We start from the raw sequence: 72,089 nt of genomic DNA, 5'->3' as shown, positions 1-72,089 counted from the left end.
GCCAAATGTCGGATTCAGGGCTCCACAAACCCAAGAAGCTTCGAACTCTGGGGCGTGAACGGAGGATCCTATTTCACAACGGCGCTAGCTCGCCATACCCATGGCCTGATGTAGGATCGAAAGTATGTCTAGAGGGGGGGTGATTAGACTACTTGACCAAATAAAAATCTAGCCTTTTCACAATTTTAAGTTTTGGCATATTTTAGCAACTTAGAACAAATCAAGCAATCAACCTACACATGCAAGTCTAAGAGTATAGCAGCGGAATGTAAAACATTGCATATGAAGGTAAAGGGAGGAGTTTGGAGGGAGCAAACGTAATGTAGACGCGGAGATTTTTTCCGTGGTTCCGATAGGTGGTGTTATCGTACATTCACATTGACGGAGACTTCAACCCACGAAGGGTAACGGTTGCGCGAGTCCACGGAGGGCTCCACCCACGAAGGGTCCACAAAGAAGCAACCTTGTCAATCCCACCATGGCCATCGCCCACGAAGGACTTGCCTCACTAGGGTAGATCTTCACGAAGTAGGCGATCTCCTTGCCCGTACAAACTCCTTGGTTCAACTCCACAATCTTGTCGGAGGCTCCCAAGTGACACCTAACCAATCTAGGAGACACCACTCTCCAAAAGGTAATAGATGGTGTGTTGATGATGAACTCCTTGCTCTTGTGCTTCAAATGATAGTCTTCCCAACACTCAACTCTCTCTCTCTCTCTGATTTGGATTTGGTGGAAAGATGATTTGAGTGGAAAGCAACTTGGGGAAGGCTAGAGATCAAGATTCTTGTGGTTGGAATGGAATATCATGATCTCAACACATGAGTAGGTGGTTCTCTCTCAGAAAATGTATGCTGGAAGTGTAGGCGCGTTCTAATGGCTCTCTCCACGAATGAAGAGTGGGTGGAGGGGTATATATAGCCTCCACACAAAATCTAACTGTTACACACAATTTATTAAACTCGGTGGGACCGAATCAGAAAACTCGGTGAGACCGATTAGTTCAAAATGTGAACGTTAGGCTTTTCGGTGGGACCGACATGTCAACTCGGTGGGACCGATTTCATTAGGGTTAGGGCATAACGTAATCTCGGTGAGACCGATCACATAAACTCGGTAGGACCGATTTCTGTAATAGGCAAATAGAGAGTTGGTCAGGCAAACTTGGTGGGACTGATTCGCTCATTTCGGTGAAACCTAAACGTTACGAAAGGGAAACAAAGAGTTTGCATTGCGAACTCGATGGGACCGATCGCTCATCTCGGTTGGACCGAGACGTTACAAAGGGAAACAGAGAGTTTGCAATCCCATCTCGATGAGACCGAGATCCCTATCGGTGAGACAGAAGTGACTAGGGTTTCTGGCAGTGGCTATGTCAAATGAACTCGGTGGCGCCGGATAGATCAAATCGGTAGGGCCGAGTTTGACTTTTGGTTTGGGACATATGTGGATATGAGAAAGTGGTTGAGGGCTTTTGGAGTATATCACTAAGCATTTTGAACAAGCAAGCCATTAAGCAACACCTCATCCCCTTTTAATAGTATTGGATTTTCCTATGGACTCAATGTGATCTTGGATCACTAAAATGAAAATATAGAGTCTTGAGCTTGAGCCAATAAGAGTCCTTAGCATTTTGAGGGGTCCACATTCCTAATCCATGCCATGCCAATCATTAAACTTTCTGGAATGATCATCTTGAAATATCATTAGTTCAATGAGCTATAAGTTGTTAGTAATTACCAAAACCACCCAGGGATAGTTGAACTTTCACCTGATCTTGCCAAGTGCGCTAGATCAGGAGGAAGGAATGAACTCAGAGATTTACCCAGGTTTGGGTCACCTTGCGGTGTAAAACCCTACTCCTGCTTTTGGTGGATTGGCCTGACGAGGAGGTAGAGGATGAACTAGTACAGTTTCCATAGCCATTCCAAGATATATTGCCATGCAACTTTCCACCGTTCCGTTTATTATGACACGCTCCATCAATGTCATATTGCTTTGCATGATCATGTAGTTGACATCGTATTTGTGGCAAAGCCACCGTTCATCATTTTTTATACATGTTGCTCTTGACTCATTGCACATCCCGGTACACCGCCGAAGACATTCACATAGAGTCATATTTTTGTTCTAGTATCGAGTTGTAAGTAAATAGAAGTGTGATGATCTTCATTATTAGAGCATTGTCCCATGTGAGGAAATAAAAAAAGGGAGAGAAAGGCCAAATAAAAAAAGGAGAAGGCCCAACAAAAAGAGAAAATAAAAAAAATAAAAAAAGAGAAAAAGAGAGAAGGGACAATGTTACTATCCTTTTGCCACACTTGTGCTTCAAAGTAGCACCATGATCTTCATGATAGAGAGTCTCCTATGATATCACTTTCATATACTAGTGGGAATTTTTCATTATAGAACTTGGCTTGTATATTCCAACGATGAGCTTCCTCAAAACGCCCTAGGTCTTCATGAGCAAGCAAGTTGGATGCACACCCACTTAGTTTTCTTTTTTAGCCTTCATAAACTTATAGCTCTAGTGCATCCGTTGCATGGAAATCCCTACTCACTCGCATTGATATCTATTAATGGGCATCTCCATAGCCCGTTGATACGCATAGTTGATGTGAGACTATCTCCTTCTTTTTGTCTTCTCCACAACCACCGTCTATTCCACCTATAGTGTTATGTCCATGGCTCACGCTCATGTATTGCGTGAAAGTTGAAAAAGTTTGAGAACGTCAAAAGTATGAAACAATTGCTTGGCTTGTCATCAGGGTTGTGCATGATTTGAATATTTTGTGTGATGAAAATGGAGCATAGCCAGACTATATGATTTTGTAGGGACAACCTTTCTTTGGCCATGTTATTTTGAGAAGACATAATTATTTTGTTAGTATGCTTGAAGTATTATTGTTTTTATGTCAATATTAAAATTTTGTTTTGAATCTTACGGATCTGAACATTCATGCCACAATAAAGAGAATTACATGAATAAATATGTTAGGTAGCATTCCACATCAAAATTTCTGTTTTATCATTTACCTACTCGAGGACGATCAGGAATTAAGCTTGGGGATGCTTGATACGTCTCCAACGTATTTATCTGTTTTGGATGTTTTATATGCATTAATATGCTATTTTATATGATTTTTGGGACTAACTTATTAACCTAGAGCCCAGTGCCAGTTCATGTTTTTTCCTTGTTTTAGAGTTTCGCAGAAAAGGAATACCAAACGGAATAAAACTTTCGTGATGATTTTTCTTGGACCAGAAGACACCCAGGAATACTTTGGCCATGTTATTTTGAGAAGACATGATTGCTTTGTTAATATGCTTGAAGTATTATTGTTTTCATGTCAATATTAAACTTTTGTTTTGAATCTTATGGATCTGAATATTCTTGCCGCAATAAATAAGATTACATTGATAAATATGTTAGGTAGCATTCCACATCAAAAATTCTGTTTTTGTCATTTACCTACTTGAGGACGAGCAGGAATTAAGCTTGGGGATGCTTGATACGTCTCCAACGTATCTATAATTTTTTTATTGTTCCATGCTATTATATTATCCATCTAGGATGTTTTATATGCTTTTTTATATGATTTTGGGACTAAACTATTAACCTAGAGCCCAGTGCCAGTTTCTGTTTTTTCCTTGTTTTTGAGTTTTACAATAAAGGAATACCAAACGGAGTCCAATTGACGTGCCAGTTTTTGATGATTTTGATGGACCAAACGAAGCCCCCAGAGTGAAAGAGTTGGGCCAGAAGAGTCCCGGGCCGCCCATGAGGGTGGGGGCGCGCCCACCCCCCTGGGCGCGCCGCCCTATCTCGTGGATGACTCAGAGACCCCCCCTGACGTGAGACCTAGGCCAAAAATCCCTATAAATATAGAAACCTCCAGAAAATAACCTAGATCGGGAGTTCCGCCGCCGCAAGCCTCTATAGCCACCAAAAACCAATCGGGACCCTGTTCCGGCACCCTGCCGGAGGGGGGAACCCTCACCGGTGGCCATCTTCATCATCCCGGCGCTCTCCATGACGAGGAGGGAGTAGTTCACCCTCGGGGCTGAGGGTATGTACCAGTAGCTATGTGTTTGATCTCTCTCTCTCTCGTGTTCTTGATTTGGCACGATCTTGATGTATCGCGAGCTTTGCTATTATAGTTGGATCTTATGATGTTTCTACCCCTCTACTCTCTTGTAATGGATTGAGTTTTCCCTTTGAAGTTATCTTATCGGATTGAGTCTTTAAGGATTTGAGAACACTTGATGTATGTCTTGCATGTGGTTATCTGTGGTGACAATGGGATATCACGTGATCTACTTGATGTATGTTTTGGTGATCAACTTGCGGGTTCAGTGACCTTGTGAACTTATGCATAGGGGTTGGCACACGTTTTCGTCTTAACTCTCCGGTAGAAACTTTGGGGCACTCTTTGAAGTTCTTTGTGTTGGTTGAATAGATGAATCTGAGATTGTGTGATGCATATCGTATAATCATACCCACGGATACTTGAGGTGACATTGGAGTATCTAGGTGACATTAGGGTTTTGGTTGATTTGTGTCTTAAGGTGTTATTCTAGTACGAACTCTAGGATAGATCGAACGGAAAGAATAGCTTCGTGTTATTTTACTACGGACTCTTGAATAGATCGATCAGAAAGGATAACTTTGAGGTGGTTTCGTACCCTACAATAATCTCTTCATTTGTTCTCCGCTATTAGTGACTTTGGAGTGACTCTTTGTTGCATGTTGAGGGATAGTTATATGATCCAATTATGTTATTATTGTTGAGAGAACTTGAACTAGTGAAAGTATGAACCCTAGGCCTTGTTTCAACGCATTGCAATACCGTTTGTGCTCACTTTTATCATTAGTTACCTTGCTGTTTTTATAATTTCAGATTACAAAAACCTATATCTACTATCCATATTGCACTTGTATTACCATCTCTTCGCCAAACTAGTGCACCTATACAATTTACCATTGTATTGGGTGTGTTGGGGACACTGCTACCTCTTGAGCATTGCGTTGGTTTTCCCTTGAAGAGGAAAGGGTGATGCAGCAAAGTAGCGTAAGTATTTCCCTCAGTTTTTGAGAACCAAGGTATCAATCCAGTAGGAGACTGCACGCAAGTCGCCTCGTACCTACACAAACAAATAAGAACCTTGCAACCAATGCGATAAAGGGGTTGTCAATCCCTTCACGACCACTTGCAAAAGTGAGATATGATAGAGATAATAAGATAAATATTTTTGGTATTTTTATGATATAGATTGAAAAGTAAAGATTGCAAAATAAAATAGATTGGAAACTTATATGATGGAAAATAGACCCGGGGGCCATAGGTTTCACTAGTGGCTTGTCTCAAGATAGCATAAGTATTACGGTGGGTGAACAAATTACTATCGAGCAATTGATAGAAAAGTGCATAGTTATGAGAATATCTAGGCATGATCATGTATATAGGCATCACGTCCGCGACAAGTAGACCGAAACGATTATGCAACTACTACTATTACTCCACACATCGACCGCTATCCAGCATGCATCTAGAGTATTAAGTTAATAAGAACAGAGTAACGCATTAGGCAAGATGACATGGTAGAGGGACACTACTAGGGAAAACCCTAGTAGTAGCGCGGGTTTAATGCCCACTAGTAGCGCGGGCAGCCGCGCTACTAATAAGGCGCTACAACTATTACTTAGCAGTAGCGCGTGCGACAGGCGCTACTGCTAAGACACATAGCCGCAGCGCTTGTTCTCTTCCGCGCTGCTGCCAATCTAGCTAGTAGCAGCATGTTTACTATCCATCGCTACTAGTATTCTTTTTTTCATTTTTTATTTTAGTGTATTTATACGCCGTTATAAAAAATTTGGTACAATACCAATTATGAGGTTTATATCATTATGTCCATAACACTGTGTCAAATGAAGGTGGATTAGGTTCAAGTGGAGGCAATATGCGGTGCATGTCAAAAGTATACTACTAATCCAAACTTGATCTAGTTTGGACTAGTAGTACTTTCGATGTGCACCACATGTTGCCTCCACTTGAATCTAATCCGCCAGCACAAGCTATTTAATCATCATCATAGTCATTTACACCAACAGTATTTATTTAATCACCATAGTCACAATGTAGCACATCATCATCTTCAAACTCATTCTAGCTAGCTAATCACCACCAACACTAGCTGCGGTAGCTATCTAATCACCACCAACACTAGCTAATAATAATCATCATAGTCATTACCACCAGCACTAGCTATTTAATCATCGTAGTCATAGTGTAGCACATCATCATCTTCAAACTCATTTCTAGCTAGCTAATCACTCCTGCTGCCCTCTCTCAGGTAAAATAACATAAAACATGTGTGGCACTCCTCCTTCATCAAGTTGGAGCATGCAGATGAACCTGTCTCCTAATCGTGGGCTGCGCTTCTGATTGCTGGCCCCTAGTACTTCTCTGCGCTCGTTCACAATTCTACTCCAGTCTTTCACTATTAAGCATTCCTCGCTATTAGAAATCCTGAATGCACTAAAGTGCATTGTGATATCTTGGCCGTAAGCTAACAATATTTATGGTACCTTTAGTCTCGATCCAATCAGGCACAACATTCATCGGGAGTCCCTGTTGAAGAACATCATATAGTAACATACTTAGCAATGAAGTTTAGCTTAAAAAATAATGTATGCAAAAGATGCACTGAGGACAAATAGTAAAAATCTTACCATCCTCCCTAAATAGATGTGACCGTAGTTCGGTACGAATACTATTGGTCGCACGTTTTGAGTACTAACATTTCTAAGTGCAGGAAGAAAATTTGTCTTGACAGTATGAAGATCCTCAAGCCATGAAACATAATGACTTATCTCCTCGCAGTTTAGTTCAGCTCCGGGACAGTAGTAAGTCATGTCTACCAAGCGATGGACATGTTTGCTTGAACGGAAATGTAACATCCAAAAATTCCAAATTTTGGAATGTTATATTAAATAGATAGATCTGATTGATTGTTTGATTGATTGACTGAAAGTGAGTGAAATTCGAAACTTTTTGAAAGTTAAATGAGAGGGAATAACAGGACTTTCCCGAACTTTCATTTTCTTTTATGATCTCCGTGAATTCAAATTATTTTTTTCAAATACACAACCCTTGAGTGAAGATGATATGACTTCTTCCATTTTCTTAAATGAAACGGGGTGTTTGAAAATATTTGAATTTCATTTGGGAAAATATTTCCAAATTCTGAAACTTTATGCAACTCAATGATTTTCGCGAGAGAAGATAAAATGACTACTTCAAATTTGATGAAATATGAGTTGGGAGTTTAAAAGGATCAAATACAAAGTCCTTTTGGAAATTATTTCAACTTGGAGTTATTTGGGTTTTATTCAAATTATTTTCTCCAAAAATAAAATATACGGAAAATAGGGTAACATGATTCCCTACAATAGAAAATTGGAGAGAAATTAATTTGAAATCATTTTGGTATTTTTAAAATGATTTTTAGTGGGTTTTATTGTATCAGTAGCATTGTTTGTTTTATTTGAATTTTTGTAGATTTTATTTAAAGTTATAAAAATGTTCATGTTGTAGAAAATTGTTTTCTGAAATTTTTGATATATTATATGCCTATATAATATTTTTATTTGTTTTGTCTTTATTATTTTTGTTTGTCTGGAAAATCGTTATTTAAAAAAAAGTTTTCCTCCCCACCGAACCGGGCCGGCACAGCCAACCGGGCCAGGCCGCGGCCCAGCCCCGCGTCGTCCCCGAGCTGGCGACGCTCTCCGCCTGCCATACGCCGCCGCGCCGCCATGGGAGCAGTCCCCGATCCGGACTCCTCTCGCCGCCTTACCCCTCCTCCACGCCTCCCGAGGCCGCCCCCTCCTTAAATAGAGCGCCTCGCCGCCGCGCCGCTCTCTCCTCGCCGCGCCTCCCGCATCTTGCCGGAGCCCCACCACCGCCTTTTGTGCCGCCGCCGCCTGCGCAACCGCCGCCGAAGCCGCCCTCCACCGTGCCATAGCCCCGCGTCGCCACCTCTGCTGCTGCCCCGCGCCGCTCTCCGCCGCCGTAGCCGCCGCCTCGCTGCAGCGCCGGAGCCGCCGTCTCGCGGCGCCGCCCCGCCGGAGTTAACCGCCGCCGCCGCCGGACTTTTCCCTCAAACCGGTATAAACCGAATTAACCTGCCCCGGTTTTTCTTCGGTTTTTTATATATATAGATCGGTTTTTATATTTAAGGTTAGTTATTTTGCGAGCGTTCATTAGCTAGGGTTAGGCAGCGAACGGATTCGTTCGTTACCGTTCTGTAACGAACGTTCGATATTTAGTTTTTTTCCTTTTTCCTTTTAATTTCGGCCAGGGAACTATCTGTGATGATTTTATTTACAGATTAGTCCCTGATTTTCAATCGATCATTACTTTTCGCTCGTTTATCCAAATCCAACGAAACCAACGCCCACTTCTTCGTTATGATCCCCTCTATCCCGTAAAACAACTTAAACATGTTTTTGAGAGTTTTAAAATTTGATTTCAAACAAATTTAGATTCAAACTTCGTTTGATCATAACTTGAGTTTTATAAATCCAATTTAGTTGATTGTTTTTGCTTATCGAAGCTCTTGACCTAAACTTTCTGATAAGGCCAAATTCACATAATTTTGGTACTGTTAGAAATTTTTCTATGTTGCAAGAGTTATTTGCTTGGTTTTGAAGCTTTCCGAATTGTTTTGTTCGTACTTTTCGATCTTTTGAGTGATTGCTTATGTGTGGTTACTATTGCTTGCTCACGATCGGGGTGTGACGAGTAGAACTATCAAGAGTGTTGAGTGCGAATCATCTTCATCAACATTGCAGGCAAGTTCACACTTTGATCATATCCCTTTCATACCCAGTTTTTATGCATTAGTTTCACCCTCAAACATTGCATGGTTAGGAATTGATAACATGTGGGTATCGGGAAGTAGTTGATGAGGTAGGAACCTATTGCCCTGCATTCAAACCTTGGGAGTTACTATATGTTATGCTTATATTGCCATGCTATGCTCGTAGACGTGGATTGGGTTTGAGTGTATCCATGACAGATGTGAGATTGTTAATTAATGGTTCAACTTAAGGTGGCAACTTTAATACACATCTGGGTGGATTGAGGCACCTGGGGAACCCAGTGATTGCCTGTATTTTTTTGGAAATCCCAGGGTACCGTGTGATTCTCCTATGGACTGCCACCCAGGCTCAAAGGGATCATAAGATTTTTCATGCTAGAAACTTCCGTGTGCAGCCACAAGCTATTACGGGCTCTAGCATAGTTGATTAAGTCGGTTGAACTCTTACAGTGGTAGACTAGCAGATGTAGGGGATGTAGGTGTACCGGTCTACCCATCGTAAGGTGCTAACGCTTCTGAAAGACTGTGTCTCGGTCAGCTGTTTCTCAAACACCTTGTAGTGCGAGAAATCCAACGGAGGAGATCGAGTCTTGTGGGGAAAAGTGCACAAACCTCTGCAGAGTGTACAAACTAATCATGAGTAGCCGTGTCCCCGGTTATGGACATCTTGAGTATCTGGTTCTTGGATTATCATATTGATCTCATCACATTACTTAAATAATTTGTTGGGTTGTTAATCATTACTTTTAATTGGGATTGAGAGGGGGTTTACCTTCTCAATATTTTCCAACCAACTTTGTAGTTAAACAAATTATATTCCTTTGCAGTAGGGAAAAATTGGCTTTTCGCAAAAACATTATAACCATAGAGCTTTTCCACAAGCCATATATGCATGTAGTGATAGCCATATATCAGCATTGCTCTATGGTGTGAATTTGCTAGTACATTCAATGTACTGACCCTTTGTGGCTGCAACGTCTCATGTTGCAGGACTTCTTTCGACGAGTAAGTGATACGTTAGGGTTACGATTTTCTACACTCAACTTTGCCGTTGGTGTTGATGGGAATCCACAACCTTGTTACTTCCGCTATTTGGATTGAGGTAATAGTATTTACGTTACTTTATACATGTGATTTACCTCTGTTATAAATCCTCGAGTATTGTGTGTGTCAGCATACCGATCCAGGGATGACACTTAAGCACAGAGACCTGACCATCTGAGGTCGGGTCGCTACAAGATGGTATCAGAGCACATGTTGACTGTAGGAGGGTCCCTGGAGTATGAAGAGATGAAGTGTTATTGGATATAAAGGAGATATGATGTTGGTATTATGGAACGATTATAACTCCATGATGAGTCTGAGTAATCACGTCTTAGTTTGGAACCAATAGAAGGAAGAAGGACAATACAATTGGATGGATTTTAAGTATGCTAGGAAGCTGGAAGTTGGATGTTGGAATAACGATCAGTTGCCCAGAGGATGAGTTCAAGGTTTACAAGTGATGAGATGGGCCATAACCCACAGGCCCCAGGACCTGCCAAGAAGCAAGCACACTCTTGCTGAAGGAAAAACCCTGGAAGAAGTTACGATTTTATCGACAGACGGTCTTATAGGAGTAACGCAAAACCTGAGAGTTGTGAGGAAACGATAGATTTTTGTTTGGCTTGCAGAATCAATGGATTTATCCGAACTTGGTTCATCGACAAGAGAAATTCTGCAATGCTTGTGAGGATGACCGAGTGTTAGAATGCGAGATTTGCTAAACCATATACACGGTAATGATTTGGGTGCGGGATGGATTGATCACCATACCGACTTACTCTTATTATTCGCCTTGCTATACAGGATGGTAAATCTGAGTGACTTGCCTATAGTAGAGAGACGACGATCAAAACCTTGTTTAAACCTTAGAATGGGTAGGACGATTTTTCCCTTGTACAAGGCAGCTTTTGCCAACCGTAGGTTATACGGTGAGGATCAACCAGACCCATTTCCTGCAGGAGGAAACCATAAATTGTTGACCACCAGGAGATATCGATAGTTGTTTAGTATTGGCACCAGACCCGTCAGCTAAGAAGACCCAGTCTCGGAATAACCTTACCAAGATGAAAGGACAGAAGAATTGCCGTAAAGGTTATGCCACTACCGGAAAAGCCCAGAGAAGGAATTTTCCCGAGAATTTGAGAAGACCGGCCCCGTCAAGAATAAGGATGGAGGACATGAGTATTGATGGGACCGTAACAATGTATCTAAGGGTGGTACACCCCAGACCCCTGTGATGATCGATGGATCTTGAGAAGACCCCCAAACCTAACCTATTTCTTTCTAGCCTCTCCGAATCTCGAGGACGAGATTCATTTTAAGGGTGGTAGGTTTGTAACATCCCAAAATTCCAAATTTTGAAATGTTATATTAAATAGATAGATCTGATTGATTGTTTGATTGATTGACTGAAAGTGAGTGAAATTCGAAACTTTTTGAAAGTTAAATGAGAGGGAATAAAAGGACTTTCCCAAACTTTCATTTTCTTTTATGATCTCCATGAATTCAAATTGTTTTTTTCAAATACACAACCCTTGAGTGAAGATGATATGACTTCTTCCATTTTTTTAAATGAAACGGGGTGTTTGAAAATATTTGAATTTCATTTGGGAAAATATTTCCAAATTCTGAAACTTTATGCAACTCAATGATTTTCGCGAGAGAAGATAAAATGACTTCTTCAAATTTTATGAAATATGAGTTGGGAGTTTAAAAGGATCAAATTCAAAGTCCTTTTGGAAATTATTTCAACTTGGAGTTATTTGGGTTTTATTCAAATTATTTTTCTCCAAAAATAAAATATACGGAAAATAGGGTAACATGATTCCCTATAATAGAAAATTGGAGAGAAATTAATTTGAAATCATTTTGGCATTTTTAAAATGATTTTTAGTGGGTTTTATTGTATCAGTAGCATTGTTTGTTTTATTCAAATTTTTGTAGATTTTATTTAAAGTTATAAAAATGTTCACGTTGTAGAAAATTGTTTTCTGAAATTTTTGATATATTATATGCCTATATAATATTTTTATTTGTTTTGTCTTTATTATTTTTGTTTGTCTGGAAAATCGTTATTTAAAAAAAAATTCCTCCCCGCCGAACCGGGCCGGCCCAGCCAACCGGGCCAGGTCGCGGCCCAGCCCCGCGTCGTCCCCGAGCTGGTGACGCTCTCCGCCTGCCGTACGCCGCCGTGCCACCATGCGAGCAGTCCCCGATCCGGACTCCTCTCGCCGCCTTACCCCTCCTCCACGCCTCCCGAGGTCGCCCCCTCCTTAAATAGAGCGCCTCGCCGCCGCGCCGCTCTCTCCTCGCCGCGCCTCCCGCATCTTGCCGGAGCCACGCCGCCTTTTGCGTCGCCGCCGCCTGCGCAACCGTCGCCGCCGCTCGCCTCTCCTCGCCGCCAGCCGCCGCCGCCCTCCACCACGCCATAGCCCCCGCGTCGCCGCCACTGCTGCTGCCCCGCGCCGCTCTCCGCCGCCGGAGCCGCCGCCTCGCTGCAGCGCCGGAGCCGCCGTCTCACCGCGCCACCCCGCCAGAGTTAACCGCCGCCGCCGCCGGACTTTTCCCTCGAACCGGTATAAACCGAATTAACCTGTCCCGGTTTTTCTTCGTTTTTTTAATATATATAGATCGGTTTTTCTTTTAGATCGGTTTTTATATTTTAGGTTAGTTATTTTGCGAGCGTTCATTAGCTAGGGTTAGGCAGCGAACGGATTCGTTCGTTACCGTTCTGTAATGAACGTTCGGTATTTAGTTTTTTTCCTTTTTCCTTTTAATTTCGGCCAGGGAACTATCTGTGATGATTTTATTTACAGATTAGTCCCTGATTTTCAATCGATCATTACTTTTCGCTCGTTTATCCAAATCCAACGAAACCAATGGCCACTTCTTCGTTATGATCCCCTCTATCCCGTAAAACAACTTAAACATGTTTTTGAGAGTTTTAAATTTTGATTTCAAACAAATTTAGATTCAAACTTCGTTTGATCATAACTTGAGTTTTATAAATCCGATTTAGTTGATTGTTTTTGCTTATCGAAGCTCTTGACCTAAACTTTCTGATAAGGCCAAATTCACATAATTTTGGTATTGTTAGAAATTGTTCTATGTTGCAAGAGTTATTTGCTTGGTTTTGAAGCTTTCCGAATTGTTTTGTTCGTACTTTTCGATCTTTTGAGTGATTGCTTATGTGTGGTTACTATTGCTTGCTCACGATAGATTGACCGGGGTGTGACGAGTAGAACTATCAAGAGTGTTGAGTGCGAATCATCTTCATCAACATTGCAGGCAAGTTCACACTTTGATCATATCCCTTTCATACCCAGTTTTTATGCATTAGTTTCACCGTCAAACATTGCATGGTTAGGAATTGATAACATGTGGGTATCGGGAAGTAGTTGATGAGGTAGGAACCTATTGCCCTGCATTCAAACCTTGGGAGTTACTATATGTTATGCTTATATTGCCATGCTATGCTCGTAGACGTGGATTGGGTTTGAGTGTATCCATGACAGATGTGAGATTGTTAATTAATGGTTCAACTTAAGGTGGCAACTTTAATACACATCTGGGTGGATTGAGGCACCTGGGGAACCCAGTGATTGCCTGTATTTTTTTGGAAATCCCAGGGTACCGTGTGATTCTCCTATGGACTGCCACCCAGGCTCAAAGGGATCATAAGATTTTTCATGCTAGAAACTTCCGTGTGCAGCCACGAGCTATTACGGGCTCTAGCATAGTTGATTAAGTCGGTTGAACTCTTACAGTAGTAGACTAGCAGATGTAGGGGATGTAGGTGTACCGGTCTACCCATCGTAAGGTGCTAACGCTTCTGAAAGACTGTGTCTCGGTCATCCGTTTCTCAAACACCTTGTAGTGCGAGAAATCCATCGGAGGAGATCGAGTCTTGTGGGGAAAAGTGCACAAACCTCTGCAGAGTGTACAAACTAATCATGATTAGCCGTGTCCCCGGTTATGGACATCTTGAGTATCTGGTTCTTGGATTATCATATTGATCTCATCACGTTACTTAAATAATTTGTTGGGTTGTTAATCATTACTTTTAATTGGGATTGAGAGGGGGTTTACCTTCTCAATATTTTCCAACCAACTTTGTAGTTAAACAAATTATATTCCTTTGCAGTAGGGAAAAATTGGCTTTTCGCAAAAATATTATAACCATAGAGCTTTTCCACCAGCCATATATGCATGTAGTGATAGCCATATTTCAGCATTGCTCTATGGTGTGAATTTTCCAGTACATTCAATGTACTGACCCTTTGTGGCTGCAATGTCTCATGTTGCAGGACTTCTTTCGACGAGTAAGTGATACGTTAGGGTTACGATTTTCTACACTCAACTTTGCTGTTGGTGTTGATGGGAATCCACAACCTTGTTACTTCCGCTATTTGGATTGAGGTAATAATATTTACGTTACTTTATACATGTGATTTACCTCTGTTATAAATCCTCGAGTACTGTGTGTGTCAGCATACCGATCCAGGGATGACACTTAAGCACAGAGACTTGACCGTCTGAGGTCGGGTCGCTACAGGAAATAAGCTAACAACAGAAATTAGTTGTCAACTATTTGTGAATAAACAATATCAAAGACATAAATATGGTTGAGAAACTCACATAATGGTATAACTGGAGGCATCTGCACATCGACCCAGATGTCGATATTACCTTCAATATCATCTTCTGGACGAATATCAAAAGTGATAACCATATGAGGCTCAAATGCATAAGTCTTGCATAGTGTTTGCCAAGTTTTGCATCCAAAATAGGTGTAGTCGTCTGCGTTTTATAATTTTGCGTGGAAAATACAACCATGCTCGGCTTTAAGTAAACTCTCTTTACCTCCATAGTACGACTGAAACCTATCTTATCCAAGACAAAAACTCTTGCATGGCAGGGGATACGCTAGTAGAATAGTAAAAAAATTTAAATTATAAGTTGAAGCAAATGAAGCACATGTCATGCTTAATTACAAAAAGACTTGTCGTTGTGACTTACTGTATCCACTTCGAAGTTCTCGTCCAGCTTGATGCTGAAGCGCCTATCATCATCTAGGAAGATTCCGTCGCACAGGCCGTGCTCATCTTCGCAGTATTTGCAAATACCGAAATCCTTTTCGTCGTCAGACATTTCCTATGTTCATAGTTGAAACATTAATTGAAAATCGATCGAAGACAACTACCAGGATACTCAACACAAAAATCCGGGGCACCTGATATTTCCTACATATTCTGGCACTAGTCATGCCAAAATTCATGGAAAAATCCGGCATGACCTTTGCTAAAATAGGACATATCGAGCGCCTGAAATTTGCTGGAACGGAAATGAATCAACACTCCGGCAAAACATAGGCCACTCGGAGGTGTAACCTGCAAACATGACCGGCCACTTGGGCAAGCACATACCCATTTCAAAATATCTTATAGGACTCATATTGACATGAGCATTCAATAAGCAAAACCAAATCATAAAATAAATAAGTATTCAAATTGGCATGCATTCAATAAGCAAAAGTAAATCATCTCATGCGTCTGTACATCATCGAATAGTATCACTAATACATCCCGAATAGTATCATACATATAACATCACTAATACAACTAAAACCCTAGCGCACGATGGGTATCGGCGCGGGCGGTGGACACCCAAAGAGAAGGAACCATCACAGGATCATAGCTCCAGTGAGATCCCTCGAGAACCTGCCAGGTATTGGAGAACATGTGCTCCAACGCAAACAAGTAGCGACGGACATGCACGTCCTCCTCGCTGACACGGTGATGTACCACCTCCGCGGGGTCCTCAAGCCTCTGCACCATCACTGGCCCACGCGACCGCCACCAAAGAAGGTTCGGGTCAACGATGGGCTGGCTCCTCACCAAGCTGCGCCCCCCGGTAGGTAGCGCCTCCCAGTACCAGCCCGGCGGAGCCCAGTCCCGGACATGGCCCATCTGGTCAAGTAGGTGTCCTCCGCCGAGTCGACGACGAGGATGCGGGATAGGCATCGTCGACGTCGATGCGGGAAAAATTGCTTTAACTAAAAAAATAACAACAAGTTCTTACTAACTAGTTCTATTAATTCAACTAGTTCTTACTAAAAATAAACTTACTATACATAAAAATAAACTAGTACCTAATTAGTACCTAGTTCTTACTAACTAATTACTACCTAGGAACTACTGCCCTAATTACCATCTAATTCGATGAACCTAGGGGTGGAAAGTGGTAGCGGATATTCCAATTATCCAACTTAAAAGTGAAATAAGTGGTCAAATTTTACTCGTTTTATTATGCATTACAATAGTGTTTATTCATCATCTAAGAAAACATCCGAGCCGCATCTGTATCCGATAACATCCACATCTGATTCATTTCCACCCATAGATGAACCCTAACTAATTTGATGCAACTAAAATTTGAAGAACCCTAGCTAGGCAGAGGTAGGCGAGTGCCTGCGGCGAGGGAGGGGCAGGCGGCATCGAGATCGGGGTCAGGGCTCGGGCGCGCGGCGGAGGGCGGCGTCAAGGTCGGGGTCGGGAGCGGCGTCGAGGTCGGGGTCGGGGGCGGCGTCGAATCCGGGATCGGGGCGGCGTCGAGGGTGTGCGAAGAGCGACGGGAGAGCGCGCGGCGGCGGCGACAGCGGAGGAGTTGGATTTGGGGGAAGTGGCCGTGGAGAAGAACGACCGTGCGGTTAAGTCAGAAGTAGCAGTAGCGCGTTCCAGGAAGTGCGCTGCTGCTAAGCTAGCTACAGCGTTTTCCTCGATACGCGCTACTGCTATTCCTTTCTCTTTTCCCCCCTTTTTCATTTATTTTTCTTCACATTTTATTTTTTTCCTTTCACCTTTTTCATTTTCATTTACTTTTCTATTTGCTTTCCATTTAATTTTATTTCCTTTAGCAGCAGCGCATTTCATCGTAAACGCGCTGCTACAAAGCAAGTAGCGGTAGCGCGGTTCTACGTAGATCGCTACTACTATGTGTAGCCTATCGGCTAGGCCGTGGGAAATTTAGTAGTAGCGCTTTTATCTTCAGGCGCGCTGCTGCTACAATTGTATCTGTAGCGTAGTTTACACCAGCGCGCTACTGCTACTTAGCACCAGCGTGCTTTTTTAACACGCGCTACAGCTAAAGTTCTGTCTATAAGGTTTTCCCTAGTGGTGGCATAAACTCAAGTAATATGATATAAACCCCATCTTTTTATCCTCGATGGCAACAATACAATACGTGCCTTGCTTCCCCTGCTGTCACTAGGAAAGGACACTACAAGATTAAACCCAAAGCTAAGCACTTCTCCCATTGCAAGAAAGATCAATCTAGTAGGCCAAACCAAACTGATAATTCGAAGAGACTTGCAAAGATAATAAATCATACATAAAATAATTCGGAGGAGATTCAAATATTGTTCATAGATAATCTTGATCATAAACCCACAATTCATCGGATCTCGGCAAACACACCGCAAAAAGAATTACATCGAATAGATCTCCAAGAAGATCGAGGAGAACTTTGTATTGAGATCCAAAGAGAGAGAAGAAGCCATCTAGCTAATAACTATGGACCCGAAGGTCTATGGTAAACTACTCACACATCATCGGAGAGGCTATGATGTTGATGTAGAAGCCCTCCGTGATCGATTCCCCCTCTGGCGGAGCGCCAGAAAAGGCCCCAAGATGGGATCTCACGGGCACAGAAGGTTGCGGCGGTGGAAATAGGGTTTCGTGGTGCTCCTGGATGCTTTTGGGGTATATGGATATATATAGGAGGAAGAAGTAGGTCGGTGGAGCTGCGAGGGGCCCACGAGGGTGTGGGGGCGCGCCCAGGGGGGCAGGCGCGCCTCCCTGCCTCGTGGCCTCCTCGCTTCTTTCATGACATACACTCCAAGTCCTCTAGATCATGTTTGTTCCAAAAATAACTCTCCCGAAGGTTTCATTCCGTTTGGACTCCGTTTGATATTCCTTTTCTGCGAAACACTGAAATAGACAAAAAAACAGCAATTTGCACTGGGCCTTCGATTAATAGGTTAGTCCCAAAAATAATATAAAAGTGCTTAGTAAAGCCCATTAAACATCCAAAACAGATAATATAATAGCATGGAACAATCAAAAATTATAGATACGTTGGAGACGTATCAAGCATCCCCAAGCTTAATTCCTGCTCGTCCTCGAGTAGGTAAATGATAAAAATAGAATTTTTGATGTGGAATGCTACCTAGCATATTTCTCTAAGTAATTCTTTTATTGTGGCATGAATGTTCATACCCGAGAGATTCAAAATAAAAGTTTAATATTGACATGAAAATAATAATACTTCAAGCATACTAACAAAGCAATCATGTCTTCTCAAAATAACATGGCCAAAGAAAGTTATCCCTACAAAATCATATATTCTGGCTATGCTCTATCTTCATCACACAAAATATTTAAATCATGCAAAACCCCGATGATAAGCCAAGCAATTGTTTCATACTTTTGATGTTCTCAAACTTTTTCAATCTTCACGCAATACATGAGCGTGAGCCATGGACATAGCACTATATGTGGAATAGAATGGTGGTTGTGGAGAAGACAAAAAGGAGAAGATAGTCTCACATCAACTAGGCGTATTAACGGGCTATGGAGATGCCCATCAATAGATATCAATGTGAGTGGGTAGGGATTGCCATGCAACGGATGCACTAGAGCTATAAGTGTATGAAAGGTCAACAAAAGAAACTAAGTGGGTGTGCATCCAACTCGCTTGCTCACGAAGACCTAGGGCATTTTGAGGAAGCCCATCATTGGAATATACAAGCCAAGTTCTATAATGTAAAATTCTCACTAGTATATGAAAGTGACAACATAGGAGACTCTCTATCATGAAGATCATGGTGCTGCTTTGAAGCACAAGTGTGGCAAAAGGATAGTAGCATTGTCCCTTCTCTCTTTTTCTCTCATTTTTTTGTTTGGGCCTTTTTCTCTCTTTTTTTATGGCCTCTTTTTTTTCTTTTTTTCGTCCGGAGTCTCATCCCGACTTGTGGGGGATCATAGTCTCCATCATCCTTTCCTCACTTGGGACAATGCTCTATTAATGATGATCATCACACTTTTATTTACTTATAACTCAAAAATTACAACTCAATACTTGGAACAAAATATGACTCTATGTGAATGCCTTCGGTGATGTACCGGGATATGCAATGAATCAAGAGTGACATGTATGAAAGAATTATGAACGGTGGCTTTGCCTCAAATATGATGTCAACTACATGATCATGCAAAGCAATATGACAATGATGGAGCGTGTCATAATAAACGGAATGGTGGTAAGTTGCATGGCAATATATCTCGGAATGGCTATGGAAATGCCATAATAGGTAGGTATGGTGGCTGTTTTGAGGAAGGTATATGGTGGGTGTATGATACCGGCGAAAGGTGCGCGGTATTAGAAAGGCTAGCAATGGCGGAAGGGTGAGAGTGCGTATAATCCATGGACTCAACATTAGTCATAAAGAACTCACATACTTATTGCAAAAATCTATTAGTTATCGAAACGAAGTACTACGCGCATGCTCCTAGGGGGATAGATTGGTAGGAAAAGACCATCGCTCGTCCCCGACCGCCACTCATAAGGAAGACAATCAATAAATAAATCATGCTCCGACTTCATCACATAACGGTTCACCATACGTGCATGCTACGGGAATCACAAACTTTAGAACAAGTATTTCTCAAATTCACAACTACTCAACTAGCATTACTCTAATATCACCATCTTCATATCTCAAAACAATTATCAAGTATCAAACTTCTCATAGTATTCAATGCACTTTATATGATAGTTTTTATTATACCCATCTTGGATGTTCATCATATTAGGACTAATTTTATAGCCAAAGCAAACTACCATGCTGTTCTAAAAGACTCTCAAAATGATATAAGTGAAGCATGAGAGATCAATTATTTCTATAAAATAAAACCACCGCCGTGCTCTTAAAAGATATAAGTGAAGCACTAGAGCAAAATTATCTAGCTCAAAAGATATAAGTGAAGCACATAGAGTATTCTAATAAATTCCGATTCATGTGTGTCTCTCCCAAAAGGTGTGTACAGCAAGGATTATTGTGGTAAACTAAAAAGCAAAGACTCAAACCATACAAGACGCTCAAGCAAAACACATATCATGTGGTGAATAAAAATATAGCCTCAAGTAAAGTTACCGATAGACGAAGACGAAAGAGGGGATACCTTCTGGGGCATCCCCAAGCTTAGGCTTTTGGTTGTCCTTGAATTTTACCTTGGAGTGCCTTGGGCATCCCCAAGCTTAGGCTCTTGCCACTCCTTGTTCCAAAATCCATCAAATCTTTACCCAAAACTTGAAAACTTCACAACACAAAACTCAACAGAAAATCTTATGAGCTCCGTTAGTATAAGAAAACAAACCACCACTTCAAGGTACTGTAATCAACTCATTATTTATTTATATTGCTGTTAAACCTACTGTATTCCAACTTCTCTATGGTTCATACCCTCCGATACTATCCCTAGATTCATCAAAATAAGCAAACAACACACGAAAAACAGAATCTGTCAGAAACAGAACAATCTGTAGTAATCAGATTTGTTCGAATACTTCCGAACTCCAAAAATTCTGAAAAACTAGAAAACCTGGAAAATTTGTACATTGATCTATTTCAAAAATAATTGATATTTTATCACGTCCTGTTTAATTTTAACAATTATTTTCGTGAGCACAAAGTTTCTGTCCTTTTTAGCAAGATCAAACAACTATCACCCAAGAAGGTCCTATTGGTTCTACTTGGCACAAACACTAATTAAAACATGAAAACACATCTAAACAGAGGCTAGATGAATTATTTATTACTAAACAGAACCAAAAAGAAAGAAAGAAAAATAAAATTGGGCTACCTCCCAACAAGCGCTATCGTTTAATGCCCCTAGATAGGCATAAAGGCAAGAATAGATCTAGGTATTATCATCTTTGGTATGCAATCCATAAGTGGCTCTCATAATAGATTCATAAGTCAATTTAATTTTATTTCTAGGAAAGTGTTCCATGCCTTTCCTTAACAGAAATTGGAATCTAATATTCCCTTCTTTCATATTAATAATTGCACCAATCATTCTAAGGAAAGGTCTACCAAGAATAATAGGACATGTAGGATTGCAATCTATATCAAGAACAATGAAATCTACGGGCACATAATTCATATTTGCAACAATAAGAACATCATTAATCCTTCCCGTAGGTTTCTTAATGGTGCAATCCGCAAGATGCAAGTTTAAGGAACAATCATCAAATTCACGGAAACCTAACACATCACACAAAGTTTTTGGAATCATGGAAACACTAGCACCCATATCACACAAATCATAGCATTCATGATCTTTAATCTTAATTTAATAGTAGGTTCCCACTCATCATAAAGTTTTCTAGGGATAGAAACTTCTAATTCAAGCTTTTCTTCATAAGATTGCATTAAAGCATCAACGATATGTTTAGTAAAAGCTTTATTTTGATTATAAGCATGAGGAGAATTTAGCACAGATTGCAACAAGAAATACAATCTATTAAAGAACAATTATCATAATTAAATTCCTTGAAATCCAAAATAGTGGGTTCATTGCTATGTAAAGTTTTGACCTCTTCAATCCCACTTTTACCAATTTTTGCATCAAGATCTAAAAACTCCAAATCATTGGGACGCCTTTTAACTAAAGTTGACTCATCTTCAGTCCCATCATTATCAAGATTCATATTTCAAAAAAAATATTTAATAGGAGACACATCAATCACTTTTAGAACTTCATCCCTATTATCATGAAAACTAGAAGAACACGCTTTTACAAAGCAATCTTTCTTAGCACGGATCCTAGCGGTTCTTTCTTTGCACTCATCAATGGAAATTCTCATGGCTTTGAGAGACTCATTGATATCATGCTTAGGTGGAATAGATCTAAGTTTCAAAGAATCAACCTCAAGAGAAATTCTATTCACGTTCCTAGCCAACTCATCAATCTTAGGCAATTTTTCTTCAAGCAAAGCATTGAAATTCTTTTATGAAATCATAAGTTCTTTAACACTAGTCTCAAAATCAGAGGGCATCTTATTAAAATTTCGATAAGAGTTGTTGTAGGAATTACCATAATTATTAGAAGAATTACTAGGAAACGGCCTAGGATTAAAGTTTCCTCTATAAGCGTTGTTACCAAAATTGTTCCTACCAACAAAATTAACATCCATAGATTTATTATTATTCTCAATCAAAGTGGACAAAGGCATAACATTAGGATCAATAGGAGCACTCTTATTAGCAAACAATTTCATAAGTTCATCCATCTTTCCACTCAAAACATTAATCTCTTCTATCGCATGAACCTTTTTACTAGTAGATCTTTCGGTGTGCCATTGAGAATAATTAACCATAATATTATCTAGGACTTTAGTAGCTTCTCATAAAGTGATTTCCATAAAACTGCCTCCTGCGGCCGAATCTAAAAGATTTCTAGAAGCAAAATTCAATCCGGCATAAAATTTTTGTATAATCATCCATAAATTCAAACCATGTGTAGGGCAATTACGTATCATTAATTTCATCCTCTCCCAAGCTTGCGCAACATGTTCATGATCAAGTTGCTTAAAATTCATAATATCGTTTCTAAGAGAGATGATCTTAGCGGGAGGAAAATTCTTAGAGATAAAAGCATCTTTGCACTTATTCCATGAGTCAATACTATTTTTAGGCAAAGACGAAAACCAAGTTTTAGCACGATCTCTAAGCGAAAAAGGAAATAGCTTCAATTTAACAATATCGTTATCCACATCTTTATTCTTTTGCATATCACACAAATCAATAAAGTTGTTTAGATGGGTAGCGGCATCTTCACTAGGAAGGCCAAAGAATTGATCTTTCATGACAAGATTCAGCAAAGCAGCATTAATTTCACAAGATTCAGCATCGGTAAGAGGAGCAATTGGAGTGCTAAGAAAATCATTATTGTTGGTATTGGAAAAGTCACACAATTTAGTATTGTCTTGAGCCATCGTGACAAACGATCCAACACACAAGCACACAAGAAGCAAGCGAAAAGAGGCGAACGGAAAAAGAGGGCGAATAAAATGGCAAGGGTGAAGTGGGGGAGAGGAAAACGAGAGGCAAATGGCAAATAATGTAATGCGAGGGATAAGAGTTGTGATCGGTACTTGGTATGTCTTGACTTGACTTGACTTGGCGTAGATCTCCCCGGCAACGGCGCCAGAAATCCTTCTTGCTACCTCTTGAGCACTGCGTTGGTTTTCCCTTGAAGAGGAAAGGGTGATGTAGCAAAGTAGCGTAAGTATTTCCCTTAGTTTTTGAGAACCAAGGTATCAATCCAGTAGGAGACTACACGCAAGTCGCCTCGTACCTACACAAACAAATAAGAACCTTGCAACCAACGCGATAAAGGGGTTGTCAATCCCTTCACGGCCACTTGCAAAAGTGAGATTCGATAGAGATAATAAGATAAATATTTTTGGTATTTTTATGATATAGATTGAAAAGTAAAGATTGCAAAATAAAATAGATTGGAAACTTATATGATGGAAAATAGACCCGGGGGCCATAGGTTTCACTAGTGGCTTGTCTCAAGATAGCATAAGTATTACGGCGGTGAACAAATTACTGTCGACCAATTGATAGAAAAGTGCATAGTTATGAGAATATCTAGGCATGATCATGTATATAGGCATCACGTCCGCGACAAGTAGACCGAAACGATTCTGCATCTACTACTATTACTCCACACATCGACCGCTGTCCAGCATGCATCTAGAGTATTAAGTTCATAAGAACAGAGTAACACATTAGGCAAGATGACATGATGTAGAGGGATAAACTCAAGTAATATGATATAAACCCCATCTTTTTATCCTCGATGGCAACAATACAATACGTGCCTTGCTGCCCCTGCTGTCACTGGGAAAGGACACCGCAAGATTGAACCAAAAGCTAAGCACTTCTCCCATTGCAAGAAATATCAATCTAGTATACCAAACCAAACTGATAATTCGAAGAGACTTGCAAAGATAACAAATCATACATAAAATAATTCAGAGGAGATTCAAATATTGTTCATAGATAATCTTGATCATAAACCCACAATTCATTGGATCTCGACAAACACACCGCAAAAAGAATTACATCGAATAGATCTCCAAGAAGATCGAGGAGAACTTTGTATTGAGATCCAAAGAGAGAAGAAGTCATCTAGCTAATAACTATGGACCCAAAGGTCTGTGGTAAACTACTCACACATCATCGGAGAGGCTATGGTGTTGATGTAGAAGCCCTCCGTGATCGATTCCCCCTCCGGTGAAGCGTCAGAAAAGGCCCCAAGATGGGATCTCACGGGTACAGAAGGTTGCGGCGGTGGAAATAGGGTTTCGTGGTGCTCCTGGATGTTTTTGGGGTATATGGATATATATAGGAGGAAGAAGTAGGTCGGTGGAGCTGCGAGGGGCCCACGAGGGTGGGGGCGCGCCCAGGGGGGCAGGCGCGCCTCCTGCCTCGTGGCCTCCTCGCTTCTTTCTTGACGTCCACTTCAAGTCCTCTGGATCATGTTTTTTCCAAAAATAACTCTCCCGAAGGTTTCATTCCGTTTGGACTCCGTTTGATATTCCTTTTCTGTAAAACACTAAAATAGGCAAAAAAACAACAATTTGCACTAGGCCTCCGGTTAGTAGGTTAGTCCCAAAAATAATATAAAAGTGCTTAGTAGAGCCCATTAAACATCCAAAACAGATAATATAATAGCATGGAACAATCAAAAATTATAGATACGTTGGAGACGTATCAGACACAAGAGACTCTTTGTTATTTGGTTGTAGGGTTGCTTGAGAGAGACCATCTTCAACCTACGCCTCCCACAGATTGATAAACCTTAGGTCATCCACTTGAGGGAAATTTGCTACTGTCCTACAAACCTCTGCACTTGGAGGCCCAACAACGTCTACAAGAAGAAGGTTGTGTAGTAGACATCAGATGTTCCGCGATGTCTCACGCTTCGCCAATCGGTGCTCTACATGCCGCAAAGCTAAGTCACAATCTCAATCCCATGGTTTACATATGCCTCTTCCTATTCCACATCAACCATGGGAAGATATTAGCATGGATTTTGTGCTTGGATTCCCTAGGACTCAAAATGGCAAGGATTCCGTATTTGTTGTTGTGGACCGATTCTCTAAAATGGCTCATTTTATCCCATGCAATAAGATAGAGGATGCTTCACATGTTGCAAATATTGTTTGTAGGGAAATCTTGAGGTTACACGGAGTGCCAAAGACAATTGTGTCGGACCGAGACGTCAAGTTCTTAAGCTACTTTTGGAAGACGTTATGCGCCAAGCTCAGAATCAAGCTACTCTTCTCCACGACATATCACCCTCAAACCGATGGCCAAACGGAAGTCACCAACCGGACGCTCGCTACTCTCCTACGCATGTTGATCAAGAAGAACATCAAGGAGTGGGAGGACTGCTTACCCATCATCGAGTACACCTACAACCGCCGCAACTCACTCTACTACCGGCAGGTCCCCCTTCGAGGTTGTCTACGACTTCAACCCTTTGTCGCCGTTGGACATCCTTCCTCTACCGCTACAAGAACGAGCGAACATGGACGCTAGCGCAAGAGCCACCTACCTCAAGAAGATGCATGAAGAAACAAGGTCCACGATCGGGCGTCAAGTACACCGCCTCGCCTCCAAGCTCAACATCAACAAGTCACCCATGGTGTTCCAACCGGGCAATCTTGTATGGTTACATCTCCACAAGGACCGCTTCCCCAAGGAGCGCAAGTCCAAGCTACTTCCGAGAGTCGATGGACCATTCAAGGTGCTCGCATGCTACAACGACAATGCCTACATGATCGACATTCCACGTGACAAGTACAACGTAAGCGACATCTTCAACATCAAAGACTTGGCCAAGTTCCATGGTGATGAAGATCACGATCCGCGGACGGATCTCTCCCAAGGGGGGGAGATGATGCGGAGCACCACTCGACCATCCCCATGGACACGCCATCACCACCGCAAGCACTAAGAGGACCAATGATGAGAGCCCGCGCACGTGCCATCAAAACCGAGGTTAACTCCTTCCTCTTCGAGCCCCAATCGAATTCACACGAGAGTTGGGTCCTACCTCAAACGAAAGTGTTATGCACGCTCAGGTATCAAGAACAAGACCGTGAAGAGGCAAGGACGGAGGTACAAGCAGCTATGGAGGAGGGGAAGGAAGAAAGGGGCGAGAAGGACGAAGAAGGAGAGCTCCTGGACACACCGGGTGCCCGGCCACTTTGGCCTCGGGTGCCTGGCCTCAACCTGGGCGTCACCCTGGGCGTTTTTTCCCGAACCCGAAGCCCAAACCCGAAAAACCTGTAGCCCGAACCCGTATAACCCGAACCCAAAACCCGAATGCATTTCTCGGGTGGCTGGTATGAAAACCCGAAATTATTTTGGGAAATTCAGGTTTTTTGTCCCGGTACCCGAACAGGCCAAAGCCCGAATAGCAAAAGACAGATCCCACTCCCTAGCCCATTTACCTTGGCCCAGTTTTGGCCTTCCTAGTTCCACATGCCACAGCGAAGCCAACTCCTCCCTAGTCGGCCAGTCCCCACGTTCCCCACTCACCCTTCCCCAGTCCCCCCTTCCCCGAGCCCGATGGCACTGTTCCTACCCTAGCCGCCACAAGCCACACTGCCCTGCCGGCTGCCCGCCTGCTCCTCGTCGGTCGCCACTGCAAGCCCACCGGTCTCAATCGCCGCTCGGCCGTCCCGTCGCCCTCCGTCCCGCCATCTGCTCTCCCGCCGTCCCGCCGATCATCGTCCCGCCGTCCGCCGTCCCACCATCCACCATCCCGTTCCGCCGTCCCCCGTCCCGCCGTCCCGGACTCCTGGTCGCTGGCCCACATCCCCGTCCCTGGTGTTGCATGGTTGGCGCGAAGGATCTTGGTCCCTGGCCATCGAAGCAGCGAAGGATCTTGCAAGTTGCAAGGTATATGTCGTTCTTGTACATATGTTCCTAATCCTCTGAAGTCTGAACTTGAAGCAGTGAAGGATGTTGGTGTTCTATTGTTTTTGACTTGTTGTTAAAAGCTTACTTTGCAGTCTGCACAATTGTTGTTATGCATGAATGTTGTTGTTGTTGGCTTGTTAAAATGATCCTGATGTTGCACGATTGTTGTTGTATGAAGTTAAGAAAACCTGTTCCAGATTTAAATGTGACTGAAACCTTGAAATATTTACATCTTCTTGTATGTTAGTGCAATTTTTTGGAGTTCACAATCTGTGACTGTGTGTTTACAATTATACCAAAGTGAGTGATGTTGCTGCTTTTTTTTCTTATAGATGACTCAACTTGATGATGATCAACACATAAAGATGGAGGAAGTGGGAACTAGTCATATGGCCACTCATAGCACAATTGTATCTGCTGAATGTTCTGGTTCACAGCCATCTTCCAAGGAGCAAGTTTGTGGTTCAGAACCAACTTCTCAAGAGAAATCGCCACTGGGGTCGTTGATTTGGAGAATGAGAAGGATAGTAACAAATTTCAGGGAAGGAGGGAGATGGCACCACGATCAAAGATGTGGGACCATTTCGACAAGATTAAGGATAAGAATAATGTGGTGAAGGCTGGTAAATGCAAATATTGCAAACGTGAATTGAAGGCCGACACAAAGGATCATGGTACTTCATCCTTGATCAGACACTTTGATGTGTGCAAGCGCAGCCCTCACAAGCTGGCCAAAGATCCGAAGCAGTCCACTTTGCAAGTAACTCAAGGAGAAGGTGTTGGGACCTGGAGGTTTGATCCTGATGATCTTAAGGAAGCTTTTGCTTAAATGGTCATTCAAGATGAGTTGCCCTTTTGTTTTGGTGAGAAGCCGGGCTTTAGGAAATTTATGTCCAAAGATTGCCCATGTTTCAAACCACCATCTAGAAGAACCTGGAGCAGAGACACTATGCACCTATTCTTTCGAGAGAAGGCGAAGCTAAAGAAATTCTTCAAGGATTCTTGTCAGCGAATTTGCCTAACAACAGATTGTTGGACTTCTCAGCAGCTAGATGGATATATGACTGTAACAGCAAGTTTTATTGATGAATCTTGGAGTCTCCATAAGAAAATCATTGGTTTTTTCTTAATGAAGGGGCATAAGGGAGATGACATCGGGAAAAACTTGGTTTGATGCTTGACTGAATGGGGTTTGGAGAGAGTAATGACTGTAACTATTGACAATGCAAGCAACAATGATGGTGGCATTTCTTATTTGAGGAGGCAGCTAAACAAAACAAACATAGCTAATGGCAAGTTCTTACACATGAGGTGTGCTGCACACATAGTTAACCTGATTGTTCAAGATGGCATAAAAGAAGTGGATGTCTCTGTGAAGCGTGTTAGAGCTGTTGTTAGGTATATTAGGAATGGTGGTTCAAGAGTGGTCAAGTTTAAGGAGATTGCCGAGGAAGAAAAGATGATCAGCAAGGCATCTCTGAAGATTGACGTCCCAACCAGATGGAACTCAACTTTCCTCATGCTCAAAGCTGCAAACATTTATGAGAAGGTGGTCATAAGGTTAGCCGAAGAGGATATCATTTACATTGATGATCTTTCCGAAGAGAATGCAAGCTTTGGTTGCCCTGAAGAGTCAAATTGGGAGAATGCAAAGAAGTTAGAAGTTTTTTTGGAACATTTTCATGACCTTACTGTTCATGTCTCTGCTACTCTTCATGTCACTTCAAACAGATTTGTTCATGAGATTGGAGAAGTGCGTTTGTTGATTCAAGCTTGGATAAACAGTCCTGATACTTTGCAAGCAGCAATGGGAAAAAGAATGAAAGATAAATTTGACAAGTACTGGGGACTTTGGCACACAAAAGAGCAGGACATGAATGACACAGAGAATGAAAAGGGGAAGGGGAAGGGAAGGGGTAAGGAGAAGAAGGAAAATGAGAATGTCAATTTACTGATTTTTGTTGCTGCAGTTATTGATCCAAGATACAAGATATCTCTGTTCACAAATGCTATTGTTGATGAAATATTTGGTGAGGAAAAGGGCCATCAAGTTTGGGAAGCTCTTAAAGCTTGTGTCCATGACTTATTTGATGAATATAGGGATCTTTATGCTCCAACTAAATTACCAAATCAAGTACCTGAACCAAGACAATCAAAGGGAGGCATAGGAGCCTTGCTCATTGATGTTATAAAAAAGAAGTTGAAGATGAACAATGGTTCGAGTATGTATGTCAAGTTAGAACTTGACAAATATCTTGCTGAAGATACCGAGGATATAGAGAGAGCAATGTTGACATTCTAGCTTGGTGGAAGAACAATGCCGCTCGATTTCCAATATTGGCACGCTTGGCCCGTGATGTACTTGCTATACCCATCTCAACAGTAGCATCAGAGTCTGCTTTCAGCACAAGTGGGCGTATTTTAGATGAATTTCGTACATCCCTTACTCCATTCATGTTGGAAACTCTGGTGTGTGCACAAGATTGGCTGAGAATGGGAACACCTATTGACATTCAAGAAAATATGGAGGAGTTGACGATGATCGAAAAAGGTATAACATTGTTGGTCTTTTTGGAAACACAATAGTGATTTCTTCATAGTTTCTTTATGCGAAAGATTTGCTCGGATTTCTAAATGCGCTAGTTGTTGTCTTCTTGGTCTCATGGTCTTGGAGTTGTTATAATTTCATTTACTTGACATCATATTAGATCGTGAACTACATGCTTGCATTGCTTCTTTTGCAGAGTTAATTGAAGAATTCAGGCCCAAAGAAAAACGTCAAGATAAAAGTGACAAAAGCATGTCTTCCACTTCCACATCACAAGCAAGCAAGTTCAACTCCACCATTGAAACATCTACTTAAAGGTATACCATTTTAAGTTTTGACATGCAAGTTGACAACTGACATATCCTCATTATAATGTATGATAATGCAATGAACTCACACTTGTTATTGCAGCATGAGCTTGTGTGGACTGGTGTTGGAGAGTTGCTGATGGTATGGTTGATTCAGGTGTTGGCTAAAGAAGTGCTTCATTTTGGCCTGCTGGTCGTTGGTGTTGGAGAGTTTTGAGTGTTTGGTGGCTACTAAATGTCAAAACTGAACTATTTTGTGTTATGCTATGTTTTGTGGCTGGTGCCTCGTAGCCTACTGTTTGATTGTTTGTCATGAAGTACTTGTGGGTTATGGTGGTGTAACACCCCGGATGTAACTTTCCATATTTGTAACTCCAACTCTTGCCATTTTCGGCTATGTGTTATGATATTCCCTCTGTGGACGGGTTTTGCCTTTCGTTTTGCATTTTGTTCATGTCATGCATTTCATATCATGTCATCATGTGCATTGCATTTGCATACGTGTTCGTCTCAAGCATCCGAGCATTTTCCCCGTTGTCCGTTTTGCAATCCGGCGCTCCCATCTCCTCCGGCGCCCCCTTTTGTTTTTCTTTCGTGAGCGGGTGTCAAACATTCTCGGAATGGACCGAGGCTTGTCAAGTGGCCTTGGTATACCACCAGTAGACCACCGGTCAAGTTTCGTTCCATTTGGAGGTCGTTTGGTACTCCAACGGTTAACCGGGTAACCGCAAAGTCCATTTGTGTGTTCCAGCAAAACCCCCCTCAAAACCAGCCCAAAACTCCCCAAACTCTCTTCCATGCTCTAGGTCGTTCGATCACGATCGTGTGGGCGAAAACCGCACCTCATTTGGACTCTCCTAGCTCCCTCCACCTATATATTTGCATCCCCTCCCGTATACAATGGCAGATGAAACCCTAACCACCTTCCTCTCCGCGGCCGGACGCGTCCAGCCGCCGCCGGACGAAAACCCGCCGCCGCCCGCAGCCAGTAGGGGCGCGCCACGTCACCCCCGGGCGCCCCACTTCGCCGTCCCTCCTGCGGCCCGCCGAAGCCCACGGGAGGCCCTCCCGGGCCCGAGCGCCCCGCGCCTCCCTCCGCGCGACCCGCCGCCGCCGGTCCCCGCCGCCTCGCCGGCCGGCGACCTCGCCGTGCCCCGCCGCCGCCGCCAGCCCCGCCGCCGTGCCCCGCCGCCGCGCCACTGCGCCGCCTCTGCCGTCTGCCGCGCCGCCCTCTCCTCTCCCGTCGTCGGCGAGCACCGCGCCGCCCTCTCCTCTCCTGTCGCCGGCGAGCAGGGCCCCGAGCCCGAGCTCCTTCGCCAGATCCGATAGAGCACCCGTGCATTGACTTTTTCCCGTACCCCGAAATTTCTCCAAGTCTTCAATATTTTACAGCATGTGCACATATTCATCTTGGCATAACTCTCTGCATATAGCTCCGTTTCACGCGTGCAATATATCGAAATGTTCGCCTCGTGATGCTCTTCATTTTATTCAATTGCACCATGTTCATTAGAGTCCATCTTGATACCCAAATCTCTGGTGCAAGAGTGCTAGTTGTTGTTATCTGCTGGTTCATAACAGAACTTGGAGATTTGTTATTTTTGTATCACTTAATCTGTGCATCTTATGGGCATGAGCTCTACATGTGTTTTGTTGTATGCCATGCCATCTTTCCAAGGGTGTATGCCATGTATTTTGTGATCTCTGTGGTGACTAGCACAAGCATGCAAACTAGGCTTCATAATGTTTCTGATTTCAGGGACTTGGTGATTTCTCCAAGTCTTTGTCTGCTGTTATTTTGTTGCCATGTAAACTTGATGCTACAGAGAGATCCATGCATATTTTGGAAATGTTCAGTAAGGATGTTTTGTAGATATTGTTGTAATTGATCTATTCCTGCCCTTGTTTGCAATTATGGAAGCATGACTCAATCTTGCTCTACTTTTGCTATAAAATATTTCTGGCAGATTGTTTACGTGTTATTCAATTTTGCCAAGCTTGTTGTAGTTGTTTCATTCATGCTATGTATTTGCTCTTGCTATGGATAGCTTCATAAACGTGCCATATTGCTGTAGGTATGCTTGTCTTGTAATGCATTGCTTTGTGGTGAGTGCATCAAGCTCACCAAGATACCTTCATATTATTGTTTCTGCCATGCTCTGTTTTCTGCCAAGTCTGTAACCTGTTAACGAAACTTGCTATGTTTACATGGTTGCCATCATATCTTCTGTTCCTTTTTGGCTTATGGTCAGTAAGGGACTTTTGTCATATGCATTTAGTAGAATACTGCCATGCCTTATTTTGCCATGTTAAGTTCCTGTAGCATGTCGTTTTCGTGCTCTGAACATTGCTACCTGATGCTGTTTTCTGCCATGTCCAGTAATTTCACTGTCTGTGAACCTGTTATCTTTTGCTCTTTTGCCATGCTTGTTTGAGCTTGTTGTGTTGTGATCTAGCCATAGCTCAGTGTTCATCTTTTGTCAAGCATCTCCTGTAGATTACTGCCATATGCTTTGTTGCTATGTTGGAGTGTTGTAGCATTATTACTTGTTGCATTCTAAGTGCTATTATGCTGTTAATCGCATATTCGTGTCATTCTTGTTTTGCTTGCCATTTGCAAACCGTGCGTCCGTTTCCGGTGATCTTTATATCGATTTCGACCGAAATCATCTCATCTTTCCAGTGGCATGCTTGGTTTGCCAAGTTAATGCCTTGTTCATCATTTTCCTTCCGGAGCACGCATATGCATCGCATATCATATCTCGCATATCATACATGTTTTGCATCATGTTGCTTGTGCATTTCTCGTGATTGATTGTGGTTCCGTTGCTTGTGTTCTTGTCTTGGGTAGAGCCGGGAGACGAGTTCGTGAACGAGGAACCTGTTGAGTACGCTTACGAGGATCAAGCTTTCGACAACTCTGAGAACCTTGCAGGCAAGATGACCACCCCTCGAAATCACTTCTATCTTTGCTTTGCTAGTTGTTCATTCTATTTCCATGCTGCGCTACCTACCATTTGCTATATCATGCCTCCCACATTGCCATGTCAGCCTCTAACCATCGTTTCCTAGCAAACCGTTGTTTGGCTAAGTTACCGCTTTTGCTCAGCCCTTCTTATAGCGTTGCTAGTTGCAGGTGAAGTTAAAGTTTGTTCCATGTCGGAACATAGATATGTTGGGATATCACAATATCTCTTATTTAATTAATGCATCTATATTTTTGGTAAAGGGTGGAAGGCTCGGCCTTATGCCTGGTGTTTTGTTCCACTCTTGCCGCCCTAGTTTCTGTCATACCGGTATTATGTTCCTTGAGTTTGCGTTCCTTATGCGGTCGGGTGATTTATGGGTCCCCCTTGACAGTTCGCCTTGAATAAAACTCCTCCAGCAAGGCCCAACCTTGGTTTTACCATTTGCCACCTAAGCCTTTTCCCCCGGGTTTTCGCGAGCCCGAGGGTCATCTTTATTTAAACCCACGGGCCAGTGTTCCTCTGAGTGCTGGTCCAAACTAGAGCCACTTGCAGCGCCACCTTGGGGAAACTCGAGGATTGGTTTTAGTTGTACATAGTGTTCATCTGGTGTGCCCTGAGAACGAGATATGTGCAGCTCCTATCGGGATTTGTCGGCACATTCGGGCGGCTTTGCTGGTCTTGTTTTACCATTGTCGAAATGTCTTGTAAACCGGGATTCCGAGACTGATCGGGTCTTTCCGGGAGAAGGTTTATCCTTCGTTGACCGTGAGAGCTTATGATGGGCTAAGTTGGGACACCCCTGCAGGGTATTATCTTTCGAAAGCCATGCCCGTGGTTATGAGGCAGATGGGAATTTGTTTATGTCCGGTTGTAGAGAACTTGTCACTTGACCCAATTAAAATACATCAACTGTGTGTGTAGCCTTGATGGTCTCTTCTCGGCGGAGACCGGGAAGTGAACACGGCTTGAGTTATGAATGACGTAAGTAGGAGTTCAGGATCACTTCTTGGTCATTTCTAGATGACGACCGTTCCGTTGCTTCTCTTCTCGCTCTCTTTTGCGTATGTTAGCCACCATATATGCTTATTGCCTGCTGCAGCTCCACCTCATTACACCATCCTTTCCTATAAGCTTAAATAGTCTTGATCTCGCGGGTGTGAGATTGCTGAGTCCTCGTGACTCACAGATTCTACCAAAAACAGTTGCAGGTGCCGACGATGCCAGTGCAGATGATGGGATCGATCTCAAGTGGGAGTTCGATGAGGAACGTGGTCGTTACTATGTGTCTTTTCCTGATGATCAGTAGTGGAGCCCAGTTGGGACGATCGGGGATCTAGCATTTGGGGTTATCTTATTTTCATTTGGATCTTGACCGTAGACGGTCTATGTGTGTATTTTGGATGATGTATGAATTATATTTATGTATTGTGTGAAGTGGCGATTGTAAGCCAACTCTTTATCCCATTCTTGTTCATTACATGGGATTGTGTGAAGATGACCCTTCTTGCGACAAAACCACAATGCGGTTATGCCTCTAAGTCGTGCCTCGACACGTGGGAGATATAGCCGCATCGTGGGCGTTACAGGTGGACACTTGTGCTACTGTTTGCTGAGAAGTGAAACTATGTACTCATGTTAAAGTTATGCTATTGATTATTGAATATTGCCATGCAATGTGTTGTTGCAAACTACTATTCCTCATGTTGTTATGTTGCTGCAAATGTCATGCTGTTATGCACTTATGTTGTTCAAAACTATCATTTTGCATATTGTTATGCTGCTGACTTACATTTGTCATGCTGAGTTATCCTGCTAAAAATTGACATTTTCCATGCTACATTATTCTGCTACACAGATGTACTCTGTTTTTGGAACTTGGAAGTGTGTGGCCCTGTTTCTATCTCACTTCAAATAGAACATGGATGACAATAAGTCTAAATGCCACTAACCCACTGTTTCGATCTCACTTCAAATAGAATATGGAGCATCAGTAAGTATAAATCAATCATCATTCATATAGACTAATAAATAGAAGAGGGAAAATAATCACATCACTAAGTACCTTTGTTCATTGTTTGGGAAATTTGGGACTACCCGAACCCGAACCCGAAAATTCGGGTACCCGATATTTCGGGCGTTATTTTTTCCAGAGATATTTCGGGAGTTGTTTCTGAAAACCCGAATTTTAAAAAACCCGAAATACCCGACCCGAAAATTCGGGTAAACCTGAACGCTCAGGGTGACCTGGGCGCGGCCCCTGCCCACCCCTGGTGCCCGGCCATGAGGGGCCCGGGTGCCCAGCCCCTCCCTGGGCGCTGCCCCAGCCGACCCCGGGTGCCCGGCCCTCCCGCCTAGTGCCGCCAGCCACGCCCCGGGTGCCCGGGCCTTGGACCCCCGGGTGCCCGGCCTCCTTCCCCCAGCCGCCCAACGCCACTCCGGGTGCTCGGGCTTGGAACCCCCGAGTGCCCGGCCTCCCTACAGCCGGCCACTGACTGGTCCGGGTGCCCGGACCCCTCCGAGAGTGCCTGCGTGCACTATGGGCTTTTGACCCTTGTATCCCTCTCTCCCTCACATTCCGTCCTTAGCCTTTAAGTACTCATCTCCTAGCTCATGAGAGAGGATAGCAAAGTATTTGATAGACACTAGAGAGCTTTGCTCCTTGTATCCCCTCCTCTTGGAGATCAAGCCCCCATCTTGGGAAGAATCCTTGTGGATTATCAAGGCCTCCTCTTGGAGAAGATCAACATCAAGACCACATCTCCTAGGAGTGGGAAGAACTTTTACCCTAGTGCTATTTTCCTTGAATTGTCCTTGTATACTTTTGGATCTCATGTATGCTACTCTAGTGGATGTGTTATTTGGGTTTGTTTGAGTGATTTCCTCCTTGTGTTCTTGTGTGTTCTTCCTTTCCCCCCTCCAAGTGTGAAAAGATCCCCTCTAGGGTTTCACCCTACAACAAATACCCTCACATTCCCTGAACCATACATGAAGCTATCCTCTCTATAATTTGTTGGGTAGGCAACCGCTTGAAAGTTCACCCAAGGAATCCTGATGCAGCCTCGTCTCTCGTGTAGTCGACATGCCAGGTCGTGCCGCTGCATAGTTGTCGCTGTCTCGCACCGCCGCTCCACTGTATGCCCGTCTCGTGCAAGTTTGACCACACCACCATGCCGACTCAGGCCTACGCCCCGCTATTGGCCTGCGCCATTCCGCCTCTCCACGTGCCCACGCCGCCCAGCCGCTGGCCGTCCCGCCTCCCAACACGGCCACACCATGCCTCCCCGCGTCGCCGCCGCTAGGAGCTCACCACGGGTCACCCCAACTCGCGGAAGTGGATCCTTTGAGTTGCAGGAGGGAAGTCAGGGTGCTACAGTATTCTCCTTTAGTGAAATAGAGAAGGCAAGTCAGAGACCTAGCACGATGAACAAACTACTGTAGACAACCAACTACTGTGAATCAATTACTGTTGTGAAATCGTTGTATTATAGCACTGTTCATGAAACTGCTGAAGGAAAGCCAGATTCATGTTTCTTCCTTGACTTCCCTTAGTAAGTCTGAGGATTCACTTCCACAACTCGCATGGCAACGGTGTTAGACAACATCGTCCAGTGATTTACGGGTCCTAAGCTTGTTTAATGAAAAACAAAAAATAAAGAATTTTAAGTGAAAAAATTACGGAACCGAGAAAAGTTGTTGTCTGACATCTGACAACTTCATGAAAGATTTTTACACTGGCTATTGGAGTTGCTCTTGATATCTAGTGTGTGTTAGGCAGGCCTCCGCTCCGCAGCTCAGCTCCTGGAGCGGCCGGTGTAGTTGCGGAGTGGCAACGAACGCGTTGGCTCCATGCCTTCCATAGCGGAGTGGCTTGTATGCCATTTTTCCGGAGTTGCAAAAATGATGCTCCGCACACTCTGCATGTAGATGGAGCTCGGAGTTGAAAAGTGGGGAGTAATTTACGCGGACGATGTCGTGCTGTTTGTCAATCCCACAGAGGTGGATTTAAGGTTCGTGAAGAAAGCTCTGCAGGCGTTTGCGGATGCATCAGGGCTGAGCATAAACTACCATAAATCGCTCGCAATTTTGATACATGGCGATGAGGCGGATAGAGACCGAGTGCAGACCTTGCTGAATTGCAACTTGGGAAGTTTCCCGTGTACATATTTGGGTCTGCAGCTCGTGATCAAGCAACTAAGTAGGGCCGAGTGGCAGCCCATGGTGGACCAGGCGAAAAAATGCGCCCCAGCGTGGCAAAGGGGACTCCTCCAACGTTCTGGTCGGCTCGTGTTAGTTAAGTCAGTGATCGCGGCAAAACCTTGACATCACTTCATGATAGGGGAGGCACCAGCTTGGGTGTTGGAGGAAATAAATCAATGGATGCGAGCTTTTTTTGGGTTGGCAAAGAGAAAGTGAACGGTGGGCAGTGTTTGGTGGCGTGGAGCACGGTGTGTCGTCCTACTTCGTTGGGCGGATTGGGAGTGCGAAACTTGGAGCTTCAAGGCCTTGCTCTTAGGGTCCGATGGGAATGGCTAAAAAGAACGGACACACAGAGACCATGGCAGGGGCTGGCCATGACAGAGGACAGAGAGGCACGAGCGGTGTTCGATAGCTTGGTCAAGATCGAAGTGGGGGACGGGAATAAGGTGCTTTTTTGGAGGGACAGATGGATACATGGCTTTGCGGTGAAGGATATCGCTCCTCTGATTCACGGTATGGTGGAAACTCGCACTAGAAACAGGCGTACGGTGAGCGAGGGTTTGGAGAATGCGAGATGGCTGCAGGATGTGAGCGGAGATCTCACTTTTGTGGGGCACATGCAGCTGATTCACCTCAACCTGGTTATTAGTACGGCGCAGCGTGACACCCAAAGGGCTGATAGTTTCTCTTGGCCGGCGGACCCGTCTGGGAAGTACACCGCGAGGTCCACGTATACTCGCTTGTGTCTCGGAATCCAAAGGGTTTCGTATGCATCTTGCATTTGGAAGAGTTGGGCTCTGCTGAAGTGCAAATCTTTGTCTGGTTGGCAGTTCAACACCGTATTTGGACGTCGGATTGGAGAGCGAAACACGGGCTGCAAGACCGGCCGTCTCCTTGCTTCACCTGCCTACAGGAGGAAGATAACGCCGAGCACATCTTGACTCAATGCGTGTACGCCAGGGAAGTGTGGCATTGATATATGCAGGATCTTAACTTGAACATAGAGAGGCCAAGGGTGAACGACAACCTGTTAGATTGGTGGCTCACGGTGAGGAAGGGCATCGATAAGGAACTCAAACGGGGGTTTGACACCTTCGTCATCGTGGTGTCGTGGCCGCTATAGAAACAGCGCAATGCACGTGTATTCAACAGGACAGCGCAACAAAAGACGACTCAACAACTAGTGGAGTTCATCCTGAGAGAGATTAAGGAATGGAGAGAGGCTGGCGTAGGAGTAGGAGGGTTGTCACGTTTTGTGAGAGAGTAGGCTTTAGTTAGAATGGGGTGTAATGGGTGTGGCTAACGAGGGATGTGTGCATCTTCTCCTAGGCCTCTCTTGTAAATTGTTTCTCCCTCTTCTATAAAGATAAGGTATGTCATTGGCGTACTCTTAAAAAAAAGTGAGGAGTGAAGACCTGCCGAACAGGGGCCTTACTTGTAGTCTAGTTTTTTTTAGGGGCACTCGTAGTCTAGTAGTAGTAGTATATTTTCCGGGCGGACGACGTGGCCCGCCTCGCAGCGCACACAGCCGCAGCCACCAATGCCATGGCCGTTATCCTCCAGGGCTCCGCCGCCTTCCTCCCGCCCTACAAAACCCCCCAAACCCACCCAAGCCACCCGCCGCGGCAGCATCCATTCGCCTAGTCAAGCAGATGCAGACCATCACCCTCCGCGCCGGCCCCACCGCCCACCGCCTCGCGCCACCACCAGCGTCGGCCAGCTCCTCGAACCTCTCCGCCGGCCGATGCTTCCTCCTGCGGCCTCCCCACTCCCGCTGCCGGCGGCCCCGCTCCCTCAGGGCCTCAGCTTCCCTTGAGCAGGAGGTCAAGGAGCGCGCCGACTCCCCGTCTCCGTCTGGTAAGTGAAATCTTTGCTTGCTTCCTTCTTCCTCGGCACGATTGGAAACCCGGAATTTAGATTCAGGGACGAAACGGTGGCATGATACTGGGAACAAACTGAGGTGGTTCAGTGCGCGAGGCTGTTGAGTGCCTTGTAAATGATTTCTTTTAGGGGACCCTGTAAGTGATTTCGCAGAGCGTGTCAATGATGATTTTCATGTGCCCACCAGTTTGGTGACACGGACTGAAATGAGCCTGTAATGTGCAAGAGATGGTTAACTTTGTCTGCATGGCTCCAGTGTTTTCTGGTCATGTAATAAGTGGAGGAGTGAGCACCCTGTTGCTTTAGAATTGAAGAGGAGATGCTCATTTGTGTCAGCGCACAGATGTGGCGATCGTGGCTTTACACACCGATAGCTCCTAAGCACTAACCAATGACGGTGCAAGGTTCTGATATTTTTTCTGATGTTAGATTGAGTTTGTTGAAATAGTAATTTATGTAAAATACACGCACACTTGGGCCTTTCTACGTTGAAATTCATCTTCATCTGGATACTTGGTACTTTAGTAAAACAAAACAGTTTGACTTGCTATCATCAGAACCCACTGCTTATGCATTCGCCATGAAATTTTCCTACGTATATTGACTTCATTTCTTTTTGGATGATGCTAATTTATATACTTCACTGGATTATTTAGCAGGGACGAGTAGTCAAGCAACTAGAAGAGATGTGAGAAATATTGCAATTGTTGCTCATGTTGATCATGGGAAGACAACTTTGGTGGATTCAATGTTAAGACAATCCAAGGTACATCCCAGAAGTACTATGTTTTGCTCTGTGAGGCTAATTTACTTCAAGTGAGTTGGCTGCGAATTAAATTTCTCAGTGATGGAAGCTTTATTTAGAAGGCAAGCACCCTTTGCAAATATAAGACAAGCTCTTCCCACATATTGCCATACTATTGTTCCGTTTGATTCCTTGATATTTGATCTTGTTTGGTTTGTTAGTATAATAGAACTGATTTTTTGGTCTGGTCTTGGCGGGTTGCTTTCACATTGTTTGTATGGGCTCTAAATTATTGCTCTTTACTCTTTGTTCAGTCTGGTAGGTTCATAGAACTGGTGTGGGTGATCACAAACATGGTGTTGTTTAGAGTCCCATAGGTGCTGTGGAGGCTACTCCTATACCCACCTGAAACTGTTGTGCATACTTATTTACTTTTGGTTGTGTGGGTTTTCTCCACGAAATATCTGCGTAACTTTTGTTTGCTGTGTCATTCTTCAGTTTACCTCCTATCCTGTATTGTGACACAAAATTGCAGGCTTTAGTAATATTAAGAGCTGTGCTCAGATATATTTTATTTTTGTGTGACTTATTTCTGTTGAATCACCATGTTGTAGCACAAATCTAGAGTGTATTTACTATGAAATTTTCAATCGTCTTATTACCCTGAATGTTTACCTTATGCAGGTTTTCCGAGACAATCAAGTTGTGCAGGAAAGGATAATGGACTCTAATGATCTGGAGAGGGAAAGAGGAATTACTATACTGAGCAAAAATACATCAATAACCTATAAGGGTACTAAAATCAATATAATTGATACTCCTGGGCATTCAGATTTTGGTGGGGAGGTGGAACGTGTTCTCAACATGGTGGAAGGAATTCTCCTAGTGGTACTATGCTACTAGCTACTGTTTTGTTTTTATTAAATGGCATGTTTCTTATTTAATGCCTATGACCTTTTTGAGGACACATATTTGAATTCCTATGAGCATTACTGTAGCTGTTCAATCTTCCACTGCATGTCTCCCTAGATCCCGTCGAACATATTTTCCAAATAGTGTCTAGTGTCACTTGAGGCAACATGTGAACGACCATCCGATTCATTAAGCCTTTCTCCTATGTAGGTTGATTCTGTGGAGGGACCTATGCCACAAACAAGATTTGTTCTGAAGAAAGCTCTAGAATTTGGACATGCTGTTGTGGTAGTTGTAAACAAGGTTGACAGACCTATTGCTCGTCCAGAGTTTGTAGTTAATTCAACGTTTGAGCTATTTATCGAATTAAATGCAACAGATGAACAGGTGAGGAGCTATGCCTGGAATGTTATTCATTTAACTTATTCTTTTTTGAGTATTAGGTTTTAACACTGGTCATATCCTAGTACTCATGTTTTTTTTTTGCCAACAATAGTGTGATTTCCAAACAGTCTATGCAATTGGCCTCAAAGGAAAGGCTGGGATCTCCGCAGATAATCTGGCTGATGATCTTGGACCCCTTTTTGAGGCTATTCTTAGATGTATACCTGAACCACGCATTGAGAAAGATGGTGCCCTCCAAATGCTTGTGAGTTATAAAGTTTGTCGTTTAGTCCCTCCATTCCTAAATATTTGTCTTTCTAGAGTTTTCAACAAGTGACTACATACGGAGCAAAATGAGTGAATCTACACTCTAAAATATGTCTATATACATCCGTATGTGGTAGTCCATTTGAAATCTCTAAAAAGACCAATATTTAGGAACGGAGGGAGTATATGTCAAATTTTCATGTATCATCTGCAATGCTTGATTTTCTATGATTATGCTGGATTACATTTACACAATACCTCCTAAGCTATAATACTATAAATTGGGTCTCAACTATAGTTGTATTTTCATATATTATGAAGCATACATTTGAGATGCTCCAATCCATTCTATGGGAAGGAATACATTTATTCTAAGATGCTCAAAGCCATGTTATGGAAATTAAGTTATGCATGTTTGAGATAGCTGAAATTTTACATTCTCAATGAAGAAAAAAAATCTTTGTACTCATGGAGAGCTAATGTCGCTTGTACCATAATTCATGTTTAAGTTCAGGTCAACATGATTGATATCACATGCACATTTACATAATTCTGTTACAAGTATGCCATTGCTATTTTGAAGTCGGAGAAACTTACCATGCACACTATGTCAGTACCTTCCTTTGAAATATTCCGGAGAGAATATAGAGCAGCTTTCATAGTCATGAATTATGCTCTATATTCCCTATTCACTGACTTATTTCTGTTGAAACTTACCATGCATTATTTCACGCATTGCTTCCTTTTTTTTGACAATCAAAGGTATCTCTTTATTTATTGGAAAATAAGGTTACATCATTGACTAAAAGAGATACAATTGAGGGAGGAGGAGCATCTATCCATGTGCTAGAATCATTATACTTAGCAAGCTGGGAAAGTGTTCATGAGCAATCGTATTTGCCTCTCGGTTCTCATGTTCGAAGGAAACTTTCACAAACTCTCTGGGCATGAAGTAGCAATCATTGAAGATTGCTGCTTCATTAGCCGCAGCATGCATGTCACTCTTCATGGCCTCAATCACTTCAGTGCTATCAGAACTAATAGTCAACCTGCTGCATCCCAACCCTTCGGCCAGCAAGAGACCCTCCTTCTTTCTTTGTTAACATGGTCGAGCTATCTTCCTTTGAAATATCTCACCAAAATTGGTTTCATGAATTCCCAGCATATTTCGATGGTCATGAGTAATATCAGTAGTTATATTTCACTGCTTCCAATTCTGCACTCAATTGCTCATTTATATACAGGTAACTAGTACCGAATATGATGAACATAAAGGAAGGATAGCAATTGGACGACTGCATGCAGGAGAACTAAAACGAGGCATGGAAGTGAAGGTATGATTTTGATCAATTCGTTCTTCTGCATGATAGCATAAACAACAATATTCCAACACCTATAAGGAAGAGTGTCCCACCATGGGCAGGGACAAGTTTAGGGATAAATAAACTAATCCTGGCACAACAGAAAATGAAAGGGTAAAGTTTCTACGTGCCATCACAATTGTTGCGGAGTTGCGAATCACCATTGATAATAAGTTTGCCTTCAGTTGCATATACCCAATGTTCAAAAATTTACCCTTACTGAAAGGTTGTCGCCCAGCTCTTGGCGATTAAAACATAGGAAATAGAGGAGAATTAAGTCCTAGTTTTTTTTGTTTGCATTGTTCTCTCCTGAGCAGGCTTATTCCTCACCGGAGAATGCCTATTTCTCACTGTGGTTGTCGATTCTTTGCCGGAGAATGCCTAATTACCTATTCCTCACCGGGGTTGTCAATTCCTCGCCGAAGGACTACCACTCAGTCCTCATCTGAGAAGGCCGATTTCTCACCGGCGAAGACCAATTTCTCACAGAAGTACCTCGTTGTCCCCCCAATGCTTCCCCTAGGCCAAAGCGAGGCATTTTATCATCGCTCAGCGCTTATAAGCAAGCTAAAGCGTACACTCCAGACTGTTTTGTTGTTAATGCCAATAATAAAGATTAAAGATACATTTTCTGGAATGACAAATTTTCTTCCTGCCGTTCTTGTTATCGGGACCGGGCCTCATTCCTTGTGATGTATTCCAAGGTTGAAGGTTGACACAGCATAGCTGTGATGATTCTGTCAAATGGCATGGTAGGAGTTGAAGCAATAGCCGCCACCAAAATAAAGACTTAAAGAAGCTTATTGAGTAACATGCGGGTGTTGCGAAAGGACATAGCAGGAGGGGGAGGAGACGGAACTCATTGCTGTCGTGGTACATGCTATGCCACACTCCACATTTCTTGGAGGACTTGGGAGTGCCGTGAGCAAGTATTGCAAGATAAAGAGCAGACGAATCCTGTGGCAGCTCTGCGCTTGTGCAGATGCGACTCTAGGAGAGAGCTAGGCAGCTCTATCTCCCTCTTTTGGCTACCGCATTCTGGCTGTAGACTCCCTTCTATGTGGCACTTTCCATGTTTGTTTGGCCGTGAATTTCTTCTGAAAATCTTGTTTTATTCCCTTTCCATCTTTCCATTCTGAGGCTTGCAGAAAAATGGCAACCCAGTGCACGTAGCTCCTGCTTGCCAGGGCCGGCCCTAGGATTTTGGGTGCCCAGGGCGAAACTACAACTCGAGGCCCTTTAGTATAAAAACATCACTATAGTAATCAATATGCATATGTATCCAATAAGAACTTTAATGCATCCAAAATCAACATTTATGTCAAATAATTTATTGATATTATCGTAAAGTTTTCTTTTAAATGTTTTGATCCATAAACAACGACTATTGCCAACTCATCAATCGAAGTACCGGTGTTACTCTTGATATTTTTTGTCAATAGCTTCTCAATGTGTTTCTATCAAGTCATCCATACAGTATTTTCTTTTTCTATTATGCACATGTAATAACACAGTGCTAAATTTAAATAAAAAGATGCACCAAAAGTGTGTAAGCTATGCATAGTGTATGTGAAGATAAATTACTTAATTACCAATACTCATATGAATATAGACAATAATAAATTAGTAATACTGTATACCTTCGGTCGGTCAAATCTTTGTCGATGATCAAGCGTCGGGCCATGTGGATCGGTGGAAGAAGGCGCTCGGTGATGTGCATGTCCATCTAGCGCCTGAAGAGTGGAGACTGGAGAAGGAGTTCATCGGTGTGCGTACTATGGCCTGACGGCAGCGCTGACTCGCCTCGCGATGGAGGCTCGAGATTAGGGATTGTCGTGACCCGCGACCGGAAGGATATGTGCGATCGCAACTTCTCGTGATCGGACGTCGTTTATTCCTTCCTGGGCTACCTATGTCGCAGCGTCTGGGTGGTAATGGGATGCATATGCATGCGAACGTTGCTGTCAACTAGTACATGGCCCGTTCCTCATGGCCACAGGCATTTGCGTCCAGCGTTCTTGCTTCCCTTGGCCTGTAGGTCATGGGCTATATACGTACGTGGCAGGTCCCCTTGGATTTTGGGGGCCCTGGGAGGCCGCCCCCTTCCCCTCCCCAGGCCCGGCCCTGCCGCTTGCGCAGGGTTGAGGGAAGGGTCCGACCACTTTGGGTCTTTTGTACCTAAAGTTCTGAAAAAATACTCTTCACTATCTTTACATGTGTTAGCACACAGTCATGTCACCGCTACCTCCAACGCTGAGGGTGATGCACCGCAGCTCACGTCAAAGGAGACCTGTCTGGAAGCGTGGTGCGCAAGCAATCCGGCAGGTGCTTTTGTAGACTCGAAACCCCACACGCCCGGGAGGACCCCGTGAGGGCGTGCGACGGCTATGGGCTTCCCTAGGTCGACCTGATCGCCCCTAGAGCCTCGAGGTTCGCCGCCCTGCAACAAGAAGAACGAACAAAGAACGAGGAAGAAGAAGACCAAAGGGAGAAGATAAAAATAAAGGTAAACGTGGTATATTGATTGTTCGATTTTGTGTTCTTCAATCGGCCGTCACCTCTCATCTATTTATGAGGCGTCTGGACTTCCCGTACAAGAAAAAGACTCCAAATCCCATCAAAATCTTTCCAAAATTAACCGAGCTCGGATTTAGGCAAGTCTGAGATAGCAGTTCGGTTTTTGGGTCTCACAATCCACAAACAACCTCAGATGAAGATGCACCCAAAAGGAAATTTAACCGTTTCAACGAGACGAACAATTTTCGTGTTGAACGTTTTTTGATTCGGGGTCATCTTGAAGACGTAACCCTCTCAACGATGTGCCACATCGGAACCCGGGTGTGGTGGAAAATGGGCAAGGGCCGGGCCGCCACCCCCCTGGTGGTGCGTCGTATCTTGATCCGGATACGGTGGCAAGTGAGCGAGGATCGGGTGGTCGCATCCTTAGTGGCGCGCTACATCGGCGCCCGGATGTAGTGGAAAATGAGCAAGGGTCTTTGCATTTGACTCGACGAGTGCGAAGGGTAAGGAAGCTAGCCGAGCCTAGGAGGATTCGCTTAGGTAGCTGGAACGTAGGATCTCTGACAGGGAAGCTTCGGGAGCTAGTGGATGCAGTGGTGAGGAGAGGTGTCGATATCCTTTGCGTCTAAGAAACCAAATGGAGGGGACAGAAGGCGAAGGAGGTGGAGGATACCGGCTTCAAGCTGTGGTACACGGGGACGGCTGCAAACAAAAATGGCGTAGGCATCTTGATCAACAAGAGCCTCAAGTTTGGAGTGGTAGACGTCAAGAGACGTGGGGACCGGATTATCCTGGTCAAGCTGGTAGTTGGGGACTTAGTTCTCAATGTTATCAGCGCGTATGCCCTGCAAGTAGGCCACAATGAGAACACCAAGAGGGAGTTCTGGGAAGGCCTGGAAGACATGGTTAGGAGTGTACCGGTTGGCGAGAAGCTCTTCATAGGAGGAGACCTCAATGGCCACATGGGTACATCTAACACAGGTTTTGAAGGGGCACATGGGGGCTTTGGCTATGGCATCAGGAATCAAGAAGGAGAAGATGTCTTAAGCTTTGCTCCTACAACATGATTGTAGCTAACACGCTCTTTAGAAAGAGAGAATCACATCTGGTGACTTTTAGTAGTGGCCAACACTCTAGCCAGATTGATTTCATCCTCTCGAGAAGAGAAGATAGGCGTGCGTGCCTAGACTGTAAGGTGATACCTGGAGAGAGTGTTGTACCTCGGCATAAGCTGGTGGTTGCTGACTTCCGCTTTCGGATTCGTGTCCAGCGGGATAAGCACGCCAAAGTCGCTGGAACGAAGTGGTGGAAGCTCAAGGGGGAGGTAGCTCAGGCGTTCAAGGAGAGGGTCATTAAGGAGGGCCCTTGGGAGGAAGGAGGGGATGCGGACAATGTGTAGATGAAGATGGCGACTTGCATTCGTAAGGTGGCCTCGCGGGAGTTTGGAGTGTCCAAGGGGAGAAGAAGCGAAGATAAGGATATCCGGTGGTGGAATGATGTTGTCCAGAAGGCGATTAAAGAGAAGAAAGATTGCTTCAAACGCCTATACCTAGATAGGAGTGCGGACAACATAGAGAAGTACAAGATGGCGAAGAAGGCCGCAAAGCGAGCTGTCAGTGAAGCGAGGGGTCGGGCATATGAGGACCTCTACCAACGGTCAGGCACGAAGGAAGGCGAAAGGGACATCTATAAGATGGCCCAGATCCGAGAGAGGAAGACGAGGGATATTGGCCAAGTCAAATGCATCAAGGACGGAGCGGACCAACTCTTGGTGAAGGACGAGGAGATTAAGCATAGATGGCGGAAGTACTTTGATAAGCTGTTCAATGAGGAGAATGAGAGCTCTACCATTGAACTGGACGACTCCTTTGATGAGACCAGCATGCGTTTTGTGCGGCGAATCCAGGAGTCTGAGGTCAAGGAGGCTTTAAAAAAGATGAAAGGAGGCAAGGCGATGGGCCCTGATTGTATCCCCATTGAGGTGTGGAAAGGCCTCGGGGACATAGCGATAGTATGGCTAACCAAGCTTTTTAACCTCATTTTTCGGGCAAACAAGATGCCAGAAGAATGGAGATGGAGTATATTAGTACCAATCTTCAAGAACAAGGGAGATGTTTAGAGTTGTACTAATTACCGTGGAATTAAGCTGATGAGCCATACAATGAAGCTATGGGAGAGAGTCATTGAGCACCGCTTAAGAAGAATGACAAGCGTGACCAAAAATCAGTTTGGTTTCATGCCTGTGAGGTCGACCATGGAAGCCATTTTCTTGGTACGACAACTTATGGAGAGATACAGGGAGCAAAAGAAGGACTTGCATATGGTGTTCATTGACTTGGAGAAGGCCTATGATAAGATACCGCGGAATGTCATGTGGTGGGCCTTGGAGAAACACAGAGTCCCAGCGAAGTACATTACCCTCATCAAGGACATGTACGATAATGTCGTGACAAGTGTTCGAACAAGTGATGTCGACACTGATGACTTCCCGGTTAAGATAGGACTGCATCAGGGGTCAGCTTTGAGCCCTTATCTTTTTGCCTTGGTGATGGATGAGGTCACAAGGGATATACAAGGAGATATCTCATGGTGTGTGCTCTTTGCGGATGATGTGGTGCTAGTTGACGATAGTCGGACGGGGGTAAATAGGAAGTTGAGTTATGGAGACAAACCTTGGAATCGAAAGGGTTTAGGCTTAGTAGGACTAAAACCGAGTACATGATGTGCGGTTTCAGTACTACTAGGTGTGAGGAGGAGGTTAGCCTTGATGGGCAGGTGGTACCTCAGAAGGACACCTTTCGATATTTGGGGTCAATGTTGCAGGAGGATGGGGGTATTGATGAATATGTGAACCATCGAATCAAAGCCGGATGGATGAAGTGGTGCCAAGCTTCTGGCATTCTCTGTGACAAGAGAGTGCCACAAAAGCTAAAAGGCAAGTTCTACAGGCCGGCTGTTTGACCCGCAATGTTGTATGGCGCTGAGTATTGGCCGACTAAAAGGCAACATGTGCAACAGTTAGGTGTCGCGGAGATGCGTATGTTGAGATGGATGTGTGGCCACACGAGGAAGGATAGAGTCCGGAATGATGATATACGGGATAGAGTTGGGGTAGCACCAATCAAAGAGAAGCTTGTCCAACATCGTCTGAGATGGTTTGGGCATATTCAGCCCTGGCCTCCAGAAGCTCCAGTGCATAGCGGACTGCTAAAGCGTGCAGAGAATGTCAAGAGAGGTCGGGGTAGAGCGAATTTGACATGGGAGGAGTCCGTTAAGAGAGACTTGAAGGATTGGAGTATCACCAAAGAACTAGCTATGGACAGGGGTGCGTGGAAGCTTGCTATCCATGTGCTTATTTTTTACATGAGAGTCGCGAGATCTTATGGGTTTCACCTCTAGCCTACCCCAACTTGTTTGGGACTAAAGGCTTTGTTGTTGTTGTTGGTCATCTTGAAGACCTAATCGCCCCCGCAATCGCCAGATTCGTGGAGATACACAATTTTGTTTTGGACCAGACTCTCCGCTCGACTGGACCAGAATGTCCAGTCACAACAGAAGGTTTTGACGTATTTCTCGACCTAGACCGGACAGTCTGGTCCCAATTACCGGGCAGTCCGGTAGCAACATGAGGTTTTGGGCGTTTGGCCATCTTCATGATTTTTGCAACATTGCACGTTTTTGGCTCTAACTTTTGCATACGATCTCGGATTAAGACGATTTATATATTAAAATCATCTCTTTCGACGAGACAACAAACTTTCATGTTGAAACTCTTTCCATCCGAGATCATCTTAATTGGGTTTTGTATCATGCCAAAATTTGGTGTTAACACATGCCCCCCTGTTTTTCGGCAAAGCTTGCGCGCCGAAAAATAACTTGCAATACTTTGGTGTAAGGACGATGTCAACACTCCATCGGCCATTTATATGTGCTTAGGGCGATAATGATATATCGGCCATGTATTTGCTTAGGGCGATAGTTATATAGGCCACTTCGATTAGCAACAAAATACAGCTAATCGAATGTATGGTGATGTGGTAAAACCCTTGCATGATGTAAGAAGTTATATTGCGTCCATGGATCAAAATAAGTCCTTGGAGGGTAACCAATCATACCCGAGGATGAATTCCATGGCATCAACATCAATAGCATAGTTGGAGAATGTGGATAATATGTGGACCAAAGATGTTGAAACCTTCGGCTTGGTCGTTCATAGTTTCCATTCTTTTCCTTCTTCACCTTTGCCGCACTTCTTGCGATGGAATCTTGCACACCATTCTTGTTTGGAGTACTTTGGGAACCCATGCCATGTTCCTCTTTTCAATTTCTTGTGCACTAAGTTTGTGTAATTTCTTCTTTTGCCAATACGATAAGCCGAGTGGGCGCCCCGGCTGTGATTTTGTTTAAAATAATGACAAGTCTTGTTTTACCTTGTGCACTTTCAACTTCTTCTCTTGAGATTTGGCACTTAATTGACTCATCTCATTGTCTTTAGTAGCCAATGTCAACACTTTAATTTTATCCTTTAAGATCAAATTTGAAGTAGCACACTTACAACCATCTTTTTTAACGCGATAGACTTGCTCAACCACCTCCTTATTCTTCCTTGTGCTCCGGACCGATTCTTTTGGAGTGAAGCGGTCTTTAACATATGATTGTTTATTGAACGTGGGCCTTTTTGGAGTTGCATGATCTTTGTGAGATGGTCTAAAATAAGATGAAGAATGTGCACTTAAATCAGTGCCTGTCCCATGGTGAATATGAATAAAAATTAGCATAGGGAGGTATCCATGGCATTGGCATTGACGGCCCAAAATATGGATATGAATATGATTCATTGAAATTTCCCCTTTGCCAATGCCGGTCCTTAGATTTGCGCCCGCGGAATGATCTTGATGCTTTTAAATTACTTGGCCGATAAGTAATCATCTCCTCACTTATCTTCTGATATTTTTCCAATAGCTGCGCGAAAGTGACTTTTGGCCTTTTACCTTTGCGCTTACCTCGGCCTTTGCTCTCTTTTGGTTGTGCTTGCATCGATCTTTGGATTTTCTTGTTGCCCCCTAGTACTTGGCGTCTTCATTGCAACTTTGTTGGAATTTTCACCCTCAAGAATATTATCATTGTGCTCTCGAACAACTTCCTTACTTGAAAGCTTGATCCCAATATCCGAAGTTTTTACCTTCTCATGTTTAAATGGATCAGCTTGAAGCATCCGATGCAAAAACCGTTTGCCATCAGAACCAATCGGAATAGACCGGTCATCTCTCGGTGTCTCAACAAATTTCAGTTGTCCTTTATCAATGGCCGATTTAACTATTTGACGAAACATATTGCAATCCTCAAAATTATGTTTGAACGAATGATGCAACCTACAATACATTTGTCCTTGAATTGATGGCTTGACATGGTGATCAAGAATTCTTATGTAATTATTTTTCAGCAACAAATCAAATATTTGATCACACATGCTTGAATTGAATGTAAATTTTTATTTTCTAGCCGATCTTGTTGTGAGAACGGCTTTGGAGTTAAGCAAACGAATGGTTCAGATTTTACGTCACTCCATTCGGCTATGCATTGTGTTTTGCACTTTATGTCCGATGTCTTTGAAAAACAAATTATACTATCATCGGTTTTCTCAATAGAGTATAACCTTGGCTTTAAATTTCTGAAATCAAAATAATTATAACATACGTGTCTCAATTGAGACCATGCGTAAGCCAAGTATGAAGCAAGCAAAGCTACCCAATTAAATATGAACTTCAAATAAAGCAATGCGAAAAGCTTTGGCTGCAATAATAAGTCACTATCGGTCTCTTTGAATGGTACAATGTATTGACCGATATGCTTTGTAACAATTTTATTGCTAACAAGTAAATTAACCTTCATCATTGGTCTTTCAAAATTATTTATAAGATTTTTCGTAATAGATGCATCAACAATAAAGTTGTGACCAAATCTGAAAATAGGTAAATCACTTGCTAGACATACCTCTTCATACACACTGGGAGAGCATGATGGTTGTATCACTTGAATAATACTTTGCTCCACTTTTGAATGAGTCTCTAATGCCTTGGCATCCTCTTTTTCTTCAATAGATTCGGTACACATGCTATTTGATTCGGCTTTTTCAATAACTGAATTTTCTTTGTTACCTGAATCAATACTTTTATATTTTTGAATTTGCATGGCTTCTCGCTCTTGTCTAATTAGCCCATATCTCAGTTTGGCGACCTTTAAACTTTTTCATCGCAATTTCCATCAACTCCTCATAAATTGCCCCCAAATACTTTGAGGTTCTTTCAGCAATGAGGTGCCGAAACTTTGCAATTGTTTAGGGGGTACACTGGATGGTACAACATTGGTCGAATGCATCATTTGCACAACTCTAGCTTTTACAACAGTGAAGTCATGAGGCCTCCGCCTTCTATTAGTTCCTGGCGAATATAGTTGCACAAATCCCAGGAGAATGTAAGCTTGTTCTCAATTACCGAGTCTGGATATAGTTGCCCCCCGATGCTTTTAGACTCTTTCGGCAATGAGATGTTGCCGAAATTCTGTAGTTGTGTAGGGGGAACATGATATTCCATGGTAGTAGGTGAAGGCATTTGTGCTCCTGCAAAAGTTTCACTTATTTGGCCATAACCCTGAAGGTGCGGAGCCGAATTATGGATATCAACAGTTGCATATGGTGCCAAACAATTAGTAGCATGAGGTGTAGCATATGATGTTTGAGTGTAATTGACCGAATAACTAGTAGTAGTATGGCCAATTCCCCTATCCACCGGCATGTTTGGATTAACATACTGCAATATTTGCCGACGAATAAAAAGTTGGAACACTTTGTTGCATACTTTGGAAGTTCCTACATGGGGTGTCTCAACTTGATTAACCGAACTCATCATGTTCATCGGCATATAGATTTGTGGGGTTGCCGATGCATGGGAGTTGGGATACATATGTTGCATGTTGCTAAAATTATATGAAGTTGGAGCATGAAGATTATTTTGAATCGGCTGTTGCGCATAATTAGATGCATGATTGATAAAACTAGGGCTAGCCGACACATTATGCTCATTAAACGATCTAGCAACAACATATGCATTATTTGCATCTACATAGTGAATTGGGTATTCATATTACCTTTGTAGATTACAAACCCTAGATGACGATCTCTTCGTAGCAAGGACGGGCTGGAGACCGCTCAAAGCTTCGTCCCCAGCGGAGTCGCCAATAAGTGTGTTCGCACATGAACACGTCACCGTGTACCTCCAACGCCGAGGGTGATGCACCGCAGCTCACGTCGAAGAAGACCCGTCTAGAAGTGCGGTGCGCAAGCAATCCGACGGGTGCTTTTGTAGACCCGAAACTCCACACGCCCGGGAGAGACCCCGTCTGGGCATGCGGCAGCGATGGGCTGCCATAGGTCGACCTGATCACCCCCAGGGCCTCGAGGTTCGCCGCCCTGCAACAAGAAGAATGAACGAAGAACGAGGAAGAAGAAGAACAAAGGGAGAATAAAGTAAAGGTAAAAGTGGTAGATTGATTGTTCGATTGTGTGTTGTTCAATCGGCCGTCACCTCTCATCTATTTATGAACTCGGATTTAGGCAAGTCTGAGATAGCAGTTCGGTTTTTGGGTCTCACAAGCCACAAACGACCTCGGATGAAGATGCACCCAAAAGCAAATTTAATCGTTTCGACGAGACGAATAACTTTCGTGTTGAACGTTTTTTGATTTGAGGTCATCTTGAAGGCCTAATCGCCACAGCAAGCATCAGATTCGTGGAGATACACAATTTCGGTTCGGACCGTACTGTCCGCTCGACCGGACCAGACTGTCCGGTCACCACAGAAGGTTTTGACGTATTTCTTGACCCAGACCGTACAGTTTGGTCCCAATTACCGGACTGTCCGGTAGCAACAGGAGGTTTTGGGCATCCGGCCATCTCCATGATTTATGCAACATTGTGCGTTTTTGGCAACTTTTGCATACGATCTCGGATTAAGATGATTTATATATTAAAATCATCTGTTTCGACGAGACGAAGAACTTTCATGTTGAAACTTTTTCCATCCGAGATCATCTTAATTGGGTTTTGTATCATGACAAAATCTGGTGTCAACAACATGTAAAAGGAACCCACACATTTTAAGAATCAAATTTGATTGACAATCAGTGAAATAATATGTGGGGTATGGAATGGAAGTGGTATCATTGGATTTATATTTATAAGCATTTTCCAGTGATATCACTTTTTGTTTCACACGTAAGGCGCATATTGCTCTGATTATTAGTCAAACTTGGATCTGTAGATGTGCGGCGTATTACGTAAAACAAAAGGCGGGAGTACCAAATACCAAACCAAGAATGTTTAAGGTTAGTTCCTAACTAGCACAACTGAGCACACATCCAGGAAAAGTGTACTATTGGGTGAGAAAGATGTATAGTTTGAGCTCTAACTGACGTGCATAGGCTACACAAGTGACCACTAGAGTTGAAAAAATGCAGAGTGGAGCTTATTGGAGAGGGTCATTTTACATGCAACTAGTTGAAAAGTGGATGGCGTCGGCGATGCCATATTCTCGAATATTGGGCCTTTCAAATAGCATTGTGAAATCAACCTTCTTTGTCATGCTATTTTCCAACTCAAGCCAATTGTGATGGCACTGAGTGAATTTGTGGAAAATAAATAAATTATAATAAGGCGGTAGGTATACACTGTCTCAGTAGATGTATTTTATGGAAAAATGTTACCTAATTGATGCCTCAAAGCAGCTTTTATCAGTACCAACATGTCTCAGTCTTATATTTACGGTTACCTTCTTTTTATCCATATTAAGGTTTGTGGAGGTATTAAGAGAATACATCAACTATATAAGATCATGCAACCACTTTAGTATTTCCAGTTCTGAGTAAGCTCTAGATCTCTTTGGAAGCTCAGTTAAATGTTAGTGCAACCCTTTCTCATTGGCTCCCCGTATGTTGCATATATGTGAGCAACTATTAAATATCTCGGTTAATGAAAAAATCATTCCACTCTATACTTTTCTAAAACTAAATATGTTATGGCCTCTTTGATTTCCAGGATTTTAATGCCGTAGGAATAGGAAAACCATAGGATTGCAGTGTCATGCCCATTTGAATCCTACATGATTTTTGTTTGTTTGATTGCATCACACAAAGGATTCTTTCCAAGTGGTTTGAATGGATGCTAAAATTCCTATGGAATGATTGTACAGAGGAATCCTTAGGAAAAAATCCTATAGGATTCAATCCTATGTCTCAAACGCCCAACATAGGAAAAATTCCTAACGATTCTAATCCTCCAAATACCTATGGAAATCCTTATAATCAAAGAGACCCTTAATAATGATGGTAGACTAGCTATTGGCGGTACTTGAAATTTATTTTTCTCTGCCAAAGGTGCTTGTAATCTTAATAATCAGAAACCATCATAATAATCTCATACCTAGCCATGTTATCTCATTTGTTTTCTTTGTTGGCCCGTAACTGCTGCGTATCTTGCTAGGCCTTGTTTGAGAAAAAAAGCAAATCAATATATAGCTTCTACTGATTAAGATGTTGGGCAGGTGTGTACACCAGATGATGCCTGTAGAATTGGCAAAATAGGTGAGCTTTTTGTGTACGAGAACTTCGGACGCGTTCCAGTTGAATCTGTTAGTGCTGGTGACATTTGTGCTGTATGTGGAATCAATGATATCATGGTTGGTGCTCTTCATGTTCATTCATATATTTAGTATATATTTACCCTTATAACATGTTCTTAATTTTTTTGTTTAAACTTTGCAGATTGGGGAAACTATAGCTGATAAAGTTTCTGGAACAGCGTTGCCCACTATCAAAATTGAGGAACCAACAGTTAGAATGTCTTTCTCCATCAACACTTCACCTTTTGTTGGAAAAGAGGTGTCTCAAAAGTTAACTTTAACTTACAACATTGTATCCCTACTTTTTAGGATCTTCTGCTGGAATAAAGAGATTTGAAAACTGGCTAAGAGAATCTTAATTATAACGCTTTTGGTCCAAATGAGACTAATGCTTGTACTGCACATTGTATGCCCATGTAGGTAAGCTAAATAGAAGTAGTACTACGCTTTCCTGAAACTGAAATGCTTAGGAAGTTGAAGTCAGTGTATTGCACGGATGTAAAGCTTTACTCCATTGTGTTCCAATGTGGTGGAAAATGATCCATTAATTATTAAAGCTCTTCTGTCAAGAATGGCCTATTCTAATTCAATAGTTTATAATTACAGTAGTTGAGTTTCTTCTTTCTTAGTGCTGAAACTATGTCTCTCTTTGGCTTTATCCCAGGGGAAATTTGTCACTAGCCGAAATCTTCGTGATAGGCTATATCGTGAGCTTGAAAGGAACTTGGCTATGAAAGTAGAAGATGGGGAAACTGCTGATACATTTCTTGTTAGTGGCAGAGGCACACTGCACCTCACCATATTGATAGAGAACATGTAAGAACTTCTAACCTTTCGACATTATCAGCCACTTGGTATGTTCTCTAATTTTGGTATTCTCGTTAATAATTGCTTACAGGCGGAGGGAAGGATATGAGTTTATGATTGGACCTCCAAAGGTCATAAACAAGACAGTAAATGGAAAGCTATTGGAGCCATATGAGGTATTTCCCTCCCTAAATGACAAAACTGAAATTTTGTATATTTTTTATTTGATAGGTATGTCCCCATGCGTTGCCACGGGAGCCAATTTTTTTTAATGTATAAAGGCTAGGTCTGTGTTAAGGTGGAAGGGGGCGTAATTCCACCTTATATGGCATGGGGCAGGAAGGAAGCACTAAGGGTTAGAATTTTGATTTTGGCGCCATTATAATTTGGTAGCCTAGGTCATGCATGCTAAGTCAATTAATGTGATTGAGCGGCGTACGGGAAGGTGTGGTAAAATATGGCGCGGAATTGAGCGGCTTAATTCCATGTTATTGCGAAAGGTAAGTCAATTAAGGTGGAGTTGATGTAGTGCTGCAAAAGGCAAGTAAATTAATGTGATTTGAGTGGCGTACTGGGAAGGTGCGGCCAAATATGACGTAGTGAAAAAAAAACGGCTGGATGAAAAAAATAAGTGGAGGGATGTGGTGGGAGGGGTGGAACCGGTTGACGAAGAGTTCTGCCTCGCAGGAAAAGGAACGCTACTTATTTTTTAAGTAGTAGAGATAGAGAGGTTCTGGGAGTGCCTAAACTTGCGCTCGATGGACACCCCCACAGAGGTGCTGCCCACACAGTGTCCTTGTACAGTCCCATGAAGCACATGGTCACAAAGCTTGGCAGCCTCCTCGGCGACCTCCGCGCCAACACCCCGCTGCAATGCTGCGTCTGGCTCGTGGCCACAACCAGGTACCAGGCCTACAATATAAGAGGCCCCGGGTAACAATGTATCGATGAGATAAGGCCTCTAGGTTATACGAAGCATACATATAACACAAACCGATGGTAGCACAGTGCCTATACACTAAGGGCCTGTTTGGTTGCCTGTATCCAGCCCAACCAGGCCCTGGCAGTGCAAAATTGGCCCGTTTGGTTGCTTGGGCTGCATTAGTTTCCTGGCCCACACAAACCATAAAGCAATCTTGGGCTAGGTTGAGCGGGAATGGCCAAATCGGCCGTTTTTTTCCAGAGCTACGTGTGGCTCTCGCCTGCATGCCTGGGAAGTGTAGGAGACGGATGGGAAGTCCCACCCCTCTCGCCTCACCGCCCAAACGCATTCACACCTCACTATTTCACCACCCCTTTGGTGTCTCCGATGACTTCTCCACCTCCATGCCGCCCCACACCCATTCCCACCGGCCCCGAGAACCGCAACCACTGGGTCGACGGCTTGCCCGACGGGAGGGGGGGGGGGGGGGGTTGACCACGGTCAGTTGCTTAGGGCTCTGAAGGCCCTGACCCCCTTCCGCACGAGGCCGCGGTCCGCGGCCGTCGACCACCTGTCACCGTTTCTTCCTGTGCCTGCGGCGGCAGCGTCGATGGGTGCTGCTGGTGCATGCACCTTGAGTGCGGCCGGAGCAGGGATTTTGACTCCCCTGCAAGGATTTTCTTCCCTTGCTCTGGCCCCAATCCGATGGTATCCCAGCCGGTACCTCGACTGCGGTGCCAATGACGAGGGCCGGGGTAATGACGGGGTCATCGGCTGCGGTTCCGGCATATCCGCCGTGGCGGGCCATTGTTCCTGCCAGGGTTTGGTTTGTTGCTATTTGCTCCACCTCCACTTTGACGGCACCCTCTCCAGCACATACGAACGCGCTAAGTACACATCTCTCTTTTGCATATTTGACTTTTGGACCGGTTAGGTTTTCTTTGGGTAGTTGCTTCGATTCGATTTGATTCGCCTCCAATCGATTTGATCCAAGCGGCGATAACTATGAGTAGTGTACCATTGTTAGTACTTCTAGGATTGGTAGGATTACTATGATTGCTATCATGAGTGTAGGATTGCTTGCCTAGAATGTGTGCATGCTATGTAGGATTGACAGGATTGCTCGAGTAGAATGTGCATGCTATGCTTGCCTAGAATGTGTGCTTGCTACATGTGCATACTATGTGTTTGCTATGTGTGCATGTATAATGTGCACACTGATCAAGGCAATGTGATTGCTATGATGAGTGCATTGACCTAGGCAATGCACATTGCTATGATCGGTGCATTGATCATACCAACACCCATTGCTCAAATCATAGTTGTGGTCCTCTCTCCTCCTTGCGTCGTCCCCGCGGGCGGCCGGGGGGAGCCCCAGATCTGCCGCCCCTCGCCTCTCCCCCCTCCTCCGCCCCTCCTCGCCGCCGCCGGCGCAGGTCTCCGGGCAAAGCCCGCTCGGCCTGAGCGGCGGCACGGCGGCGAGCGTGGGGCGTGGCGGCACGGGCTGGCGGCGGTGACTGTTGGGCGTGTGGTGCGCGTGGACGGCTACGTGACGGCGGCCCCTCCGGGGCCGGCGACGGGGTCTGGTATTGGGCTCTCCGGCGGCACAACTGGGCATGGCTCGGGCGGCCCTGCTCCTCAGGCGCGTCGAGGCTGCAGGCTGCTGCTCGTGCACAGGGACGACGGCCAGTGGTGGTGCGGACGGGCTGGGTTTCGGCCAGATCCGGCCGGATCTGTGGCCGGGCGGCCAGCTGGTGGCGCAGAGAAGTGGTGGGGGTCCTTCTGTGCTTCCTGGTGGGTGGATGTGGCGGTGTGGGCTGTGCATCTCGCCTCGTGCGGTGTTGGCGGCGCGGGGTGGTGGTGGTTGCCTCCTTTTTTGGGGTTTGGATCGACGGAGGTCCAGATCTAGGGTTCGTGCCTAGGCGAGCCAGCTTAGGGCCCGGAGCTGATCAGAGCTTGAGCTTGGGGTAGGAGAGGTCAGGCTTGGCCCAGGATGTGCTCGCGTGTGGTGCTCGTTCTCCCCTCGCGGGTATGGTGATCGGGTCTCCGTTATCCTGTCGGGCAGATCGGCACCGGTGACCACGGGTGAGGCGTCGCGCGAGCGGGCTCGGCGGCGGCCATCGGTAGTCACGGGGTTGTGTTCCCCCGGTCCGCCGGGACTAGCTGGGGACGCACGTGTGGACGCCCCCTACTGTGGGGTCATCGACCCAAATCTCGTGACTGATGCCGGGCTAGGAATGAAAGAAGACCCTTTTTCCTCCTTCTGAGGTTGGTGTTCCGTCATGCGGACGGATGGTGGCGGCTTGGACGTGGATGCCGGAGCGGCGGCTTCGGATGGCGGTCTGCATAGTTGGCTCTCCGGCGGGCACCATGTTGGTGGTGGTGGCTCTCCCTCTTGGTCGTGTGGGCGGCGAGAGGGTAGCGGTGGGTGGCTTGGGCGTTCTCCCTGTCTTTGGCAGTGGCGTTGCCTCGACCCGAACCTCGGATGCCGAACTCGCTGCTCCTGTCCTGAAGACCTCGTGGTGGCACGGGGGAGATGCCGAGTGAAAACTCCGCGCTTTGTCGCCGACGATGGCGACGCTTGCGGGCGCCGTTATCTTCCTGAAGACGCCGTCCTGGCGCTCCTCTTCGTGCCAGAGTTCCGGGTGAAGACCCTTGTCCCTTCTGGACTCGGCAACGGCGACGCTCTGCGGCGTTCTCCCTCCTGGGGGCGTTGTCGTGGAGCTTAGGTGTTTAGGACATTGCGTAGCATCGTACTCGGTTTTCCCAATGCTTTCTTTCGGTAGCGTAGTCGTGTTCTGCGTGATCCGATTATCTTGGGATTGACATTGTATAAGAGCTAAGTCACCATCTTGTATCGTTCGGCCGTGTACTTGGTTCGGTGATTGCTTTATATATAAAGCGGGGAAAGCCTGTTTCGAGAGAATCATAGTTGTGCAATTCTCACCCGTGTGTTGTTAACTGACAAGGTGATAAAGAAGGTGTGGAGTCGAGTTAGTGGTGGGGTCTTTTTCGTAGAAGGCACGGAGGACATCATCCCTGAAAACCATTGGTGAGCAAAGATTGCAGTGCCGGGGAGGAGGTAGGCAGTTGTGTGGAGGACATCATCCCTGAAAACCGCGGGCAAGCAAAGATCACAGTGCCGGGGAGGAGGGAGGCGGGTGCGATGCCTTTGCTGATGGTTGGCCGCAGGCCGAGGCTTGAGCAGGAGCCAGCAGAACTAGCGTCGGTTCTATGCGCAGATCGTCAACGAAGACGATCTAGCCTTCCTCATCATCCCCAGGGCTTTCCAGCAGTGATGCGAAGGTGGATCTAGATCCGCCGTCTGTGACATCCCAGCTTAATAGGAATGATAGATTACTCATATCGAAAGGAACCTCAAAGTTAAGTGTGCTCGGCTTGGAGAAATTTAAGGATGGGTGATCGACTGGGAAGTTGTTGCACACAAGTGAGGACAAATACGCATGAAAGACTAGTGTTGGTCTGTGGGGCCAATCTAGATCCCAGGCGCAACGGTCAGGTACCGGTGGGTTTGGTCGGGGAGTTACAATTGGTATCAGAGTCGACCCTCGCGGCGTGCCAAGAGGGTACGTCCTATTGGGCCGACGGGGACGCCGGTTCCTTTGAGATGGGGGGGGGGGGGAGGGTATATGTGACATCCCGGCTTACTATGAATGGTAGACTACTCATATCAACAAAGTGCACCTTCTTTCCCGGGAGCCCATCCGAAAGGAACCTCAAAGTTAAGCGTGCTCGGCTCGGATCAATTTAAGGATGGGTGGTTGACTGGGAAGTTGTTCCTAGGTGCGCACGAGTGAGGACAAAGTGTGCAAGAAAAACTAGTGTTGATCTGTGGGTCCAGTCTAGATCCCACATGCAACGGCTAGGAACTGGTGGGTTTGGTCGGGGTGTTACACCTTCAATGCGTCGTGTTGCTCTCTGCTAGCAGGTGGTGCCACTTTTTTGTGCAGGTCCAGGAGTTTGGCGGCGAGCTAGAGGGGCTGGCAATATTTCTGCCAGAAGCACAAGGTGTGGCCCGGCGACATTGTTGTCCTGAAGCCCTCCAACCTCGGCCTGAAGGTCCAGATCTACGATAGGAAAACCTCCACGAAAGCGTGTCTGCGGAGGGCCCTATGACCAGGCCATCTGATGTTCTGAACTAGTAGTAGTACTGGTGTAGTATGAACGGTGTCTTTGCTTTTGCTGCTAAACTGTCTATATTTTGTTCAAGGAACAACACACCCTGATCAAATTGTGCAGGGGCATGGGATGCCCCTGATGTCTTACAACTCTACCCCTCTACTAATGTACTCCCTCCGTTCCAAATAACTCGTCGCCAAAATGCATGTATCTAGAACTAAAATACATCTAGATACATCCATACCTGCGACCAGTAATTCGGAACGGAGGGAGTAGGTACTGCACGCTTGCTAATGCCAGTGTTAATTGTGTGTCCTGTTCATCTGTTGTGTGCTTGCTAGTGTGAAGTTCATATGCTGAGTGCTTGCGAGTGTGGCGCAAAGTGGTTGAAAGGTCATCACTTTTGAAAGGGGTGAGCAGAACAGCACATTGCACACAACCAAACAGCTGTGATTTGTATCTGCTCACCGCTAAACCACACATGCAGGCGTCCAAACATCAGGCACAAAACTGCTCAGCAGTGCGATGCAGACAACCTCACGGCTAAACCACACATGCAGGCGTCCATATATCAGGCACAAAACTGCTCAGCGGTGCAATGCAGACAACCAAACTAGTTGCACAACGTGGCTCAGAGGCTGTTTCCACTCAGCCAGGCCCAACCGAGCCACATATGCAAAAGGCCAAAAAACGACACAGGTAACCAAACAGGCCCTAAGTGACCTGACGTCTGAATCCTGGCACATTTTTCTCGGGTTCGATTTATTTCTCTGTTCAACTGACAAGGGGGACCAACACGTTGCACTGAGATACAATGATTTATTATTCTAATATATGCTGACAAGTGGGACCCACATGCCACATAGGCAGGTTTAACGGCTACGAACAGAATATGCGCCACGTAGGCAGAGGTTAAGGGCTACAGACAGAAAGGGCAGTTGCACTGTATTTGCACGTTGGAGTAAGTTTGAGCGAAACGTGTATTTTACAACTTTAGGTACCAAAGTGACCATTGAGCGCAAGTTTAGGCACTCCCAGTGTAATTACCGAGAAAGGGTTTCCCCCCGCTACTCCCAGTGTATTTACATCGTTTGATTTCTAAGGACTTCTGTGACATTAAAATTGCTCTTGGTACACCTGGAACTCCTTTATTCTCAGTTTTCATGTTACTAACCTGTTATTATTACTACGATACAGATCGCTGCTATAGAGGTTCCAGAGGAATATATGGGATCAGTTGTCGAGCTATTGGGGAAAAGGCGCGGACAAATGCTTGACATGGAAGCTAGTGGGTTCGTGCTGTACTCTAGATTATCCTCACTCGAAAAATCTTTTGCATTTTTCTTTGATACAGAAGAGAAAGAAACTAAGGCTTGTTGCCAACAAAGTTACTTATGTTCCAACTCAACTATATTGCATGCATCGTTGCCAGTCTACTAAAAATTGCTTGTTCCTGATATTGACTTGTTGCCATAACGAGACCTTTCAAATGGCAGGCCAGAGGGAACTTCATTGCTGAAATACAAGGTTCCAACCAGAGGCCTCATTGGGCTCCGGAATGCAATTCTAACAGCTTCTAGGGGCAGAGCTATACTTAACACAATCTTTGACAGCTATGGCCCGTGGGCTGGAGATATTAGTTCACGTGATCAAGGCTCATTGGTACGAATAAATGCCAACTTGAATATGAACTAGGCGACGATTATGTACATCCAGTTTGATCAAGTAAATATTATGACAGACTAATAATGGTAGCTAAGATTCATTCAAGTAAATAATTTGATAGACAAATAAGTAGGTAAGATACATTCAACAATGTGACATTACAACAGCGCACGTATATTGAAAGAGAAAAATAGTTAATCACTTAATTATCTTGCCACTCTAGCCATCCTATTGGAGGGAATTATTTATATTTACTTGCAAGTACGAACGCAATATGAGAAATTCACCTATAGATATGATGGAGAAGCTGTAAAAATACTCCCTCCTTTCATAAATATAAGATGTTCTAACTTTTTTCTGAATCGGATGTATATAGACATGTTTTAGTGTGTTTGTTCACTCATTTCAGTCCGTATGTAGTCCATATTGAAATATCCAAAACATCTTATCTTTTTTACTTCAGGGTGTAGATATTTGCGCTATTCGAGTTGTGGATCATCCCATTCCCAAAATCAAACAAGCTGAACTTCTCTTTGAACCAGTTCATTTGAATTAAAGGAGGCTATATTAGGCCTATAGGCTAATATTAACGATTTGGCATCACTTGGTTTATGAAAAAGATTACCACGGGAATTTACTTTGATCCAACGCATGGATAAGAGTGATAAAGAATGATAACTCTTTATGACGTGGAATGATAATTCTGTATGACATGGAATGATAATTCTTTATGGCGTGGAATGATAATTCAGATAGCAGCATCCTAATTTGAAGATCAATACAATTGAAAATCTGCCAATAGACTACTACATTATGCAATACTAAAGGTAATGCACTGACATAGATTTGAAGGTGTTTCACGTAGACTATGAATTTCTTTTGTGCTATTACAGAGATGACGTACACCGGGCTTGCCTTGGTGCAGTGTTAAAGTTGTTGCCTTGGTGCAGTGGTAAAGCTGTTGCCTTGGAGCTACATGCACCGGGCTGCCCTTTTTTATTACAGCGATGACGTACACATGAACACCCACATGACATGCAAACACGAGTCCGCCTTCACTGGCTGGATCTAAGGAATCCTAAAAGTAAATCCGTGGATCTCACAAGATCTGTATATATTTTATCTTGTATGAAAGACGTTTACATTTTAGCAAGTATATACATAGTAAAATTAGACTACCGAGTTTGCACTGACAACTTTGAAATCCTATAGCATATCATTTCAAATTTTATGCATAATATAAACAGGTGCATGATAAACCTATCTCCAGTACAACATATCTCTGCATAGGCCAAACATGCTCTAGAAATTGCATGGTTAATTACATGTCATTTGTTCGTTTGGTCCTTCCAAATATTGAAAATTACGAAATTGTCAACACATCAGCTATATCTTAAACATGGTTCTTTTAGGGAACGCCAACTAATTTTACTCACTGACTTTTTACAAACTTATCTGCCTACCTATTGCGCGGAACTTATTTACCTAATTTGGCTTACAGTTTTCTTCAATATCTAACATAGTGGGAATGATCCAGGTGGCATTCGAAGGTGGAAGTACTACTTCTTATGCTTGCGTTAATGCACAAGAAAGAGGTATACTATTTGTCAAACCAGGGCAGGATATTTACAAAGGCCAGATAGTTGGTATCCATCAGCGTCCAGGTGATTTAGCACTTAATGTGTGCAAGAAAAAGGCTGCAACAAATGTCCGTTCCAACAAGGAAACTACAGGTGAAATTTCATAAGCATTCAATGCTTTGATGATATTATTTTCTAGAAAGAACTTGGAACAAACTTTAATTACCCTAGCCCTAACAGAAAGTAAATACTCTGGATTCTCATGGTTTATTGATCGTGGGAGAAGCCCATTATATAGGAGGGATACCTTGGGCTGTGAAGATGACTTAGAGGAAATACGATCTGACTCTGAAACAGATTCTAATCTGGACTCTGCACCAGTGGCGGATCCAGGAATTTGAAACAGGGTGGTCCACCTTATAATATTTTTTTGCAACTAATATGACATGCCAAAGTAGTAGTACAGATTTTGTTTTTTGACAAAGACTAGTATAAAATTAATTTATCAATAGAGCAATAGAAATAGATCAGTCTAGTCTTATAATTCTACAATGAAAACATACATTCTACAACTAATCCTTCAGCAATTCTAGAATAAAAAACTGCATTCTATCAATCATAATTGGACATAGCAAAAGCTAATTATTAATTAATCAATCAATATTAACACATCAGACCCAATTTTCTACATTCTATCAATTTGGAAACTTGGAAATAACAAATCTGGCTAGGCACTTTGCGGTGAGGCAGCAAGTATTCTAGTAGAGGGACTCGAAGAAAATCAGGAGACGGAAACATCACTGTGCAGTATTTTTTAGAGGAAGAAGCGGCTGCACGTGCCTGTGTGGGGTTGGTAGTAGGCCCGTAGGCTGTGGCCAGTGCTTGTTGGGCTATTTTTGCTCTCGGCAGGCCCATCTGCTCATGTGGTATACAGGCTGAGCCAAAATCTCAGGGTGGGCCGCGGCCCACCCTGTCCACCATGTAGATCCGCCCCTGCTCTGCACCTAATACGAATCTGAACCTAATGAAATACTCCCTCCGTACCAAAATATAAGATGTTTTTGTAGTTCAAATTGAACTGCAAAAACGACTTTTATTTTGATACAGCGGTAGTAGCTTATATTAGTATGGGAATCCTAGCCACTTTGGGCTGGATCAGGGGGCGGTGTGGCCAGGGCTGGGGCCCTCCGACCATATGTGGCTCCATGCATAACAGCTCTCCCTTCCTCTACAAACAGCTTGTCCTCGAGCTGAAACGAGCGAAAACGAGCAATGTGTTAGATGAGCAAGTTGGATGTATTGTATATCCCAAGGGGCAAATATATAGTACAAATGACTGGGCATACAAGTAAGGACATCTAGACTAATATGAATATGTAAGGGGACCTAAACTGATACCACTACTCCTTAAGAACCCTCCTCAAATGCAAAGCGTTTGCAATAACATTACATTTGAACAAGTATAACACTAAATCAAAAAGTAGTGAAAATCCAAAATTTGCATCTCGAGAGTGTCTTCATAGCATGGAGTCTTTGAAACCTGTTGAGTCAAGCCAAAGAGGGATAGAAGAAGCATGTCGCAAAGATCACAGCACAAGAAGTCTGTGGCAAAAAATACTCGGCAGCAAGAGAATGTCCATAGATCAACGACAATGCAAAGGATCACCATACGACCATCCTCAATGGCGGGAAGTACAGCAGGGGTGGCCGGCGGGTCACCATGAAGCTTTTTGAGGAGACATACATGTTACGCATCATGGAGCCGAGTTTTAGGATACTCCTTGTGTCCTGGGCACGCTCGAGCTATCCATTGTTTTGCAGCCTGGTATTTCTATCGGGTCTCTTGGGCTCCGAAATTCTTTCCGGGCGTAACAGAAACAAAATGGGCGGAAACAACAACAACAACAACAACAACAACAACAACAACAACAAAGCCTTTAGTCCCAAACAAATTGGGGCAGGCTAGAGCTGAAACCCATAAGATCTCACAACCAACTCATGGTTATGGCACATGGATAGCAAGCTTCCACGCATCCCATGTCAAGCACTGTTTTTGAGACGGGTTGGTTTTTCTTTGTGCTCCGTAAAATACCGGGGTATTCGGCCCTAATCCGCTGAACCAATTGGGGCATTGGCATATTAAAAATGTTGACATGTCACTGGGCATACTTAAAACTTGATTATGCCTTCAGAGAAGTGATGAGTGGTCCAATACCCTATTGCAGCGATGTGTCCTTGTGCACTTAGATTCATATTAACTGAAAACTTATTTTTATCAAGTGTGGTTAATTCAAATAATTTGTTCTTTTCTTTGCAGTGGTTCTGGATGAACCTTTAAGCTACAGTCTGGATGACTGCATAGAGTATATTCAAGAAGATGAGCTAGTCGAGGTTACACCTGAGAGCATCCGCATGTCCAAGAACCCAAAAATTTCGAAGAAGAAGAACAACTAGGCCTTCTGGAAGGATAAAAGAAGAAATACACTATTGGATCATTTCATTCTGGAAGCATCGGTTTCAGATAGAAGACCTGGACTTGGTTTGATAATGACTAGTATATGACGAGAGATACCATGAGTCAGTCAGCAAGCTATTTTTGGTGGTCTACACTTTTCAGATTAGGTTTATACTCAATTTTGGCAATGAAGCTGTTATAGTCATCAAACTCGGGCTGTTACATATTTGTAATTCACATAGTTGTTGTACATTCTTGCAGTACAGCTGTTACTGATACCTATACTGCAGGTCGTACACACGCTTGTCTAAGCGTGCGGCGGCAAGCTCGTGCGTTGGATCTTTTAGGACGGGTGTGACATATCGGGTTAAGTAAGCGCGGGAATATATTCTCTGCACCTACACTATGTAGCATACCTTTATAGCGCGCTTGCATAGGAGGTTGTTATAGTACCTTCTTTTTTGGAAGTCACACGGCTGAGTTTTTGCTCTGGTACAACCCCCTAAAATTTTAAATCCTCGTATTAGCTCGCAGATCGAACATATTGAATACTAGATTGATTTAAACATAAAAGACTATTACCTTTTTGATTGAAGGCTCCACCTCTTTGTTTGAATGTTAGCAGAAAAAACTGCTAAGTTCGTTGAATAGATAGAAGGTTGGTCCAGTTTACGAGGGAACCGGACCCAAAAACCACACAGGCGACGCTTTTCGGCAAACAACAAACAACACACACGCTTGCGAGCCATGCCTCCACCTTTTATCCTGCATTTGGAACTTGTAAACGTTTCTTTTTAGGCATGGGGGTGTACCGAAGCAAAGTTCGTTCAATTTTAGGTAGCCACATCTTATGGACCTGAATATCCAACGAACGTTAGATTTTTAGGCATGGCAAATTGAATGTTTTTCATTTTGTTTTTCTCACGCAAATCAATTAAGAGAAGATGGAGCATTATGATAACCTCAGGAAGAAACGATGTTAAGCACTTGGACCTATGCAAAAGGCCCATCAATCAATGCACGAGGGAGTTTAGTTATTAAACAATTACATGAGAGAAGCTTAGCTACAAAAAGCTAATAAGCACTTGTGCATTGGAAAGATTAGTTGCTAACGTTTTTAATGCACTTAGCATCTCAAGCACCAATGCACTTGGTACCTCACTTTTTTTGTTGGACTTAGTACCTCACCTTAGCACTAGTGCCATGCATGTGACACTCTATGTTAGTAGTTTTATAGTCTAAAGTATCATAAATGACTTCATTTATTAACTTGTAGACGCATTTTGCTTGAAAAACACAATGTGATGGTAACATAATATAATATAGTTAAATACACTCGAGGTCCTAAAAGTTTCTACACGATGTCACTTTAGGCCTATTTCTTCTAAAATGCATCTTTATGTCCTTATTCTATACTGAGTGGTTCGCCTCAGGCCCCCTTTTGCATGAGCCTTAGCTGACCTGCTCGCGTGGTATGTTAACCCATGCCGTGTTGACATGGGACAAGAATTAAGCAAATAAGAAATGGGCACTTGTAGAACACCCGTACAAGGTTAGCACTTGTATTCGACTGAAGCCTAATGGTGGTACGGATGCGGCAACAAGGACACACCACCAACAACATACTCGACAAAGGAGGTTGCGGAGGTAGCGCCGCTGATGATGATCCGATGCTCCTCTTCCTCACCTGCTTCCCCGTCGAGGATCTTGTTGTCCCATCCATGGTGGCGGTGTGGGGATGAGAGAGAGAGAGAGAGAGAGTGTGTGTGTGTGTGTGTGAGAGAGAGAGAGAGAGAGAGTGATATAGGCATGGTCCCATTGATTGTGGATACTACCTAAGCTGAGCCAATTAAGGTGTCAAGCCATGAAAAAACAGTGGAAAATAATACTATGCACGTAGCTCGATTTCATCGAGGAAACGATGGTCATCTGCGTCAATTATGTGGGCCGAGAATCAATTCTGTGATAAGCGAACCAAAGACCAATTATATGACCCGTTTATTGAATTCGGGAGACATGTTTGGAACGTCAGTGTATGGTCGTGTACACATGAAGTCTAAAAGTGTACGAGTATGTTTGATAAAAGAAATGATGCAAGGGAAGTCATGTACAGATAAGATGGCAAGAGATTTTGTTCGACCACGTTACAAGAAAATATAGGAGATTAAGAAGGAACCAGCGCCAGCTTCCGTGGAACCGAATTTCCGTACGCCTCCATGTTATGTTGTGAAGGCAGAATTCAAGTAGTACAAGTTTGTTAGGATTCTTATTTTTGTTTTTGTCAACCGGCTAGCTAACTAGTATGGTACGTGAGTTGTTTTCCTTTCTAATTAGGATTTCTTTATTTGTCAAGTTAGGATTTGACGTGGGTGGTTAGGAGTCTAGGTTAGATTAAGCCATATAAAAGATAACGCTTGGTCGATGTACGAGAGATCAGTTTTGAGTTTTATTCGTGAGTTATGAACAAGGTTCAGAAAATGTCCAGTTTTTGGGCGATCCAAACTTGAGTATTTTCTGTGATTTTCCTTTGAGGGAATCTATTAGCGACGAAGGGTTGATCATCATATCGACGCCTACGTGCTGATCCGAGGGGGTCACTATCTTTGTTCGCGTACTGTTCATGCACGGGTAGAGATTGCTATTGGAGGTTGGGAGGAGGAACACGGGAAAAGAACTGCTGATCTTGCATCGCCGTGAAAGGTCAGGCCGTCTACACGCACGAATTAGCGTCTCGCTAGTCTGTGCCACATCAAGTGGTATTCAGAGCAAAGGTTAGTCACGGCGATAGGCGAGCATCAACATGTTGAGCAAGAACATATTGATGCAGGAGGAAGGCATTGGCGAGGTCACTCTTTTTCACACTCGTTGAACGAACGACGTGTCAATCTGACGATCGATGAGAGTACCGCAGTCAACATGGTGAGCATTGATATGGTGGAAAAATTGGGGCTGAAGATGGCATCTCTTGAAAGACAATACACGTTGAAGTGGATCAAAGGTGACATCAAAATTACTCATCGGATTTTGCTAATTTTTGATATGGGAAAATATTGTTGTGCGGAATTTTTTCATGTTTGTCCTGTGTCCATGGTGTCATGCCATCTTCTACTTGGGGACCCATGGTGCAAACGTGTTGGGGCTGTTCGAAATTGCAAGAAAAATAGTTACTCTCTATCATGGAAGGGCCAACAAATCTGTTCTGTTCCCATGCGAACGGATGTGCTCCAGCCAGATTGGAAAAATCATTTGCTAAAAAGAGAAGAACAACAGGAAGAAAGAAAGGAAGAAGTTGATGCACCAACAGAGGGGCTGAATCTTTTGGTGGAGAAGGTACATATTGATGGTGGTGCAAAGGGACAACGTTGGAGTGTTTTTAAAACACAATGCATGATCAAGGATCGTGCATGCAAGATGATAATTGATGGCGGCAGCTTTACAAACGCTATTAGTAAACATATTGTGCATGCATTGGGTTTGTCCATGTGGCGGCATCCAAAACCGCACGATGTGGGGTGGCTATACAACTCCGGAAAATTAAAGATTACACATAAGGTGCATGTGCCATTTGCTGTTGGAGATTATATCGACAATGTGGATTGTGATGTCTTGCCGATGGACGCTTGTCAGTTGCTATTAGGAAGACCGTGGCAGTTCAATCATGATGCTGTGCATGCTGGAAGATCGAACACATACATATTCATGCATGGTGGGAGGAAGCACGTGCTAAAGCCAATGGTGGACAATGCAACCACCAGAGAGCAGCAAGTTTCGGAGAGGAAGATCATGTTAAGAGCTGACTCGAAACCGAGGACGGTTTCGTTTGAAGGGAGGAAGGATGATATAGGCATGGTCCCATTGATTGTGGATACTACCGAAGCTGAGCCAATTAAGGTGTCAAGCCATGAAAAAACAGTGGAAAATAATACCATGCATGTAGCTCGATTCCATCAAGGAAACGATGGTCATGTGCGTCAATTATGTGGACCCAGAATCAATTTTGTGATGAGCGAACCAAAGACCAATTATATGATCCGTTTATTGAATTCAGGAGACATGTTTGGAACATCAGTGTATGGTCGTGTACACATGAAGTCTAAAAGTGTACGAGCATGTGTGATAAAAGAAATGATGCAAGGGAAGTCATGTACAAATAAGATGGCAAGAGATTTTGTTCGGCCACGTTATAAGAAAATACAGGAGATTAAGAAGGAATCAGTGCCAGGTTCCGTGGAGCCGAATTTCCGTACGCCTCCATGTTATGTTGTGAAGGCAGAATTCAAGTAGTACAGGTTTGTAGGATTCTTATTTTGTTTTTGTCAACCGGCTAGCTAACTAGTATGGTACGTGAGTTGTTTTCCTTTTGAATTAGAATTTCTTTATTTGTCAAGTTAGGATTTGATGTGGGTGGTTAGGAGTCTAGGTTAGATTAAGCCATATAAAAGATAATGCTTGGTCGATGTACGAGAGATCGGTTTTGAGTTTTATTCGTGAGTTATGAACAAGGTTCAGAAAACATCCAGTTTTTGAGGTGATTCAATCTTGAGTATTTTCTGTGATTTTTTTTGAGGGAATCTATTAGCGACGAAGGGTTGATCATCACATCGACGCCTACGTGCTGATCCGAGGGAGTCATTATCTTTGTTTGCGTACTGTTTGTGCACGGGTAAAGATTGCTATTGGAGGTTGGGAGGAGGAACACGGGAAAAGAAAGAACTGTTGATCTTGCATCGCCGTGAAAAGTCGGGCCGTCTACACGCACGAATTAGCGTCTCACTAGTCTGTGCCCATGCCGAGAGAGAGATGGATTTAAGTAGGGATTGGGAAATGTGAAGATGAGGGTTTGCAAGCGGCTTTCTATAAAAAAGAAGAGCAGCTGAAGAGGCTCCTAAGTCGACGTGGCGTGGGTCAATGCACCACGTGTGCAGGCCAGTGAGTGCTCATGCAAAAAGGGACTTCGGGTAAACTGCTTATTATAGAATTATGACCTAAAGGTGCATTTTGAAAGAAATAGGGCGAAAGTGACACTGTGCATAAACTTTTACGACCTTCAATGTATTTAAATCTATAATATGTCACTATCCCATCTTTTTCGTCATTTAATACTATGCCATGTCACTAGTATGCCTAATTGCCATTGCTTGAGTATGCATGTTACTCCCACTATGACTTTGTGCCACGTCTTGGTTTGTTAACACGTGGGCCTGGCTTTTTTAATTTGCTTGTGGTATACGAATGTCAATAAAAATATATATTAAATACTCTAGACAAGATATACATGCTTCCATGTATATGTGTACAACACAAATCTTGGCAAGACGTGCCGCACGGATACCATCCCCGCTTGGCACCATGATTTATTGGGCATTTTCGCACATCTCTATGACTAACTACTATACAAGTTGGATATTAAATTGGCTATAGATGACATGCAACTGGCTTTATTTTGCAAGAAAATGTCTAATATATCATCATCTATCATCGCAGTACACGAAACACTGAAAATAACAAAAAAATGCATCCATGTTGTAGACCACCTAGCGGTGACTACAAGCATTGGAGCGAGGCATGATGACCCAAAGGTATAAGGGAACACAACAATTTTTGAGGGAAGTATGTCAACCCAAATATATTAATTCGACATAAGGGGAGTCAAAGAATATTTATAAGCCTTAGTAGTTGAGTTGTCAATTCAACCACACCTGGAGAGATAATTTGCTCACGATAATTTATTATTAGCACAGTAATATGATAAGAGT

The 72,089-nt window shown here is 43.7% G+C and overlaps 1 protein-coding gene across 2 annotated transcripts; it reads left to right on the top strand.

The window, feature by feature from the left end:
* The first annotated feature begins 38,593 nt into the window (after positions 1–38,593).
* On the top strand, positions 38,594–66,613 carry LOC123144539 (putative elongation factor TypA-like SVR3, chloroplastic). Of its 2 annotated transcripts, none has more exons than XM_044563742.1 (14): positions 38,594–38,877; positions 39,558–39,667; positions 40,331–40,534; positions 40,769–40,945; positions 41,055–41,207; positions 42,454–42,543; positions 54,687–54,821; positions 54,907–55,023; positions 55,429–55,580; positions 55,663–55,747; positions 61,831–61,925; positions 62,130–62,295; positions 63,836–64,031; positions 66,196–66,613. In XM_044563742.1, exons 1-14 carry the CDS (start codon positions 38,673–38,675, stop codon positions 66,330–66,332), a joined length of 2,022 nt encoding a protein of 673 aa, XP_044419677.1. In that variant the 5' UTR covers positions 38,594–38,672; the 3' UTR covers positions 66,333–66,613. The 2 variants fall into 2 exon arrangements, with proteins under 2 accessions (XP_044419677.1, XP_044419678.1); XM_044563743.1 differs by having other exon boundaries at positions 38,602–38,877; positions 39,561–39,667.
* Positions 66,614–72,089: the final 5,476 nt, after the last annotated feature.

Source organism: Triticum aestivum, chromosome 6D (assembly GCF_018294505.1).
Source record: "Triticum aestivum cultivar Chinese Spring chromosome 6D, IWGSC CS RefSeq v2.1, whole genome shotgun sequence".
NCBI classification, from domain to species: domain Eukaryota; kingdom Viridiplantae; phylum Streptophyta; class Magnoliopsida; order Poales; family Poaceae; genus Triticum; species Triticum aestivum.
This window is presented reverse-complemented; position numbering and strand designations above follow the sequence as displayed.

Coding starts and splice junctions, on each gene's coding strand:
- LOC123144539 (XM_044563742.1), top strand. CDS start 38,673: ATGCAGACCATCACCCTCCGCGCCGGCCCCACCGCCCACCGCCTCGCG. Junction 41,208..42,453: donor ATGGTGCCCTCCAAATGCTT/GTGAGTTATAAA, acceptor ATTTATATACAG/GTAACTAGTACCGAATATGA. Junction 42,544..54,686: donor AACGAGGCATGGAAGTGAAG/GTATGATTTTGA, acceptor GATGTTGGGCAG/GTGTGTACACCAGATGATGC.